A 72,089-nucleotide genomic window follows, 5' to 3' on the forward strand; every position below is an offset into this window, starting at 1 on the left:
GGAAGAGATGAGGTGGAAGCAACTAACAAAATTGGTGTTTCCTTGGAGAAACTGCTACTAGAAAGTGGGGGCTTCACCCAAGTCATTCCCAGGTCTATTACGACACCTGCAGAATCCTGGAGGTGGGAGGGTCTTTCATGAATATGACAGCACCCCAATGGAGGTTGCCAGTAGCTGTTCTTTTGAGGCCATTCAAATGAGAATAGGAACCCACCAGTATTAATCCTTGCTCATGTATTGCTTTTAGCTGCCCACCCGGATGCCCATTAGGTGCTCATGCAATGCCTCAGCTAGCTTGGCCAAATATACATCCAGATAGGCAGGTGGTCCAGGCTCCTCCAAGACTCTTTTTAGCAAGATAGTACCTCCCCTTGCAGTGTTGCAGAGGTGGCTATTCGTTTTCTTTGGGAAGAAAATTAGCAGCGTTATGCACCCATTTCACACTTGGGAGTTATTCTAGAAGCCCTAAAATTCCTAGGCAATTTCTCACAGCTTTCCCCAAACTGGCAACGGGAAATGACGTTTATCCAGGTCTCCGTCTACTCCAATCGGCACGATTTCTTAGATTTTTATCATCACGGGTTTCTGGCTACCGAAATATTGCTTTCCTAAAAGAAAAAGGGAAAAGAAAAAAAAAAAGAAAAAACTGCCTCCTTGATAGGTGGTTTCTTTAGACGTAAGGGGAAAAAAAAACCCTGGGAGGAGGCGTGCCCGATTGAAGGTTTCTGGGCCAGGAAATCGAAACTGTGTGTGACGGGGAGAGGGGAGCTTGTAACCTCTTTGTTTTTTTTAACCGCTCGATCGAAGAAGAGATCCCGTAGAGAAAGAGGTGAGTACTTTATTGGGGAGGGGGCCCTCGGAGTTCGGGAAGGCGTTCAAGCTGTCTTTACCCCGATGATAAAGGTGCCGAAGTCTCCCGCAAGTACTCTCCATCTTCCAGATCCGAAATCAAAATACGCGAGGCCCACCAAATAACAATTCTTCATTGTGGTCTTTCCAAAATTTACAGAGCAATCTGACGTTTACTCCGAAGTAAATTCTCCCCCTGCACACTTCCAGACGGGAAGCGGCCGAAGGTTGCCAAAAGGTTTGTGCAACTATTCCATCTATTTTTATTTATTTCAAGAATAGTAGAGCTATGAATGAGAGAGTTGGTTGTTCAGATGTCCGGAAAATGTGAATGAGAAAAGGTTATTGCAAGAGGATCAGCGTCTTGTTTAGGAGTAGAGAAGCAGCCTAAACTCGCTGTTGCTTAGAGCTTTTCACGAGCAATTGTCCTCTTTGTGTTTGGACTACAGTTCTCCTGCTGACAGTGAAATTCAGGAAGGTTTAGTCATCTGGACAGCTGCAGATTGGGGAAGCAGTCGTTCATGGCAAGGGATTGCAAAAAACAGAAGAGAATAATTGTAGCTGTGAGGTCCTTGCAGCTGTCCACATGCTCTCAGAGTTTGGTGATATTTTTGCAGCCATTTCATTACCCTAATAGGTAACATCACCAATGCACATCTGTACACATCCCTGATGTTACATAGTTTGTTCATGAAATTTCAGCATGAAAACAACCAAGCTAAGAGACGACCAAGGACCCCACGATGAGCAGTTCAGGATGTTGCATGCCTAAAATTTTTCTCCATGCACCAAGATCATTTTTCCACATTTCCCCAGTGCATTGTGTTTATGATTCAGTTCTTTTCCCACAGATTTGAACTGACAGCACATCTGTATATCTCCAATGGGTACTCAGAAGCCTCTCCTTGTGCCCTGGCTGATAGAGCAATTGAACAACCAGCGATACCCAGGTGTGTCCTGGCTCAACTCAGAAAAAACACTTTTCCGAGTGCCATGGAAGCATGCCTCACGGCAGAGCATTAATCCAAGAGATTTTCAGATCTTTGAGGTAAGCTTGTGGAGTTTTCTTCCTCTGATAGATGTGTGTTACCTCCCATGTGATTAATTGTTCTCGTTGTCAGAAAATTTCTCCTTAGGTCAAACTTGGATCTCTCTTTAATGATCTTCCCATCCATTGCTTCTTGTCCTGCCTTCTGGTGCTTTGGAAAATAAATCAACCCCCTCTTCTCTGTGACAGCCCTTCAAGTACTGGAAGAGAATTGTCACCTAATCCTTTTATTCCATAGGTTGGACATTCCTAGCTCCCTTAATTGTTCATCATTTGATTTACCTCCCAAGCCTTTATCGTCCTTGTTGCTCTTCTCTGCACACTTTCCAGGGTTTCAACATGTTTTTTTGTATCATGGTGACCATAAGTTGATGTGGTATTCCATTTTGGCCTCACTATTGCTGGATAAAACAGTACTGTCACTTCTCTTGATTTCATGCTATTCCTCTGTTGATGCAACCCAGGACTGCATTGGCTTTTTTGGCAGCTTATTGCTCATAAGATGAATTGGACTCCGAGAGAGTGACTGGCCCAAGGTCAACCAGCTGGATTTCATGGCTAAGGCAGAACTTGAACTTGAGCTCTCTTGCTTTCTAGCCAGGTGCTTTAACTACTACACCAAACTGTCATTCTTCAATTGGTGATGGCAAGTCCATGTTTTTTCTGATGGGTCTCTGAATTATTCTGTCTTGTTGTGGTGGTGGGCTTTGAATCAGCCTTGACACCTAGTGGTTACATGGACAGATACATAAATTATGTAAGGTAGACTAGATCAGGAACCCCAGGCCTGAGAGAAAATAACTGGCCTGAATTCACCCAGCTAGCTTTCATGCTTAAGGGAGGATGAGTATCCAGGGCCTTTTAACTGTAGATGAAAAGGGTACGTCTTTGGGGACCTTGGCAGGTGTTGCTGTGTTCCTAAAGGAAGTTTTCCCAATATGGGGCCCTTGAGAACAATGGGTAAGAGTTGAAATAATTTTGTATCTATGATATCATGCTCAGAAAGCATTAAGATGTTGTATTGTGGCAGGGGTGTGCATCTGAGCTACCCAGTAGCTTTTATAGTGATAGAAAGGAGAAATAATTTGAGCTGTGACTTGTGAGAAATATAATCAATTATATTTAAGTTTCATTACACTTTTGTCTTGACTACAAGAGATCCTCTTGGGTTCCAAAAGGTTAAATATTCATTTGCTAGAACAGTTTTTCTCTGTCACAGGAATATGCTGACTGGGGAATTCTGGGAGCTCAAAACCGCATATCTGTGGGGATGCCATACAAGCACGATAGGAGCAGAACTTCTATCACTATGTCATGCTTGCCATCTTGCAGATTTTGAGATTCCCAAAGGGAGATAAGTAACTTGTATCGTGGTGAATGATATAATCAGCACTTTCAGCACCTTGGTGTCATGTCTCATTGATAACATGGTGACTTGTACTAGTCACCTATGCCCGTTGGTCAGCCCCACTTTGACCTGAACAATTTTGCAGGTAAAAAACTACTTTCATTGAAACTTGTTATGATATGTACAGAATAACCCTTGAGTAACAAGGATATGCACATGGAAACGTTTATGAGAATAGTTATGAATAATTATATAATAATTATATATTATAATTTTGCTCTCAATGCTGCTCTCAATGTATTTGCTCTCAGACTAGGTGCAAACACTTCATGATAGTCCTTATCTCACTGAGCAAATCGTTGAGCAACCGATCTTGCTTTATGGGTAATAGTCCCATCCATACCAGTCTTTATCTTATACACCCATTTGCAACCTATTGCACACTCGCCTGGTGGTAACTTTACATCCACATACACCTCTAAATCCTTTAACGATTTTAACTCCCTATTCGTAGCTTCCTGCCAAGCTACCTGATCCTTTGTAGGATACAGTTTTATTTCATTGAAGTTAGAAGGTTCTGTATTAACCTGACATACAGTGCTTGCTTGAAATCTGTCAGGTGGATGTCTCCCCCTAGTTGACCTCCTAGTTGACCTCCAACTCAGTACATGTTGTTGGCATGTCCTCTTCCTTTACCTCCTCTATCAAATCCTCGTCTATTGAGGATTCCTCCATTGAGGATTCCTCCACCATCTTATCATCAATATTATTATCATTAGGATTATTGGTAAACAGTGGAGTCTCAACAACAACACTATCCTGTACCTTATTATATTCCTTTTCAAGCTTTCTCCAGCCAACATGCTCCAGAAATCTAGCACTTGCACTGCAATATACATCAGTAGTACCTGGCTCCCAAAATCTAAATGATCTATGATTAGCTTCATAACCTACAAAATATAATTTTCTCACTCTACGTTGTCCCTTTTGCCTTATTTGCGTGGGAATATGACCCCATGCTGGGTTTCCAAATGTATGTAAATGATTGAGATCTGGCTTTTTTCCATTCCAACAAGTAAATGGTAATTCACCAGTCATTGAATTCACTACATTATTCAAAACATGGTTAGCACACATTATTGCTTCATTCCAAAGTTTCTCTGATAAACCAGAATCCGAAATCATAGTCCTAGCCGTAGCCTGTAATGTTTGTCCTATACGTTCAATATATGAGTTATGTTATGGTTATAAGGAGCAGAATGCTTATGTTCGATGTCAGCTTTCTGTAACACTATTGGTAAATTCAGTACCATTATCTGTTACTAAGCTAATAACTCTGTTTTTTTTTTCCTTTCAGCAAATTTTAGCCAGTTTACCAAATGCTGGTATGTTTCTATTTTCGTTTTCATTAAATAACAAACCATATCTGGAAAAATGATCAGTTATACTTAATATGTAACAGGCTCCACCTAAATTAGGTTTCTTAGGTCCAATAATATCAGCAAAAACAACCTCTAATGGTTCACTGGTTTTGAATCCATTTACCCTATTTGCAGGAGTTACCTTGCTTTTTTCTTGATTGCAAACATTGCAATTTAAATACTTTGTACAAGGTTTTAATTTTATACCATTAGATAACTCAACAGTTTTCTTTAGCATTTTGAAATTTATATGTCCCATACGTCTATGGAGCAGATGAATACATTCATCATGAGGCTTTTTATTCTCATAAACTGAGTTAGTATTCATTAATGGATTATCATGTATAATAAATCTTGCAGTAACGCTTTTACCCTGTTTTTCAATTAAACATTTATCTCCCTGAAAGGTTACAACAAATCCTGCTTTTACTATTGCTCTTACAGATAGCAAGTTAAGTATCAGTCTAGGTACATATAACATTGGTAAACGTTCATTAATACATGAACAATATGCAGTACCTTCTCCAGATGCTCTCAATTTCCATCCATTAGCCAATGATACATGCTGTTTACTCTTTGTCATGTTAACAAGCCTTTCTTTACTTTTAGTTATACACTGTGATGCTCCACTGTCAACTACCCATATATCATGGTTTACAGTTATAGTTGTACTTGATATGGCTAAACTAGCATCTTTATAATCTCTCTGTATATTAATAGCATTCTGTTTCTTACCCTTTTTACAGTATCTGGCTATATGACCTTTAGCCCCACAAGAAAAACATTTCCTAACAATATAGGCAGTTGAAGACAGTTTTTCTTCCTGTGGTTGTCTTTCTCTCAGTTGATTTCTATCTTGACTTCTTCTTGACTCTTCTAACAGTCTTCCAGTTATGCCAGTCAATGTAAGTTCATCTCTGTTTAAAACTTCCAGTGAAGACACATAATCATCATAAGTTTCATCCAAAGAAGAAAGAATGATGTAAACTTGATGCAACTCCAAGAAAATCAGCTCCTTTTTTTTTAATAATTTTTTTTTATTTTTTAATAACAAGATAAACATAAACATACATAACAAAATAAACATAAACATACCACAAAAAACATAAAAAGATCCTTCTTCATGAATTTACATACAGTGCATCGATTGGTTTACCACTATTTTGTGCATCCATTTCCTAGTCACTAGTATAATTATATTACATAATAGCTCATATTATCAATCAATAATTGTATAACCTAATATCATCACTAAAAAACATCATTTATAATTTTGTTAATTCATATTTTAACGAGATAACTATAGTTTGCTTAATTTATTTTGCAATAAATCATAAGATCATACCAAATCTACCTTAATAATGTTTTATAAAGATAATATTAAGAAAAAAAAAATTTTTTTATGCTAAATCTGGATATTCTATCATTATGTTTTATTATCTAACCATTGATAAAAAAGATCCCAAACTTCACAGAACTGTTTATCTTCTTGTTCTCTGATTTCAAATGTCAATTTACTCATTTCAGCACAATCCAATATTTTCTTAATAATTTCTTCTTCTGATGGAGTTTTCTCACTCTTCCAGTTCTTAGCAAATACAATCCTAGCCGCTGTTAATATATTTACAATCAAATACTTCAAATTTTTATTATATATATCAGGTAAGATTCCCAATAAAAAAATCTCTGGTTTCAAGTCTATATGTGTCTTTGTCATTTTTTCCAACCATATGCGAATTTTAGTCCAATATTTTCTAGCGTCCTCACAAGTCCACCACATATGGTAGTATGAGCCAGGTATCTGATGACATTTCCAACATTTTTCAGATTTGTTCTTAAACATTCTTGCAATTCTTGTCGGGGGAAAATGCCACCTGTAAAACATCTTATACAAGTTTTCTTTATAAGCTGTTGACATTGTCATTTTATAGTTTTGAGACCACAATTTTTCCCAATTCTCCAAATCAATCCCATATCCAAAATTCTTCCCCCAAACAATCATCGTTTCTTTAACTTGTTCCTCCTCTAATAAAATTTCCAACAAATAAGTGTATAATTTTTAAATCATTTTTTCATCAGTACCTGTCAAGATCCTGTCTAGATCAGTCAATTTATCATAAAATCCCTCCGCTTTAGAATCTATAAGATACCTTGAATGTATTTGCGCATATGAAAACCAATTCATTTTTATGCCTTGTTCTTCTAGTTTTTGCATTGTTTTAAGTTCACTCTTTTCATCCAATATTTCCCCATATCTAACTGTTCCTTCTCATATATTATAGGATAAGAAAAGGCTTCAATAGTTGATAACCAGACTGGGATTTTCAAATAACATTTTCTCTTAATTTTCTCCCAATTCAACCATAAAGACTCCCTTATATAATGCCTTCTAAAATAGCCCTGCGATTTGGTTCCCTTATACCACAGAAAAGCATGCCATCCCAATAATAAATCATGCCCCTCTAGTGTCAACAATCTAGTCTTTCTTAATGTTATCCAATCCTTAACCCACATTAAATTTGCAGCTTGGTAATACAACTCCCAATTCGGAAGGCCAAAACCTCCTCTAATTCTAGCATCTTGCAGAAGTTTTAATTTTATTCTGGCTTTCTTACCTTGCCATATGAACTTCAACACAATTTTATTTAATTCTTCAAAGTAATCTTTACCAAGCCTGATTGGTATGGTTTGGAATAAATATAAAATTCTGGGTAAAATATTCATCTTGATTGTTGAGATTCTACCTATCAATGACAATTGTAGATTTTCCCATTTTTTTAAATCAGATGCTATCTGTTGTTTAAGTTTGATATAGTTATTCTCTTTCAATGTAGTACATCTTGACGTCAAATATATCCCCAGATATTTAACCTTATTCGTAGAATTCTGAATTTTCAGTAAATCTGCCAGTTCATCTCATTGTTTTAGTAACATATTCTTTGTCAAGATCTTTGTTTTATCTTTGTTTATTTTCAAGCCGGCCATCTCACCATAAATCTCTATCTTTTCCAGTAGCTTTAAAGCTGTTCCTAGAGGATCTTCCAAAATAAAAACCAAGTCATCCGCAAAGGCTTGCAATTTAAATTCCTCCTTCTTAATTTTCATTCCTTTTATATTTGGATCCTCTCTAATGTTTCTATTCAGCACTTCCAAAGTCAATACAAATAACAAAGGTGATAATGGGCAACCTTGTCTTGTGCCTTTTCTTATATTAATAGAATCTGTAAAATCTCCCTCTATCATCACTCTACGCCGTTTGTTTGTCGTATATGGCTTCTATTGCTTGAATAAATTTTTTAGCAAAGCCCATCTGTTCCAATAACAAAAACATGAATCTCCAATTCACATTATCAAATGCCTTTTGGGCATCTAAAAATACCAAAGCCATTTGTTTTTCAGGGTGTGCCTCGTAATATTCCAAAGTGTCCAGAATTACCCTCATATTATCCCTAATTTGTCTCCTTGGCAGGAATCCATTCTGGTCAGGATGAATAAAGTTATTTAGGTATCTTTTGAGCCTTTCTGCCAAGATGGAAGCAAAGATTTTGTAATCTGCATTCAGTAAAGAAATAGGTCTATAGTTCTTAATTTGTGATGGATCAGCCTCTTCTTTGGAATAAGTGTGATATAAGCTTCTGACCATGTTTTAGGTATTTTCTTATTTAACATGGCTTCATTCATAACTTCTAACAATGGAGTGCTCAGCGATTCTTGTAATGTTTTATAAAATTCTGCCCGGAGCCCATCTGGGCCTGGTGCTTTTCCATTATTCTGCATATTAAATGCTTCCGTTAGTTCCATCATTGTTATGGTACTTTCTAACATTTTTTCAGTCTCTTCAGATATCTTGGGTAGGTTAGCATTTTGTAGATAAAGCTTAATTCTTTCCTCATCAAAATCCTCCTGTTTATATAATTGTCCATAAAAGTCTTGGATAATTATCTTTTCTCCTTATTACCATAACACATTTGGCCTTGATCATCTATTAACTGTACTATTCTCCTAGATTCTTTCTCCTTTCTCAATTTGTATGCTAGCCATCTACCTGGTTTATTTGCATCTTCAAAATAGTTCTGTTTAGCACTTCTAATTTTTTGTGCCAATTCCTCTTTCTCCGCCTGACCCATCTTATGTTTAATTATATCCATTTTGAATTTAATATCTTTTTTCTGTGGCATATTCTGCAATTCTTTTTCCAGTTTTTTATAATCATCTTCTAAAGCTTTAATAGTTTGCCTCTTCCTAATATTCTTTTTCTTTGTATAATCCATTATTAATCCTCTCGCATATGCCTTCATTGTATCCCAAACATTCTGCATTGAAGTATCTTCTTTTTTGAAAATCAGCTCCTTTTCTTGTAGCTCTTATAAAGTCCTTTTCATAAACTCCAAATGAGCTAGCATATTGCACCTTTTATAAGACGGGCTCGAAACAGTTTACCTGTAAGGTGTATGTGTGTACCCACACTATCTCGAACATAAATCTTCTTCAAAATGTCCCAACACCTAGCAGCAGATTCTTCACCATGAATATGGACTAATTGCTGATCACTCAGTGTCAGTCCAATTATACCATGTTTCTCATATAATAAGGCCGGGTCTTTTTTTTTTTGAGCCCCGAAAAAATGGCTAGGCTGTCTTTTCAGGGTGACTTAATTCCCCCCTTGCATCTTTGGGTGGGCTGGCAGTGATGGCTTGGATGTTGACCTCGGCGTTGGTGGGGCACTTCGTATCGGGGTCAACGCAGGCAGCACCATATCTGGGTGTGCAACAAAAGTACTTCCTAATGGCAAGCCCCCCCCCCACCATTCCCCCCATTTCGCATGTTTTAATATAGGCCTTAATTTGGGGGGAGGGGCTTAATTTCATTTCATGCCTATCAAACATGCTGGGACTTCCTATTGGGGGAGGCCATATTGTTGGAGAAACAAGGTACTAAGAGCCTTTTCATTATCCCGTTTAAAGTCAGCTATTTTCTTTTCATCTTCATCATTCAGTAGGTCCTAAGCTGTTACATCCGGTGGACTATTAACTACAGTCCATAATCCGTCTTTATGCAGAAGTAAGCTGCACTTCATAGACCAGGAAACATAGTTTGTTCCATCCAACCGGGTTATCAGGGATATACTGGTTGACTGTTCTTGTGCCATTGGTAGTTTAACAATATATCGCAATCAGCTGTCTGAATACGAAACTGTATATTCACACTGATTCTCAATATCTCTCTGGTCCCATAACCAATGTTATGATATGTATATAATAACCCTTGAGTAACAAGGATATGCACATAGAAACGTTTATGAGAATAGTTATGAATAATTATCCAGCCACACACAGATACACTAAATTGAGTTAAAATTTACTTTAAGAAATAGACGGTCCGGGTCATATACATTTTACAGTCCAAAGAATATCCAATTACAAAGTCTTCTTACCAGTTGCCTTTGTCATTTACAGTAAACAAAAATATCAAAGTATAAGCACAGCATAAATACAACAGAGAACCTTAGACAGCAATAGAATGTCAGAGAAACAGAATGTCAGAGAGACAGAATGTCAGACAGAGCAAGCTATGATCTCTAGCTCCCTCTTATGGTAATTTGCAACATAATCAACCAATCAGAATATAGTATAAATCGGGTCGCCAACCTTTTGGACCTCAGGGAACACCAAACTCATAGTTTTAGATCCCAGGGACCACTAACTGGTTCTGTGGGCATGGCCTAATTTGTGGGTGTGGCGTGGTGGTCGTGTGACTGGCTGGGCTTGGCTTATATGTAAATATAAATATTTATATAAATATTGATTTTTTTCTAAAAAAAGAGCCACTTTTACTCAAAATCAGTCAAAGCAGGTAGATTGAGTTGCTCACAGAATCACAGATTCATTCGGAGATCTATCTATCTGCCATTGGCTAGCTCAGTCTGTCACATAAAATTTGCTTGCAAGCAAACTCATAAAATTTGCTAGCAAGCAAACTCCCAAAATTAACTCACAACACACCATGCATGTAAATATTGAATTTTTTATTTAAAAAAGAGCAACTTTTACCCAAAATCAGACAAAGCAGGAAGGCAGGCTTAAAGAATCACAGATTCATTCAGAGATCTATCTATCTGCCATCATCTCAATCTCTCAAATTTGCTTGCCGTGAGTCTGCACTGAATTTGCTTGCAAGCAAACCTTCAGTCCTAAGGGAGGTTCGGCTGTGCTGAGCCGAAGATCTAAAGACTAGCTAGAAAGCAAAAAATCCAACCATTTCATGCTTCCTAGCTAATCTAAATCTCCTGGCACAGCAGAACAGAAGATGGTTGGAAAAAGGAAGCAATTTAGCAGGCAAGTTTACCAGGTAAGGAGTAAGTGGGTGGGGAGGGTTCCAGTGGGCCATGTGGGCGGTGCAGCCTTTGTGGGGATGCTCTGGGGGTGAGATTTCTCTGTGGACCACCAAAATTTTCTTACAGCCCAGTGGGCCGCGGCCCACTGGTTGGCAACTGCTGGTATAAATCAATACAGTGATTTTTTCTTAAAGCTACAAACATACGTTGTTGGTTTATATATTGCCAACCCAACTAATTGGGGGACAGATTCCTAACAAAACTGGCTATAATAGAATTTCACAAGTCTGATTATATTGTACTTCTTTCTACTACTTATGGTTCAGTGAATTCAGGAGGTGTTTGTCTAAGCTACTTCCTAATATTATCTGCCTCTTGTGGAGTTGATCTTATCTCCATCAAGTTTTTTTTCCATATTCTCTACACCTTTAAAACATCTGTCTAGGCATTTGATTACTGAGCCATATGTTTTAATCACTTTCAGAAGACAATCCCTGAAAGTGGCTAAAGTAGAAAAATATTTTTGCAACAAAAACTGCAAATATTATTATCGTTTGTTAAAAATGAAGAAAATTGCTGCTGCATAAATTTTCCTTAATCATATGACTTGGTTTTCCCAGCATACTAAGCTACAAATCACAAATTATAAATTGTATCTTATAAATTGTAGAGGCTGAATTCACAAAATGCACTAAGTCGAGACAGAAGCAGGTCAGATTTTGGTCTATTGGATGAACTCTGTCACATGTAGGAAGAGAAGCTAGGCATGGTGATTGGAGACTATACTGTTGCCTTTCTGCCTAGGATTGGGCCATTGCTAGACACCTTTACAACCCAGAAATAGATCCTCGGACTCCTTCAGAATGGAAAAGGAACTTCCGCTCTGCTTTGAACCGAAAAGAGGGTATTGAGATGGTGGAGGATAAGAGCACTGACCCTGAAGATCCTCACAAAGTCTATAAAATCAGCGTTAATATTGACCGTAAGGAATTAACCTCAGAAAGCTTAGCATCTACCAAGGACAATGTAATTTAAAAAATGGGGAATTGTGGATCGGAGTGAAAAAATAATTGCTTGTTATTTTCTTATACAGACCTAAATAATCCAGCTGTGGAGTTTATTCAGGCACCATTGATTCCAGCTGAAAATAGGAGGTCACAGGGAATGAGTTCAACATTTAGTCAGGTAAGTTCTTTCTCTCACCTGATAATCAGGTTCCCTTCCTTTGCTGGAGCTTTTCAAACACTCAGTATAGCATATTGCCTCCTGGCAGAATGAAGTTGTAGTATCTTCTTATATCTTTAAAGATTTAACTAGCCCCTTGTTTACAACAACTTTTCAAAAGCCTTTCTTTGTGTTTCTTCTGCTTAACCCTTAAGTGGCAATGCTTATTGGTATGTGCTACGTTTCTGTCCTGGGAAAATGTTTCCAACATAGCTTACATGCTGGAATGGTCAAAGGAAAATGAAAAAAAGAACATTTTGTCACTCTGGATCTCATTCTGGATGGAGAAGGAGGGCAAGGGAATAAATCGGGTGCATCCAACTTGTGGCTCATGGGCTGCATGTGGTCCTGGAGAGCTAGTAATGCGACCTCATAAGGTTGTAAACTTTTCACATTATGATGTGCATTTATATGTATTAACTATATTATATATTTTATACATGGCCCATGACAATTCCTCATCACTTAGTGTGGGTCAGGTAAGCCAATAGGTTGGACATGCCAAGACTAGATGCTTTTTCTGATCTTTCCTCCTGTTCTGCAGGATGAAACACAGGAGAATGTGCCGAGTCCCTTGGATCATTCCAGTTTTGATAATGGTGAGCGATGGGAATCTAAAGGATCATATTAAATATCAATTTTTCACAATGATGAATATAATAATTGGAGATAATATATGTAAGGATTACAAGATACAACCTAAAACAAAATCTGAGATTCTCCTTCATTGATTTCAATGCAGCCAAAAAAAGTAATATGAGTTTTTAAAAAAATCAAAAGCCAAGTAGAACATTTAGAGACCTGGTCACATTTTGAAACACTTATAATACAAAATAAAGAACATCTGTTGGGGCATACATATAAAATAGTCACTGAAATGTGATTCAGAAATAGAATAAATTAAACATACTTCTATGTTTAAAAGCATTCAGAATCTAAATATAAAAGGCAAAAATAGGAACATCAATAGAAGACAAATTTATTTACAAAATTAGTATGACATGTTTTATTGGTATTTTATTCCTGAGAGGTAAAATGAATAATGTTAAGATGAAAATGTAATAATCGGTTGGAGAATTCTTTCATATTTGAAAGTAGTGTCATAAAATCCAGCAATTTTGGCAGATTGTACACCAAAAAATGAAACAAATTTTAAATATTGACTTTTCTTTCTCACCAACATATCTAAGTGTATTTACGTTCCTAAGAAAAATACTGAATTGACTTTATATGTGATAACACCCACTAGTACATTTTATACTTTCCATTGGAAAGTAATGGAAGTGACTCGGTTCCTTCTTTGGTAGCCACAAACCAAGGGTTATTGGGTGTATGCATTAATGAATAGAATAGAATAGAATAGAATAGAATAGAATAGAATAGAATAGAACAGAATAGAATAGAATTCTTTATTGGCTAAGTGTGATTGGACACACAAGGAATTTGTCTTGGTGCAAATGCTCTGAAGGTTGTTAAGAAAATATACATTCGTCAAGAGTCAAGAATCATAACGTACAACACTTAATACTAGTCATAGGATACAATAAGCAATCAAATGTCAAAATAGCTTCCTATTTAAAGTTTGACATTAACGTGAGAACCATTTATGAAGTATAATTTGCACATAGACTTCTGCTATATTCTATCTAGTATTTGGGATCTCCCTTACATAAGATTTTAAAGCTCTACAATATAAAGTAAACTTCAAACTGCTTCAGATTAGCCCTCGACTTACAGTCATTTGTTTAATGACCATCGAAAGTTACAAAAATGACATAACCATTTTTCATGCTTATGACTGCTGCAGCATCCCCAAGGTCATCTGATTAAAATGCAGACACTTGGCAACTGGCTCATATTTATGACAATTGCAGGGTCCCAGGGTTATATGGTCACCTTTTGCGATTTGACAAAGTCAATGGGGAAACCATATTCACTTTACAACCTTGTTACTAACGTAACAACTGTGACAAGAGTTGTAAAATGGGGCAAAACTCACTTAACAACCATCTCCCTTAGCAACAGACATTTTGGGCTCAATTGTGGTCATAAATCAAGGACTACCTATAGCTAGAAATCATTATTTTGACTAGTGTTCCTTACATTGGCTGTTTTTCTTAATTTCTGACTTGATTTTAATTATAGTTTTTTTAAAAACAAATTTTATTGGTTTTCAAAGACAATACGCAAACAAACAAAACATAAAAAACATAAAACATCTTTTCTGAAAGCTGCTTGACCCCGGGTTACATCTCTTCATACAGACACAAATTCAAATTCATGTTCATTTTATATACCATTCCATATCTTATTACCATTTTCTATATAGCTTCTCATCTCTTTTAACTCTCTTAGTTTTATTTTATTTATCTCATCTCAGTTCAGATCATAATATTTATTATTCTTTGTCTGTTCTGTTTCCAGCTATCTATTTCTCTTTTCTCTTTAAACAAAGCTTCTCCTGTACACTGATTCAAGTATGACGCCTTTGACTCTTTCCCCATAATTTATAATACTTAATATAATACATGACTTCCATTGGGATTCTGTTTGGTACATTCTAAAATTACACATTATATTTTATAAGAAGAAAAAATTTATAAGTATATAATATAATTAAAACAACTATCAATGCCAATACAAATCTAATCATTAATATTAATATTCATTTATATCTTAAACATTTTACACATCACTTTCAATTGAATATCATACTTTTATGGGAACACTTATACCTTCCATAGTTATTTCCCCCACACATCACATATTTTAAATCATTGTATTTAAATCATTGTATCATTAAAATGTTCCCATTTCCTCCTACTTCAATTCTCTCATTTATTTCATTGCCTTCTTTTTATTCACAAAAATTTCACTGTTACACTAAATATTTTATCCCATTTTTGATCACATGTTGTTTCAAATTTTCTAACAATATTTCTAAGTACCAATACAAGAATAAAATCTTATGTACCTTTGCAGAATCCCTTCTCAATTAAATTTACCCATTATCTCTAAATGAATCTTGTTTCTTTACATCTTGCTCCCCACCATTAAGGCTTCTCATCCCTTCCTTCCTCCTTTGCTTGTTCTTCTCCCTGCCCTTTTTACCCCCTTGTCTCTCCACCTCCCTTTTCTTCTGCTTTCCCCCTTTCTGTTGTTTTCCAACATTATATCCACTTTTCACCTTATTTTTCTCTTTTTTGGTTGTTTTTTCCAGTAAAGTCCCCTTTTTCTTTTCCTCTTTCTCCCTTTCTTCCCCAAATAAAGTTACTTGTTCATCAAAGATGGCTTCTTCTTTGTTCCAATCATCTTGTTGCGCAGTCAGTTTCTCTTAGGTGCAAATCGCCATTTCTAAGAATTGAAAGAGAGTGCCAAGAAGGTCTTTCCCTTCTTGTTCTTCTTTGTATTTTTTGTATTCAATTTTCATTTCATCCACAAGTGATGCCATTGTAGAAAGAAAAAGTTTTTCCAAAACAACCACCCAAGTGTTCTTAGTCAAAAATAATTTCCAAAAGTCCCAAAGTCACCAAACAATCCAAATAAGCTGTTTCTTTTAGCACTTTCTTCTTTCTTCACTTTCTCTTTCTGGGGTTACTGTTTAGTTACAAAGTTCCAGTTAAAATGTATCTTTTAGAAGTCTTGTTAGTATTTAATAATTCTTTGAGATTCTAGGCAATCTCCTCCTTACTTCCAAATCCTGCTCCAATTCTTTTCCTCTCTCTTCCCACTTACAGCAAAAAAGATTTGTTTTAAATATTCAGAAATCCTTATCCCTTTAGCATTTAATTACCTATTAGTGCCAATGCGGGTTTTTCTGATTTCACTTGCATTTCCGTTCGCTGTCACGTTAGGAAGGAGAGTGAAAAAAAAAAGAAAAACTTTCCCTTTTAACTTCCATTTGCCGTTTGCAAATCTCTGGAAATGATGTGTCTTTCGCAAATTTTAAGTTCCAGGGTACTTTCGTTGTTGCTTTGTCTCGGTCAGCAAAAAAACTTTCACTTCTTGTCGACTCCTCCTGCACTTTCTTTTTCTGGCTGAGCACTTCTATGTGGTGGCCATTTCTGACCGCCACTCAGCTGCCTTCGGAAAAGGGCTAGAGAAGAGAGGTGCGATATCTCTTGGCCCTGCCAGATCCCCTCTATCTTCGCCACCTTCTACGGAGGTGGCTAGCCCTGAAGCCGGATGGCTCAGGGCACGCCAGCAGCGAGCACAGGCAGAAACTGCGCACAGTTGCAGATTCCTGCCTGGCCCAAAGCGCTACAGACTGGAACTCCAAGATTTTAATTATAGTTTTTAAAGTGCCAACATGATGTAAAATAATATATATTGTATCAATTAAATGTTAAAAATAACAAATATTTTTATTAAGATTTTGTAACTAATTATTTAATGTTTGTAATCTGTACAGCTCAGTTTTTTGTTTTTCTCCTTTTTTAGTCTTGTTCTTAAATGTCTTTAAAATAAAATGGTAAATGGAGATCAAAAGATAGGCTGCTGTTTGAGGAATGGTCAAAGGGGGGGAGCAGATGAGGTTATTTTGTATTTTGAAAAAGTCCAAATTATTCCTTGTTTGGGTTTGAAGTTTTCGTTATGTCTCTCTGCTTCTACAATACTTCATTTTTGGCCCTAGAAGAAGACTCTCCAATATGGTATCAAACTCTATCCAAATTGGATCTGGATAGTTCTACAACACCAATGACTCCATTGGAACCAACCGTGGGAACCAATGAATTTGGTAAGCTTCCTGAATGTAGGGGAAATTCTTGATTGTCTTGTGGTTAGAGAAGTTCCATTTACACAGAATAATAACCTAAAGCCAAAAGAACCATACCATTTCATAGACAATAAACTCAGTTTTAAACTTTGAAAACTACATTTTATGGTTTAATGCTGGGTGAACCAAAACCTTATCATGTAAGCATCATGTGCCAATATAGATATTAAATAATAATAATAATAATAATAATAATAATAATAATAATAATAATAATAATAATAATAATAATATAATAAACAATACACAGAATTCATCTTTCAGGAGGAATGATGATTCGATGCTTTCACAAAATATAAATTGTTCTTGTTTTCTAAATTACCGAGAAACATGAATGACATTTGGAAGAAAGACAAGAACTGGGCTGGGGATTGGAATGCCGTTCTGGTGAAGAATGAGGATTGTGATAGTCAAAAACAAACTTTCAAGCTTTAGTTCCACTAGACCAAAATCTGCTTGCTCTCTCAAGATTTAAATCCTAGATGCATTAAATCAGAAAGAATCTAGCAGCATTTTTTCCACCCAAAATTTATAAAAAAATATTATCTATCATGAGATACAGCTCACTTCATGAAATGCCTAGAGTAAACAAAGTGATACAGAATTCATATTGGGACAAGAGCTTAGGTGATGAGGGATGGGGGAGAGATGACTGCAAAAATTGTTATTCCTCAGCTCCCAAATCTCCATACTTTAGTTTCTAGTTATAAACCCATCAGTTTTAGTTTCTTAATATATATATATATATATATACTGTTTTGTAAAGTTCCATATTCAGGAATGGCAGCAGAAGATACAATTGGTTATGGAAACCCACCTTCATCCAGTTTAGAATTGTATTCACCTATTGCCATGAACTCACCATTGGAACAACTGATAACAACTCCATTTGGTAAGTTTCCTGAATCTAGTGGAAATACTAAGTCCTCCTGCAGGATAGTTGTGGAAAACTTGGTAAGAGAATTTTGATATCTTAAGAAACTGGAAAACCCCTGGCTCTGTAGGTATGGCTGAATTAACCAGTCAGCATAGCCAGTACTGAATAGTGCTGTAATTTGCAATTTAGAATCACATTCAGTATTCTTTGGCACAAATGTACTGTATTAGTGGTTATTTACAGCAATAAAAATTTTGTGTGTGTGTGTGCGTGTGTGTGTGAACTAATAAAAAGTACTGTCTGTATCCTGAGAATTTGGATTTCCTTCTTTTTAGAGACAGATTTTGAGGTTCGGACTTTTTATCGAGGTCGTCAGGTGTTACACCAAGTGATCGATAAAGTGAACTCCCGAGGCCTGTGCTTTGTGCCTCCTGGTATCCGTGGCAATTATCTTGATTTGACAGATGTATCATTGCCTGACCCTATCATTTTGAATGATAAGCTGCAAGCAGAGTACACACTTCGCCTTCTCAAAGGAGTGTCTCCAGGTGTGCTTCTCCGTATCGAGGGAAACCAACTGTGGGGCATGCGCAGAGGTACTTGCCATGTCTACTGGAGCCAATCTGAAATTCAGGAAGATGGCATACAGCATGGAAACCTACTAAAGGAAAAGTTTGTTCCCATTTTCAATCTGCAGCTTTTCGTATCAGGTATGCTAAGGTGGTTTTTACCCAATTCTAAGAATGCTACTTCAGATGTCTGTTAATTTTACTTGTGCTAAAGTAACTACTAAACATTTATCCAAGGGTTCATTGAGCTTTTGCTACTAAAAGAGCCCAGAATGAACAAATTATTTAAATTCCCAAATAATATATGTAGATTGTCCTGGAATGATTTGCCTGGCTGTTAAGAGTAAACCCAGACTTGATGGCATATAATCCATGTGGCTCAGGCAATAATCAAAGATTGACAGGTTAGAACACAGCACTTTTGATTTCTTCCTGCAAACAGACAAGGGAATCAATTTAGAAGAAAAACATTCTGCCTAATGTAATATGATAATAGGATATAAGCAAACATCTTCTCTATTCAGAAGGCCATTTGATTCTCATCCAGTAAAAAAGAAGAAAGTGCATAATGAAAAAAAGAAAGTTGGCTTTGGGCATGAAGGAGAGCAATCTTGTCCTTTAGGATCCTTTTTGAAGACTCAATATTAACGCTTATAAAGTCAAACTATGGTTTGGTTTCATTCAGTTTTCATGTAGTCTTTTTGGCTTTTTTCATCTTTTTTTTAACTCAAGCTGCCAGAAATGGAGTCAGGCAGCTTTCTGCAAGCATTTTGTACAGACGCCAAATCTGCCTCAAGTTTCCCTCCCTCTCTTGAAAATTACACATGCTTTCCAGGTGCAATCCATCCCAAACTTTCAGAAACCTGAATTTAATTTAAAATCCTCAACTTAGATTCATCCATTTAGTGACCAAAGTTAAAGAGAAAAAGTAACTTATAACCGATCTTCACACTTAACAACAATGCACCCCCACAGTTATGTGATAAAAATTCAGGTGCTTGGCAACTGGCATGAAATTAGAACAGTTGCAATATCCTGGGGTCATCTGAATGCTATTTGTGACTTTCCCAGTTGGCTTCAAAGCCAACTGCAAGCAAACTCAATGGGGGAAGCTTAATGGCCATTTAACAACTGCAGTCATTTCTCTAACAACATAGCAAAATAGGTTATAAATTGGGTGCAGTTCATTCATTAACCATCTTACTTAACAACAACAGAAATTCTGATTCAGGAAGAGTCTTGCTTTCATTTCTCATCTTTTGATTTGATATTTCAGACCTTTGATTTCTGAGAGGTGTGTCATCAAAATATTGAAGATCATTGATTTTCCTCCAATCTTTACTCAAATTTTTGATTTTTAAAGTTTCAGCTTCTTCATGATCACTTTGGCATACAGATTGAATAAGAAATCCAGAAGAATACCACCTTTCTACATTCCATTGTTTACCTTCAAACAATTTCTATACAGTGGCTTTCTGAATTCAGTGGGTACAGTGACTGCACCAACTTGACCAGATGCGTTAACATTGTCACGTCTTTTAGGACTCTATAGCTTGCTGTAATCAATACAATTGAAAGATTTATACTCATTAAAGCACATATAGATGAACTTTTGATATTCTTGAGATTTTTTCCATGATCCAGTGTAGATTTGCAGTGTGGTCACAAGTGCCACAATCCTTTCTGAAACCAGCTTAAACATCTGGAAATTCATGTAGTTAATATGTTATGTGCGAGTGAGGTTTCCCATTTTCTCCTTTCTACACACAAATATGCAACCAGACTGTATTTGTGCATAACATTTCAATTATGATTCACACACTAAGAAGAACCATTATGGGTTTTTATGATTGCTTAGGGGGCATACTCAGGCTATTTTCCTCTGACTTACAATGTGTCCCTGTTCTTGCCATGCTTTTTCTAGATCTGTGGTCCACAGATAATTGAACTATCTATGGGAACCCATAAGTTTTCATTAAATTAAAACTTGCAAAATGGCCACTATAGGTTGTCTTTGACTTATGACTACAGTGGAGTCCAAAATTTCTGTTGTTAACCAAGGCAGTTTGGTTCCATTTTACAACCTATTTTGCCCGTTATTAGGTGAATCATTGTAATTGTTAAATGAACCGTGCAATCGTTCAGATAATCTGACTTCCCCTATTGACTTGGCGTGTTAGAAGCCAGCTGGAAGATTACAAATGGGATCAACATGGCCCTGGGACAATGCAAGTGTCATAAGTACATGCCAGTTGTCCGATGCCCTAATTTTGGCCATGTGACCATGGCTATGTTGCAATGGTCTTAAGTATCAAAAAACAGTCATGCTACTTTTTTTCAGTGCTTCAAATGATCACTAAACAAATAGTTATAAGTTGAGGACTACCTGTATATTGATTCTAAATTTGGGGGATTTCACTGTTCCCTTTTTGTTAAACTTGAGGCATCCTTGGTAGTAGAGATACAGCTTTCTCACCATGTGCATCTACTAATTGGGGAGTGGGTATTATATTTTCCTGTGGTGAGATAACCAAATACAAGAAAAAAAATCCCATCCACCTGTCTCTTTCTTCCCTCAGATTTAATTGGGTACATGGAAGGGCGCAATGGTTGTCCTAATTACAATTGGTGGTTATGCTTCGGGGAAGAATGGCCTGACTCCAATTGTGTCTGGAAGAAAAAACTGATCATGGTACAAGTAAGTTCTTGTCCTAAAGTTCGTTAGATATATATATATTTATATATATGTACATTTTCCCAGTATGCATTTCCTTGTCTCCCAAGGAAATAGACTTTTGTGCAGCTGTAAAATAAATTGGACACATAAACCCAAATGATGTGACATAAACCACATTTTCTATAACTTAAATAAAAAATAGCAGACTTCAGTAGTACGACCTATGAAATGTTCTGTGCTGGGAATTGCATTTAGCACCTCCACCTTGACAAAGCCATACACTTTTTTAGCTATTTAACTATTAAATGATTTTCATTATGATGGTTCAAATTATTGTGATTGTTGTTTGCTGGTTTGAGCACTTAATAAATAGAAAGGACACAAACCAAATAAATAAATAAAACCTGTGGAATTGAAATTGATTTAGAGATGCGCTTTCCAATAACCAAAGATACGATTTCAGAGTTTTTCTTTTTGCCAAGATTAGTTCTACTGTGAAAATGAAACTTGTCTTTTCTATTTATCTGTGAGTCAGTTGAGATACAGATTGAGGAAGAATTGACTATTGAGGAAGAATTGACTAGGTAACCTGTTAACAGGTAAGCAAGTTAACCTGTTTCTCTAAGTGCAGAAGAATATATAGTTTAGCCTTGAACTGAGGTTCGTGCACTTGATCAAAAGGGCATATGATTATCCCTTTAGAATTAAAAGTGTCTCATCATCTGAGTGAGAAGGAAGAACTGTTTCTGTATCTGGCTGTTTACTGTTTGCTATTAACTGATTCAGTGATTTGATTCACATTGTAATTATAGATCAGTGTTGATTCTTAGCAACCACAGAGATTTTCTTCACATATTTCATATACCGAGGTATAATTTCTTTACCCATAACCTAAGAAATGCAAGATGGCTTGATTTACACAACACAATAGACATTGCACTGTATATAAATCCCACATCTGCTTAATGTTCACGATAGATTTGGAAGGATGGAAGAAGCAAGTCTGACTTTTTCTCAGCTATCAGCAAAACTATGAAAGGGAAAGGATTGTCTTTGTAGGGATAAGTTAAAGCAAGTCTCAGAAAAGATGGTTGTTTCCAGAGTGCTTCCAAAACAGCTTTGTTCTTTTGGCTGCTAATGAAGAAGCTTTGCTTTAAATCTCTCCTCCCTCTCATGTTATTCATTCCTACATTCTGATTGGATTTCTCCCCCCCCCCCTTGTCTCAGCTACTTGTTCATTAATCCCATCTTTCTAAGGAAAGTAAACAAAGTTGTCCATTCTTCAAAGACCACAACAGTTGTTGCAGTGCAGTGATCTAAGCTGGGAAGTAAACAGGGTGGTGACCCAGTGGCCTTTTGAATGTTGACAATATCTCACATCTTGAGCAATTAGCTGTATTGGCTGGGATTGAAGCAAGCTGAAAAACAGAATCTAGCAAGCCAAAACTTCCCCATTCCTCACCTCAAGGCACTAGCAGAAGTCATAGAAACTAGACTTGCTTTTAGAGCAGCTAGATTCAGACATATTAAAGCAGAATATATTTCTATTTTGAGGCTTAATATGCTATCCAAATACAATAATCCTAACCTATAGTTTACTGGCTATCACAGCTCTGTGATATTTATATTTACTATTTACTGTTTTCTCCTGTCACATTAAAATTTAGAACCCAAATGTTTACATTCGGAAAACAATGTAACATTTCTGAAACAGTGCCTTTAAAAGTCTTACCCAAAGGTTGGAGGGCCACATATGGTACATTACTAAACTGGAATATTGTATGACACTAACTCCTTTTGACTTATTCAACAAGCCATGGTTCAATGTGTGCACATCAAGATGAGATTTCACACTGAAACTTTCTACAATTGCAGATTTCAGAAATGACCACCTTCATTAGAGATGATTTAGTAGATGAATAAAATGTAAATAATTGAATATAAGCAAGTTTTTCTCTCTTTTCTCCCTCCCTCCCTTCTACTCCCTCTCTCTCTTTCTCTCTCTCCCTCCCTCATCCCTAGGTAATTCCCAAGGTTTTAGAAACTCTTTGTGAACTGGGCAAAACTCATGGGGCATCATCATTAAATGATAACGAACCAGATTTAAGGATTTCAGATCCTCTACAACAGCAACAATTTTTGGAGCAGCTGCGAAAATGGGAAGGAAAGATGGATACAGTTTAGAAACTAGCTATACTGTGCTATACTACATGTTGTTCGATATCATTCAACTACTTTTGGATTCTTCTACAGCAGAATGATATTTTTTCTTTCCTATGAAAAGCTGAACAATGAGAATTGAAATGTAGCCTGGAATTTTTGAGTTAATGTTTCTCTCCTCCTGCCAAGCTTCTGGTTTGGGGCCTATATACTGCCTGGAACCGTGATGGCGAACCTATGGCATGCGTGCCACAGGTGGCATGCACAGGGCATGTGAGCCCCAGCCAAACTTACCAGCACTGCACATGTGCACACCTCCCAGCTTATTTTCGGCCCATTTGAGGCTACTTTTGCCCTCCTGGGGGGCTTGAGGGAAGCCTCTGCAGAAGGCCAAAAAATGGGCCTTCCGGAAATACTGGAAGTGCCAAAACAGGCCCATTTTCAGCCTCCCGTGGCTGCAGAGGCTTCCCTCAAGCCTCCAGCAGGGCGAAAACGGTCTCCCTGGGCTCCAGAAACCATCCCAAAATGGGCACTTCCGTTATTTCCAGAAGGCCCATTTTTCAGCCTCTTGAGGCTGCAGAGGCTTCTCTTGAACCCCCAAGAGGGTGAAAACAGTCTCCCCTGGGTTCCAGAAACCCTCCATACACTGCAAACGGGCACTTCTGGTTTTTTTGAAAGGCCTATTTTGAGGGAGGACGAAAATGGCCTCAAATAGGTAGAAAATCAGCTGGGAGGCGTGCACATGTGCAGTGCAGGTAAGGGGGCAGGGCAAGGAATTGTGCACACATACACGGGGGGCGCGCATTGCATTGTGAGTGCTGGCACGTGCACGCTTTCAGCACACCACAACAAAGAGATCACTGGTCTAGAATCTTGTCTTGTTTGATCTAATAAAAAATTGCTTCATACTGATATTTTGATTTCCTCATTTTCTTGCCAACGTACAGACAAGTATTAATATTACACAAATCAAAGTTCTCATCTGATTTAAATAATAGACATATGGAAACTTCAATAGCAATTTTACTGTTTTGTCTATTTTATACAATCTTGACTTTTTTAAAATCCCCAGCAGTATGGCACTTAGACTTTGTGGTTTATTTGTTGGAATTTTGTCAAACCGGTATTGCAGATGTTAAGTTATTATTAGTGTCCTTCTCATGTCTTATAAAAAATCACTCTTGAATCCTCCTGCTACTGTTGCAGTTTGCTTCTCAACTTCATATTGCTCCCTTTTTATTTAAATTGGAAACTGTATTATAATCCCACGATTGATGGATGTCATCGTCCAATGTATTTGAAGGGCTTGGCACACTATTGCCTACTTGTTCTAATTAGCAATTTCCAGTACAATGTATTCCTATATTTGGAATTTTCTTTTTGCTTTCTTCTAAAACTTATTTATGATTAAATTTGCTGTCAATTTTATTGGCAGCAATAGACTGTAGAATTATTTTAAAATGTAAACAATTGTCAAATAAGGGTAGCAATATAAATTAAAAGATGAGCAGGGAGGGAGCAGGACGAAGGGGGAGGAGATTGGGTCAGCTGTTAGTCCAGTAGCCATCTCCAATGTGGAACTCACCCATCGGGGCGCCAGCCAGCCAGGTCTTCAGGTTTTCATGGAAGGACTGGAGATGGGGACTGCCTTTCTCAATTCAACCAAATTAGTATTGTTATTTCAAAGTATAATTATTCTATTTTTCAATGAAGTCCTTAGTTTTGATATGGCACCCTCCAGTTGTATTTAATTTCATATTCCAGAATATTTAGCTCAGGGATTCATGGCATTTAGAGATTATGGGAATTAAAGTTGATTACATCTAGAAGATTGAGAACTGTAGTAAAGCCCTTTCTCATTTGTTCTGAATTCTGAATTTGCACATGAAACTAAGCCAAGAATCCTAGCTTAATCTGTGACTGAAGAACAGTCACTCCACTTGACACATCGTTATGCTAGGAAGAAAACATGTTATGCGCAAATTCAAAAATATGGTTGAATGCACCTTAGCAGACCATGATTTGTAAGTTAACCACATGAATGGATAAAATTATCTTAAAACTTCTTAGCTTATTTGGACATATCTATGATCAGAGATTCACATAACATAAAGCAATCTATCCAACTATGTGAAAGAATGAGTATGTACCAGTAGATTATACATATCCATTATTGTTTTTTAAGTCTTTGTGTCAGTGATACTTCCTACTCTCTGGATACATCTCTGCAGTTTTCTTGGCAAGATTTCAGAAATGTTTACTTGTATTTTGTATGTGTAAAAACCCAAATAAAACTTTATTGTTTTAAAAAAATGGTTTGCCATATCTTCCTAGGGGTTGAATGACTGGCCCAAAGGTCGCCCAATTGGGTGTAATAAGGCAGAATTAGAACTCGCAAGCTCCTAGTTTCTAGACCAGTACCCTAATCACTATAGAAGTCTGGCTCTGTAAAATTTATTGTACAATAAATATAGTTAATTATAAATTAGATAGTTTGGAGAGAAAAACTAAGCCATCATGATTTTTAAGGCAGGAGCAAGAGTTGCTAAAGAGTAGAAACAGCAAGAAAAAAATGGGGACAGTAGTTCCACCAGACCAAAAAATAATTGAATTATACAGTAGTGGCCAAAATAATGCAAACCTTTTGGGAAAAGTGTATTTATGAGGTTTAATGGCTAATAACACCACTTTTTTTAGTATCATAAAATTATATATCAATGGAAAGATGATTTAATCAAGAATATGGTGCAACAAAGTTTGTTCGATTATCTGTATTCTATGAAGTTATAGCCAAATAACCAGAAAAAGGAAGCACAACTTGCTTAGATTAATATATCTTTCCTTCATCTGATTGTAGCCAATGAGCATGAGTATTTAGAGAGCCATCCAAAAGGCGCGGGCAGAATTTGTGTGATTAATAGGAATAAAAATAGCCAAAAATATATTAAAACTTGAGCCCAAACTGAAGCCTTCCGTACAGGATTCAGCTCTGTGTCATATTGTTGTGTGCAAAAAGTGGTTTCAAGAGAATGATATTCTACTGCTGGAATGGCCTGGGAATAGCCCAGACTTTAACCCAATTGAAAATCTATGGAGCTGACTAAAGAAACTTGTTGGTCAGAAGTGACCCAGCAATAAAACTCAGTTAATAGAAGCAATCATTCAATCTTGATTTCACATTATAACAGCTGCAGAACTAAAACACTTTGTTCACTCCATGGGAAGATGTTGTAAGGCTATAATTCATGCTAAAGGTTTCCCAACTAAGTATTAACTGACATGATAATTTTTGTATATCTCATTTTTTCTGTTTCACTTTTCTTCTTTATAACTGCTATTCTAATAGCAAATCCTTCAGAAAAGTTATCGCATTACATTCTTGATTAAATTATCTTTACATTGATATATAATTTTATGGTACTACGAAAAAAAAAGCAGTGTTGTTAGCCATCAAACCTCAAAAATATACTTTTCCCAAAAGGTTTCCAAAATTTTGGCCACTACCGTACCTCTCAACTCTGGAGATTTAAGCCATCTATCTTGCAGAAGTAAATTCCAAACATTACACATTCTGAAGTAAAGCTTTTTTTTTTAATACCAGTCTTCTACCAACCAGGTTTTGCAGGATTATCCAGGAGATAATATGAGTGAAATACCTGGACCACAAACGTGTATGTTTCTTCTATGCTCACTTCCCAAATTTTATTTTTCCTGTTCTAAAAAACCTAAACATTTTTGCCATTTTTTTTAAGTGCTGCAAATACCTGATCCAAATTGGCAAAGTAACTTGATTATGTTCAAATGTCCCTATTGCCCTTTTCTCAACAATTTCATGTGGCATTTCTTCCAGTAATCCTCTTCCGTAAGTCAGCCCCTCTGCCATTTCAGCTAGTCTCCTTGCCTTCTCCAACCTTGAAACCATCCAAGAATGTATGTTCAAACAGAATAAGAACATTATTCAGAAACTTTTCCCCCCCAGATGTGAATATAGTTGTACAAGCTTATTGCACAGCAACCACCTTGAAGATGAAAATTTCCCACTTCTCCATCTCATAATCTGACTCCCAAAAAATATTTATTGTAATTTTGACTGAGATTCTTACCATTTCTTATGCACTTGGGCCAAATCTGTAAGCTAAAACAAGCCACCTTGCAATTTGCCAGCATGTTTTCCCCACCACTCTTAACCCACTTTTACAAGTCCTCAGGCATCCTTATCATTTCAGTAGATATCTATTTACTCTAATTCCTGTAGCTATATCTCTTCGGTATGTAGATACTTAATATTATAAATAAAAGTGATTTTATGGGTCAGTGGGTTGAATCCTATTCAAAATGGGACCTTCAGAAATAATGCAAATCCAAAGTGACTGTTCAGAGTCCAATGATCTCCAGCAAGCAGACTCAGAAAACCATGGCAAGCTCATCAATTCTCTGGTTAAATTGCCCTTACCTTTGAGGACTTTGCCCTAATGTTTGCCTACTCTATCAAAGGTCTAGTTGTGCACTGCAATCATTGCTCTTCTCAAGTCACTTCTCAAGTTACCTTTCACCTTTCTTTATTGGTTTTGTTTTCCTTTCTGTTCACAATTTAAGTTTCTTCTAAACTACTGCTACTTTCAAAGCATAGACTTTGGACTATACTAAGCAGATACAGGATTTTACTATGGAGAACTTATTGTAGGTGCTTCTAGCACGATATTTCCATGAACAGCTAAGAGTGCAAATCTTAGTGCTATTTAAAACTAAAGACCTGGATTACCGATGCAATTGCCCCCCTTGCTCACAAGATGGCATTACTTACTCTCCAGATACATAAAAATCATTTTAATGGACCAATTGGGAAAGGAATATTAACATCTTGTTAAATATGAGTACATCATTGCAGTTATTTACATAATTTGCATGCTTTTACCTCAAACTGAGACAAATAGCTTAACATTATGCAAATGATGTAAATTGCTACAGGTGTTATAAAATTAGCATCAAATTAATGTAAATCTACCTGTCATCCAGACAATCTTGTGTGCCTTGGACTTATGTTATTTTGGGTTGACATCTCAACAGAAATCTGATCTGACTCTATAGTTAGTAAAATGGAAATCTATGCTAAGGTTTAATTGTATGTCTGTGCCAGCTTGTTTAAATTAAAATCCCTCAGAAACCCGCTCTATGTAACATTGATGTCTGAAATCTCACATGAAATAGCATGGAGGCACTTAAAGCTGGAAAACCATGCCAAGTCCTCCTGTAAGATAGGGGAGAAATTGCAATCCTCAAAACATTAGTGTCTATTCAGTAGCCATCAAAAAGGCATCCTTTGGAGAAAAAAACACTCTCATGTTAGAAAAGCAATCCACTTGCCTGTGAAAGAAATAGAATCGCATTGCTAAAAGATCACTGACACACTGCCCAGTTTAGATGGCTAAATGCAGTTTTATGAAGATAAACAGGGTGGGAAAGAGTATGACAGACAAACTTACAATTGGAAGCAGAAAATAAGGGATGTTTGCCTGTCCAGGATGACAGGAAACTGCCATCTGTACGTCAACCGTGGTGCTGCCATTTCATGACCATTGACGAGAGGGCAAAGATAACACCATCAAATTAAAAACATGCTAAAATGAGTAAAAACTAGGCGTGTCAGAGGAATAAGATCCACCCATTGCTATCATGAATGCTTGAGAGTGATGAAACTTAAAATTAGCCCCATTCTCTGCCATCGGTATTTACAGAGCAAAACACAAGTCAATTTTGTGGCCAAATCTGTGAAAGTGTTTAGGAAAGGGAGAGGTTTCCAGGGCAGGTAGCAGATGCACAAGAACTGTACTCTACAAATGCGACCCCTCCAAAACAAAATGTATTGCTCCAACCCCCTTTCCACTATTCCCCCAGAGCGACGGGGAAGGGGCTGGGAGCTCAGCCAAGCCAATTTGCATAAAGAAGGGCTGCTGTGATTTATTTCTTCAGTGGAGATCAGAGCGGGGGCATGGGCAAGCCAGATTTGTCTGCTCCCCCCGTTTCCTTGGGAGGCCTTTGCTCTTCATCCATCTTCCGTCCATGTTTTCGAAAGTACTTGTATCTCTGCACATAGGCCTTCACTAAGTTATTCACCTTGACAGGGTTGATTTCACCACTCTTGCTGTGGCAGATCTAAAAGGGAGGGGAGGAGGGGAAGGAGAAGGAAAAAGAAAAAGTGATTTCTAAAATACTCTGCCCCCTCTGCTTTCGGGTTTTTTTTGCTCATTTCCTCCTTCTACGGTGCCACTGCTTTACCTTATGGACTGCTTTGCGCAGGATGTCCTTGTACTCTTCCTTGGTGATCTCCTTCTTCTGATAATAGGGCTTGATGGCCAGCTTGACTTCCTCCACCGCTCGCTCTTGGGTGTGAAGCTTTTTCAGATACTGCAGGGAATACAGGCAAGACAGTCAAAAAAATCAATGTAGGAGGAATACATGACAGCAAAACAGGAAATAGGTTTAGGATGATCAAGTTTGTCAGTCACTGGTAGTAAGCTTCCGAAGTTGACCAGCTGGAAAATAGAGCCATGGCTTTCTTTGCTCCAAGCCCAAAGTATGGAGACCACCTGACCTCTTTCAGATATAGTTTTACAATGCAATTATGACTGCAAAGAGACACCTTGCCTCAGAGGCAGTTGTTTCACATGCAGGGAGGAATCACTTTTCTCAGGCTAAGCGTAGTAGGATCTGGAGGAAAAAAATGGATGAGGCTTGGAGAAAACATGGACAAAAACTAAATTTAGTTCACATTTAATTTTAAAACTATAGTGTCCATAATTAATGTCCATATATTTAATACTTTCCCCCTTCAATCACCCTGAAAATCTTTTACAGGCTTTTGGAAGCTGCAAGCAAGCCTGTGAGTTAAAGGGTAAAGGGATGGATGAATTTGAAACATAGAAGACTATTACTAATAGAGGGACATGATCTTCAATTATGGTGGCATGCCTTTTTATGGTATGGAAGGAGTACGATACATAGATATTTTCAAATACATTATGTGAGGATTGCTTTACTTCAGATATGTGGAAAATTTAAATTACAAAACTATATGAAAATACCAGTCTGGCTTTCCACAATGGAAGCATTGATATATCCAAATCTTATTAATTTGGAAAAAATGTACGTTATAAGGACATTTTAAATGAGAATGTTGAACTTAACACTGGACAACAATTGCAAAACCAAGGGGTGGACTTAGCATAGTAGCCACATTTGCAAATACAAACAAGATATGAGAAAGATGCAAAAACATGGGATTTCTATAAAGAACCAACAACATTTGATATTATTAGGGACAGATAAAAAATTGATTTAAAAAATATATAACTATTAAGTTATAAAATGGAAGAGGAGCAAATCAAGGAAATAATGATTGTATGGGCAAAACTTTTGGTTACAAAAAAATGGAACTAGGAAAATGGCAAAAACTTTGGAACAGGAACTATAAACTGACAATGGCTACTGCATATAAGGAAAACCTTTACAAAATGTTTTATAAGTGGCATTTGCCACCGGCAAGATTGGCAAAAATGTTTAGCAACATGCCTGCCAAATGTTGGAAGTGTAATCAAACCCCAGGTACTTATATAGTATGTAGTGGACTTGTACAGAAGCAAGAAAATACTGGAAAAAAAAATACATACATATAGTTGGAAAAAATGATTAAGCAACATATAGATCTGAAGCCAGAAACGTTTTCATTGGGTATAATGCCAGAGGGCTATGATAAAGGCACCGTATATTTAGTTTTTCACGTATTAACAGCTGCAAGGATTTGCACAATATTGGAAAAATGAGAAGATGAAGATGTAATTTGGAAAATACTAGACTGTGCAGAGATGGATAGATTGACATTAAAAAATAAAGGACAAAGAAGACACAGAATATTATTTAACATGGAATAGATTTTACGAGTGGTTAGAGATAAGAGATAGAAACTAGGTGAAGATTGTTGTTATATATATGAATAATAATTACAAACATTGATATAATTAACAGAATTACAAATAAACTAATATAAAGAGAAATTACTATTATACTATTATTTTTATTAGTTCACATGTTAATATTTTTGTTTCCTTTTTGTAATGATATGCCCTGACAATGTACTATATTCAAAATGTTTATTAATAAAAACAAAACATACACTGAAAAAAAAAAAGAATCCTTAACTGAGCTGCATAATAAGTGTGAAAAGACTGGTGACTTTTACCTTATCGCTGTCTCCACGCCCTTCAGAACTGGTACTGCCCAAATCGGTGCCAGAGGAAGAAGCAAAAATGCCAGCAGAAGGAGGACCTGCTGAAGCCTGGCTCAAAGTTCCTGGCAACCCCCCTGTAGGGGTGCTAGGAGTTGAGCCACAGCCTCCTAGAGGCATTGATCCTTGCAAATGGTAGGAAATGGGTGGGACTGCTAGATGGGAGGAAGGCAGATGAGTGGGCGGTGCTGGTGGCTGAGGGGGGGCTAAAGAAGCTGAGGGCTTGGTGTTAGTCAAGATCTGGAATAAGAGAGTAAAGAAAACATGGTTAAGATGGCTTGGCTTGGGATTAAGACAAATACATTGGACCGCCTGCTCAACTACTGTAATATACTCTATATTTTCCATTTTTTTTATACTGTGGAGCAGAGTATTACAATCTCATTATTTCAAAATTGAAACTACCAGTCAAATAAGTCTACTTGCCTATATATAGGAAAGTCACAATGGCCTGTGAGTTCCCTTCTCTGGGTGCACAAGAAGATCCCATTGGGTACAATTGGATATTGCAGAATTACTAAGCAGTGTTGACATTTCTTTTAATGTTATAGTTGAGGGAAGGAAAAGGAGAACCAGCAGTCCTCCAAATGTTGCTAGTGCAATTCCTAGCAGCTGCTAATATGGTCAATGGTGAAGGATATTAGATATTGTATCCTCCTCATCTTGATAATATGCTTTGGGGTTGTTTAATAAATCTCATTCTTAATATGGAGTCTATATTGTGAAATAGCTTCAGAATGCTATGTCATTTACAAGGAGAAATTCTGCAATTTACATTTACCACAGTGCCTCACATGTTTATCTGGAAAGGAAGGCTACTCTTCTAATTCAAATAAAAAGAACCTGGCAACAACCTTGTGCAGTCAATATCCTGCAAAAAGCCTGGTTTGCAAGTCTAATGACAGATTTTGGAATTCAACATGCCTAGAAGCCAGCAAGCTATGGAGGGACATTTCAACAGTGCATTTATTATATTTTAAAATAGGTTATTAATCGAATTACATGCATGCTGGTTTCAAAAGGAGAGCTTTTCAAATTACATAAACCTTTTTCTCTTTTTAAGTTTCAAAAAACAGGTGAAGCTCTAGAGTTCATTATGTGGCCAGCTTAGGAGAGTGGGGGGAATTGTTATTCTAGATAAAGGCAGCTCTGATCCCTCAGCCAAGGCCTATTTCATGTAAACATTAAGGGGGGGAAAAAACCCCTAGGTTTCTAAACTTTCCCTGCAGCCATGAGAACCAGGAGAAAAAAAAGCATTAAACATAAGATAAAATAACCAGATGTTCTCTGTTTTCAGGGTGCCGACCTTGTTGCCAGACAGCAGGCAGGTTTGCTTGTACAGGGAACTGCAATACACAGCATTTTGGGCTTTGAAGCTGTCTCCCTCTCCTCCACTTGCCTCCGATAGTACCAACCTTGTCTGTGTCAAGATGAATTCACACATCCTTGAGAGTCTCATTTTTTATCAAGGTTTCCAGCACAGTTAATTTCTAACGGAGCCTTATCAAAATTTCAAGGAGAATCACTGGAGCCTGATCTTTCAAGAATTTTAGTTGAGAACAACAAAAAACTCCATTGCTGCTGTGAACACATTTTGAAACCAAGCCATTCAAAATTCATACCCAATAATCCAAATCTCAGAATTTGTGTTATTACCTGATTGGTTGCTTGAATGAGCTCCTGGGCTTTTGCCCGGCTTGCAAGATTGGCCTCTTCCATCTTGAAGAGCAGGGCAGTCACTAAGTAAAAAAAACCAAGAGTCTTAGACAATGGTTCCAAAGCATGGGAGTGGGAAACAGATAATTAAGTGCCTAATGCTCTATCTCAGACTACATTTTCCGTAACAAATCACAGCCGTGGCAGGACATTTTATTACTTTATTTATTAAATTTGTTTACAGCCCATTGCCACAAGTACCACATCTCAGACGGTATTCTTTAATTTGCTCTACCTTCAGCTTAGAAAGACAAAAGACTTGAAACTGGGAAAGATCAAAAGCTAAGGATATATAATACTTTGAATCTAGAGCCAAAAAGATGCTTTGAAGCAAGTGGAGCATGCATACCATGCTTTCAGCATGATTTTTTTTTTCCTTAAAAAAATCAGTATCTTTTCATAAAATCATATTAGCTGCGTGATCCTAAAAGAATACATGCCTGAATTAAAGCTATCAACAGCATGCAAAAAAATTGCTTTGGAGCAGGCATGGGTGTGCTTCCTTAACTCTCTTTTTTTTGGGGGGGATTATGCAAATAACATGCAAGTCCAGGAAAAGGTGCCCACAACTCTGTGAAGCATCTTTGCATTCAAAGTGCTATCTACCCCATTAACCACCCTCTTCCCAGCATGACAGTCTGTCAATCTCATCCAGCAGGTTTTAAGGATACTGGGAGATCCTCTGAATATCATACATCACAAAGAGTTAAACCTTAATAATGATCATACTATTCTGCAAACAAAAAACAACTATTTCTTAGGTCAGTTTCCATCAGCGGGAGCTCAGCACCCACCATTTCTACACTAGCGATTGTAAAAACTACATTCTGAAAGGGCACTCAATACTTGTAACAAAAAATGTTATAAAGGACCTGAAACTTCTAGTAAGAGGAAAGAAGTAGTATTTATTAACTTTCTCCTTCTTTCGCTTGTTTTGTAATTCATGTTGTTAACTGGGTTCCCAGTGTGGATTTCTAAGCTTTTATTTCAGGGATTTTCCAGATAGCAAAAAACATTTAGTTAGAATCAATAGCAACAAATATCTGAGCTATCCAAGCCTGTATTGAATTTGATCAATCAGCCTATTCATAATCTCTAAGTATAAATCCCAATAAACCCACAATATAAAGCTCCTTTAAAAAAAGAAGGAATGTTATTTTTGGAACACCTTATTTGGTCTGAGATTTATAGAATCATACTGCAAACTGACCTGCAATAAACTGGAATCTAGTCCCACAAACCCCCACGTAACGGAAACTTCCCTAACACACACACACACACATACACACACACCACCATCATGATACCTACATGCCAATACACCACTAGTGCAGTCTACTCCCCCCTGCAGATTCCATGACATGGGAGCAGGGGGTTGGGGCAAACTACGGGGAGGATGGGATGGCTGCTGCAGTGGCTGCTCCTCTTTGGGTTCAGACAAACTGTCTGCTTCTGGCTCATCAGCTGGCACCCTGGGCTGCTCAACAGGGGGATCCTCAGGAAGGAAGGAGACATCAGGTGTCTTACAGCTGCTGTCCACTGTCTGGGAATCGGGTGTGAGTTCCTGCCCTGGGGCCAATGGCTGAGGACTTGGTGGCTTGGCTGTGCCCCCTGATTTTTCTGAACCAGACCATGAAGGCTCCTCTTTGACCCTCAAAGGACTGATTGCCCCCTGACTGCAGCTATCAGCTTTGGATTTCTTCAGCCCAGTCTTCACTTTGAGCTTCTTCTTTTTCTTGGGCTCTGAGGCACCCTTTGGCTTGATGCCCTTCAGTTTCTTCACCCCCATTTTAGTTTTTAGTCCTTTGATTTTTTTGAGCTTGAAGCCTTGCTCTTTGACATCAGTCATTTCACCTTGGCCTGCTGCTGGTGCCCCAACCATTAACACCTTTTCCTCTGATTTGAGGAATGGTGAGCGGCTCTCCTTGTCTCGGCTGAACTTTACACCAATAGAACCCATTTCCTTTACTGATGTCGTGCTACTCACCCCTTCCCGGATCAATACAGCTACCTTGGACTGGAGCTTCACTTTCCGACCTGATCCCAGCTTGCTACTTTCTTTGTGGCTTCCAGCCTTGATCTTTTTCCCTGTTTTGTCTCTGTCAGTTCTGCCTTTTTTTTCTATCTTGGGTAATTCTTGCTGCTCGGAAGTAGGAGGTCCCTCCTTGAGTTTTTTTTTGTATTTCTCACGGGTGCCTGGGCGGTCTTCCAGATAGGCTCTTTTACGTTCTTTTTCCTTGCACATCTTTTGTTTTGTCTCCTCCTCCGGCCTTTTATCTTTGCGGGATGGAATTGCATCCTCCTTAGGATTTAGCCGCATTGCATTAGATTTGGGTTCTTCAGGCGGCTCACGATCTGAAAAACAAGCATCGAAGCTCATGCCCTCAGAATCATACAGCACTTCCCTCTTAGCACTCTCTGGTGTCTCCAGAAGTCCTTCCATCTTCTCCTGCTGGTTGACAGTAATGGTCCTTTTGATAGTGAAGAGATCATTGTCGTTGAGATCCTGGATTGAAGGTGGCACCACAGTTCTTGCATCTCTCCGTCGTTCCATCAAAGCTTTTTCAGGCTTGGGTTCCTCCAGAAGGTGGACCTCTCGCTCTTTGTCCTTAGATAACCGATGGGAGAGATGCTTCTCACGTGAGCGAGACTGAGAGCGCTTCTTCTTCTTTCTGCCACCTTCCCCACGATGTTTGTCTTTGTGCCTACTTCGGTGAGCACGGCTGCTGCTTCGTGACCGAGAACAATGGCCGTGGCGTTTCTCCTTTGACTTAGATCGCCTGCTTTTGTGCCGTTCAGCTGAAGTATGCGAGGATCCAACGGCAGACAGGCTGGTGCTAATTGAAGGGGACCAGGAGCGAGATGTTCGGTGATGTGAGCGGGACCTCGAGGTCCTGTGGTGTGAATGTCGACGCTCTTTGGATTTTGAGCGTGATTTTGATTTCTTCTTTGGGTTCCAGGAAGAGCCATAGGTCTCCTTGGTTTTCGATGTCTTGCATTCTCTTGATCTTTTGCGTTCTCTTTTTGATTTCTTACATGAACCAGAACTAGAACCAGAGTGAGCTTTGGAGGCAGGGCGTTTGGGGGCAGGTGGAGGTGGCGGAGGAGGCAGAGGTGATGGAGCTTGATAGCGTTCTCGCCGCTGGGTTAGGATTTTCCGTCTCAAATCCACACCTTTCCAACGTGGATCTGGCTGGTTTTCATTAAAATCAATCTGTAAGGCTCCTTCCTCATCAGAGTCTGCATGCAGTGATAAGAAATCATCTCCTTCCACCACCCGGAGAGTTCGTGGCTCAGCTGGCCGGCATCTACTTCGAAACAATCGAATGGGGCTATACCGCTCATCCTCTGGCTGGACAATCTCGCCCTCTTCGATTTCTGATTCACCGCCACCGCTTCCATCCCATTCCACTGACGATCTGCGCCCAGCCCGAGGATGCCCACCTCCTTTTGATGTTTTCTCTCCACCTCTTAGCTTAGCATTTCCAACGGTCACTACCTCTAAGGACACCTTCCCTTCCAGTGGAGTCTTGGCTTCAGCATCCAAGCGCCCTTTGGGAGCCAAGTCCACCACAAATACCCGGCGGCACGGTTCTGGAGTTTTAGAGTCTCCCTGGTCTGAGGGAAGTTCCTCAGGCAGGGTGGAATCAGCACCAGAAAGTCCTTTGCTCTCAGAACTCTCAGCAGGGCAGGTTGCCTCAGTCTCATAGCCTCTGCTAGGTTCTGCTTCTGGTTCTGAATCTTCTTGTCCTTTCTCTGAGCTTGGGAAATCTTGGCTCAAGCTATTTTCATCGTAGATTCCAGCCAATGTTTCTGAAATGCGGCTGATGCTATGTGACATATCAGGGGGCTGCTCGTCATGGTCATCATCTTCATCCTCCTCTTCCTCATCCTCCTCTTCCTCATCCTCTGGTGAAGGAGTACTAATAGAGGAGCTGGGGTTGGAGCCTGTGGGATCAAAGGGATCATATTTCTGGTCATGCCGCCCACCCTCTGCTTCTTTATGGGGGGAGTCCCCAAAGCCAAAATCACCATTGAGATTATCCTCATCAGTAGGGTGGAAAGGATCATAAATATCTAAGTCTGGGGAGTGAATGGGAGGGCAGGGATTTGAAGAACCACCATCTTCACCAGGTAGGCCTTGATGGCAGGACATGGAAGAAGAGGATGAAGAGCAAGAGGATGAAGAAGAGGTGCTGGAATCAGCCTTATCCAGAGAGCTCCCAGGTGGTGGCTGGGACCGTTGCTGAGATTCAGACTCTCGACCAGCAGTACTTTGTGGACGTTGTTGTCCCCCAGTGGAGACTCCCATGCCAATTCCCAAAGTCATGGCCAAACAGGGTGAAGAAGTCCTGTCTGCTTTAGGGGACTGCAAAATCTTGCTTCTCTCTAAATCAGAAGTCCAAGTAGCCCTATCTGTTCTATGCACAGGCAGAATTCTGTGTGGGTCTAGAACATAGGGTTGCTCTGAAACAGAGGAGTGACCAATGTGGGAGGCTCTGCTTCCTCGCCAGCAGGGGGAAGATGATCCAAGGCAAGCTGCAAAAGCAAATGAAGTTATCAGAAACGCACCAAATTCATTTTAAAAAAGAAACCTGCATTTTAAGATAAATTAACACTCATAACTTGTTTCTCAAACATTAAGTCTAACAGTACTGAAAGGTACCACATTGGCGAAGGTTGTGTTTTATTCGTCCATTAAACAAGTTGCTCCTAAGTGTTACTGTACGGGCTCTCTTCAGCAGAAGAAGTTTCAGATTCTAGGCTGGCAGGCAGGGAAAGTAGAGGGACCAGGGGCAGGACAAATCTTGAATATCTCTGGAAGGTTTTCCATGAAAAGAAAAAAATCTGGGCTAAACATACAGTTAGTCCTTGACTTACAATTATTCATTTAGTAACCATTTGAAGTTACAACACTAAAAAAAGTGACTTATGACCATTTTTCACCTTTATAACCATTGCAGCATCCCTGTGGTCAAATAATCAAAATGAAGATGTTTGGTAACTGGGGTGCATTTGTAATGGTTACAGTGTCCAAGGGTTTTGTGGTTACCTTTGTGACCCTCTGACAAGCAGAGTCATGAGGGAAGCCAATTTCACTTCACCAATTTTTACTAACTTAATAACTGTAGTGATTCACTTAACTGTGGTAATACAGATCATAAAATGGAGCAGAACTCATTTAACAACTGACTTGTTTAGCAATAGAAATTTTGGCTCAATTGTGATTGTAAGTTGAGGACTACCTGAATTTGAAAATGTAGCTCCTTATATCAAAACATACACAACTCTGAACTGGGGAAAGGGACTGAACAGTTAACATCTTTTTGTATCTCACCACTAGGCTTGCCAGCCCAGTTTCACTGGACATAATATAAAATTGTTGGCTCCAGGTCAACAAAATGAGTAGGTATAGAAGGCTTGAAGATTCCTCCCTCTCTTTTTTGTCCATACTGGTAGTCCTTGACTTATAACCATGATGGAGCCTACACATTACAGTCTAAGTCATGACAGTCGTAAAGCTGGTCACCATCCATTTTTACTTTATTTGGGGGAATGGGGAATCATTAAGCAATTGCTACAGTCATAAAGCAAACGGTCATAAGATGAGCCAAAGGTTTGCTATGGACCAGTTTTCCCCAAAACTGGAATTAAGTTATCAGGTTAATGTTGTAAAATGAGGAAATGTAACCACAGGACACTGCAAATGACCAAAAATATGGGCCGGTTTCTCAGCATCCAAAATACAGCCATATGACAGAGAGTGCAGGTGGTCATGAGAACGTTGGAACTGCATCATATGTACTCCTGAGAAGGTCTGTCGTAACTTTGAATGGTTGGTAAGCAACTGGTCATAGGTCAAGGGCTACCTGCATTTCTATCCTCATTTGCATATGCATATACAGGCAAGCCCACACACCAGCCTTTTGCCTCCTCCAGGAGAGGTTTCTTCTGGAGATGCCTGAGAGAGCACCAATGTCCCCCAGTCGCACTTCAGCCACCAGCTCCACTTCTTCTATATCTTCATCCCCACTGTTGAGAAATGAAGAAAATTAGGATATTCCTTCTATTTGTCTTTTCAGAGAGCCCATGTTTATTTTATTTATTTATACCCCACTTTTATTATTTTATACAAAAAACTCAAGGCCATTACATACCTAACATACCTTCCTCTTCCTATTTTCTCCACAACAACCCTGTGAGGTGGGTTGGGCTGAAAGAGAATGACTGGCCCCAAGTATCCAGCTGACTTTCATAGCTAAGGCAGGACTTGAACTCTGAGTCTCTTGCTTTCTAGTCTTTATCTTAACATTTCAAAAGGTAGAAACCCTATATAACCTAAGATCCTAGCACGCACAGAAGCCTTCGGGTAGTACCAAACCAGCAAATAGGAACTTATGTACTATTCTTCACAAAGTTACCAACAGCAGCATTTTATAAACGTTATTAGAGAGCTGAATCAATGTATAACTAAATCCCCACTAACCTCAACAGGTCAAATAAGATATTTTGACCTTGTGTACTTAAAAACTATCTCCTTCCTCATTACATATGCCTCCAGGATTAGGATTTTCAGCCAACAGCATCCTGGAACATTTCTCCTAAGTAAGACATAGATATAATAACTGGCTGGAATCTGCGGCTTCTTCAGATCCAAGAAAGCAAGAGGCAACTGAATCTGTCAGACTATAGTGAAGATACAATGAGCATCTGAAGTTTACAGATGGCAGAATCAGAAATTCACCCACAAAGTAATACGGCAATGCAGATTTACGTCACTCTTCTAGCTATCTTGTGCTGTTTTCAAGAGAGGGCCTTCCCTGAGCATTTTGTGAAATTCAAATCCAGATCTATGTATCAGAACTTGTAACTATTCTTCTTTATTCTCCACGTAAATTAAGTGTTTTTCAAAGGTAACATATTTAATATGTGTGGCCTTCCACTCCCAGAATTCTCTGTCAACCATGGGCGTGGAAGCCTCCACATTTTAAAGATGCCAACTTTTAACTTTTAACACTGCTTTAGAGCATGTTGTTCAGGGGTGGGATTACAGTTTGGAGAACTGGCAACTCGTGCCCCTGCCTAGCCCTGCTCCGCTCCTCCCCTCCTTCCCGGTCAGTCTTTATCGCGCATGTGCAACCTTGTGTGCATGCCCGACATTGCTGACTGCATTCTTCCCCGCTCAGTCATTCCTTAAGATATTTCTTTTCCCCCCACTCCCGACAATCAGCTGTTCCTACGATCAGCTGTGCCAGGATTCCCATTGCTTACTTACTGCTTCACCCAAGAGGCTTCCCTGAGGCCCCAAAATGGAGCACAGGGGGCTGCTGTGTGTGTCCCCATGCTCCATTTTTTTTCCTTCCTGGGGGTCCCTGAGGCCCAGGTAGCCCCCCTCCATTTTTTTGCCTTCCTGAGCCCCAGGGAAGCCTCTGGGAGCAACCCCCTCCAGGAGCTCTCCTGAGGCCCAGGAGGCCCCAAAAGACCACAGGGGGAAGGGGGAGCATGCTCCTTTTTCCTTCCTGAACGCCAGGGAAGCCTTCTGGAAGCAAAAACACCCCCCCCCCCGGAGACTTTCCTGAGGCTCAGAAGGCCCAAAACCCTGGGGTGGTGGTGTTGTGTGCTAAAAAAAAAGTCACACCCACACAATCACATGGCCACGCCCACAGAACTGATTATTACAAAATTTGAATCCCACCCCTGATCATGCTGCTACTACCAAACAAGAACAGATGACAAAGAATAATGTACTCTAACTAGTGAGAGTCAATTTGGTCTACTGGTTAGGACACCAGGTTAAAAATGGGAAGACCATGAATTTGAGTCCTGCCTTAGCCATAAAAGTGATCTGGGTAACCTTGAGCCTGTCAACCTTCCTCAGCCCAATTCACCTCATAAGGTTGTTGTGGAGAAAAATGGAGGAAGTTGTGTTGGGTATGTTCTCTGCCTTGAGTTATTTGTAATCATAATAAAGGCAGGATGCAAACAGATTAAAAAAATTTAAAAATCTGTCGCAACCACAGATTTTCTAACCAGTTTCTCTTGGGTTTTCTTCTAACTGGTGTTATATCAGCTACATAAATTATTTAACAGTGATTTATAAAGACTGTGGTCATGAAAACCAATTGCAAGCAAGCAATTGCAATATAAATTACTTTCCATCAGAACACGGGAGTCAATCCAGCCAATCAGCATCTCCAGCTGTGTTCTTTTTAGAAGCAGTTGTCTCAAGTATTTCTCTTGCAGTGACTAGGATGCCTCCCTGTCTGTCCTTTAAACCCCATTCTAAACAAAATATTAAATCTGTCATTAAACCGAGACAATATCCAGGTTCTTAACCTAATTAAGAAGCAACACCTCCAAGGGAAAAAAATAACCCAGATATTTCAAGTGGTAATTCTCAAAAGCACTGCCAGCCTAACCAATAGTCGGAAATTCTGAAATTTGCAATGTGGAAGGCATTAAATGTTGAGCAATTTCTATAGAGGACTTTTAAATAGCATAGTGCATCTGAAGAATAATGTTGATTATACATCTCAAGGCATATCTAGGAGGTACTTCAACAGGTTTTCAACCTTGCCTGAATTTCCTAAGATCACAATACAGGTACGATACTGTTCGACTACAACTAGAATGGAGTGGGTCTATTATAGTCACAAGTAGGGGTGGCTATTGAGATAGTTTTGATCAACAACCTTATCTCTGCTCTCCCTGATGCCCCCGTTAAACAAACATACAGATTGTTAAGCAGGGTATAGGGTGCATTATTGGCCGGCAGGGGGGGCAGGTGGGTCTATAAAGGAGGCAGACAAGCAGCAAAAACCTTACAAGGTTAAAAGCAACCCAGCAGGGAGGAAAGAGACTAGTTAAATTAGAGTCCAGCACCATGCTCCCAAGCCAGAGGGGCTTCCAAACAAGCCTCTGTATTTGGGCAATGAAACCACACTTGTAAACTGGGTCTCTCCAAACAGTCTCAACCCCTTTTAACTGCCTAATTTGCTGAATTTACTGTATGCCTGGAAAGAGGGTGGAAAACTATGTAAGTTACTTTTGCTTTCAGTGTTCAATTCAGCAGCTAGAGCACAACACCTGCCTCCTGCTTTAGAAGAGTCCTAGCTCAATTCTAAGGGGAGTCAGATAAGCAGTAAACTGCTTTTCAAGGACTCACCTTCTGCTACAACTACCCGTTTTGCTGCATGTGTTATCATTCATCAAGTAACTTACATATTGGAGGGCTGAGATTGGAGGGTACAAAGGGAGAGTTTAGTTTCAGTATCTAAGGTGGGGGAAGGTTTCTGGTATTTTTTTTTTGTGAAGAAATGAGGGTTTCTAGGGGAGGGAACAATTTGGGGAAGCTCCTCCTGAAGCTGCTGGCTTTGCATGCATGCAGTTAATTCACCAAAGCCTGCCAAGAACCAGAGGAGGTTTGCAGCCTCCCAACAACCAGCTGATCAGGGCAGAAAGCTTTAAAAGCAGCGAACATGTCCTTTCTGCTAGGAATTGTCAGCACTCTGAAAATGGCAGCTGCTTCAGGAGCTGTGGGGACCAGGCACAATCGCTGTAAGGTCACAACAGGGTGCAATGAGAGCGGGGAGAGAGGTGAGAGGTGTCAGTCAGTTATAAGGCAAATAACCATAGGGGCACTGTAGCAGCCGTAACTTTGAAAGGGGATTATATGTAGATTTTGGGAGGTCTGTCATAACTTTGAAATGCCTTTAAGTGACAGGTCATATTTTGAGGACTACCTGTACAATACAGCAGGTACAGTCCCATGTTCCATTCAAACCCTTATTACTCATACAGAAAATCTTGTATTGATATCAAGGCCTACTTATTATTTGTTTTGTTTAGGCACTCCCTGACTGCAGGCTGATTCTGGACATATTGCAAAACGAACATATTAAAAACTACAATCCACAGAAATATTTAACAGATGGCATAAAACAAACATCATGCACCCAGCAGAAGCCCCAAGCACCTCAACCAAGAATGTAGACGAGCCAGATCTTTAAGGGCCTCTAGAATACAGTCAGGGCTGCCATTCCATTTCTTCAGTACTACTTTTTAGAATAATTCTAAAATAGCCCTTTGATTTATATAAAAACACATTTCTGACTTTATTTAGTAAGCACTGTTATTCTATTACAGCCTATCCCCAATCTGTTACTGTACTGACCTGATGCGTCAGACTATAACTCCATAATGGGAGACAGACAGACAGGACAAATAGGACCTACAGGCTGAGATAATGGGAATTCCAGTCCATCTGGAATTCCAGATTTGGGGGGGTGGCTTCATCATATCAACATGTTTAATTTAATTTATTACATTTTAAAATGTCTAATCAGCAATAGCCCTTTAAATGGTATACCACAATCCTCCAAGCAGTTTATCTGAGTTTTTGAAAGCAGATTAATTTCCAAGGTGTTAAACTGATAGTTCATGTGATAGTTTCAGTGGCATTGTGCACTTTATCTCCTGCAAGATCGCAGCTTGAGAAGATTCTCACTTACTAAACCGCCTGGGCATCTGTGGAGCTCTCGACTTCCCGGGGCATATGATATGGCCAGTCCAGATAATTCAACATTCCAGCCAAGGCAGGCATTATACCAGAAGAAGGAGCCTGAAAAACCTGAAGAATGGAAATTGACATCATCAACAAAAATAGACCAAAATCTCCTATATCCTCTCTATGGTGAAAAAGAAGTAGATGTGAAAAAACCATTTTAGTCTATTATCACCATAGAACATCTGCATATGGCATACAATGAAGCCTTTCGCCCAAAGAAAACAAGGGCAGTATTCAAAAGAAATGACTTGGAAAATGAAACTTGCATGGAAGTGCCTATACAGGTGGTCCTTGACTTACAACCACAATGGCGCTGGAGCTTCTGTCACCAAATGATAACAGTTTATTAAGTGAGTTGCATCAGTACTATGAATTTTTATCGTAGTCATTAAGCAAATCACCATGGTCATTAAGTGAATTATATAGTTGTTAAGCAAATCTGGCTTCCCCCTCTGGCTTTCCTTGTTGGAAACCTCCTGAGAAAGTCACAAATGGCAATCATGTGACTCCTGGACACTGCAAGCATTTTGAATTTATGTTGGTTGGCAAGTACCCAAATTTTGATCACAAAACCATAGGATTGCTTTGAAGATTGGTTATAAGTGTTTTTATTTTCAGCACTATCATAATTTTGAATGATTGGTAAACAAATAGTTGTCTATTAAGGTTATCTATAGTCAAATCAATGATATCTGTAGTCTATTACAATGACTGGTACTTGTAAAGCTCTTCAATTAAGATATGTTTATTTCACCAATATTTTCTACATCATAGTATGAATAATCACATGAAACTGCCACATACCTCACCCATTGGATCATTTCTATCATAGGCCAAGGCAAAGTCCCCAGTCCCCAGCCAGCTTCCTCCAAAACCTTCAGTTCTGGAATTCCACCACCATTTACTTTGACTTGTGCACTTGCAGTCTGCATCTGAAAATGAAAACAAAAAGCACATACATTTTATAACCAACTATAGCAGGGGTCCCCAACCCCTGATCTGCAGACAGCTACCGGTTTGCGGCCTGTTGGCAATCAGGCTGCGCAAGTGGCAGGCAAGTGCAGGAAGCTCCATTTGTGCAAGCAGCGTGCGTGCATGCAAAACCATCCCCTTTCCTCTGCCAGCCCGTACAGCTGGAAAAATTGGGGACCGCTGGACTATAGTCCTCATAATACAACTGAATTCATATGTAATTCTACATAGTGCCAGCGTATTAAGAACACCAATGGAAGCATAGTCAGCTGGCTTCAGATATGCACAAGAACCTTCTTTTTAGTTTTGTGCATTTTTAAAAAAGACTGTAGATACCAAGATTGCTTAACAACAAATAAGTTACACCTAATTTTTCAATTACCTTTAAGTCACCATTAAAGCTATAGACCAGTGTTTTGAGACCCTCAAATCTATGCATGGTCACAAATTTGCTTGAATGGCCTGAAATAAGACGTTATCTTTCAATTTTCCATCTGTAATAAGGAGAAAGTAGTATCTGTTTTATATAAGAATGGTAAAGTGGCAGATAGGGAACACTTTGAGCGTGTTGGGAAAGTGTATAAAAATGACTGCAGGTAGTCCTCAACTTATAACCACAAAATTTCTGTTACTGGACAAGAGAGTTGTTGAGTTTTGTCCTACATTATGACCTTTCATGGCATAGCTCTTAAGTGAATCTGGCTTCTCCATTGATTTTACTTGTCAAAAGGTCATAAAAGGTGATCATATGACTCCAGGATACTGCAAGGGTCATAAATACATGCAAGTTGCAAGTGTCCAAATTTTTATCATGTGACCATGGAGATGCTGCAACAGTGTGAAAACGGTAAGTCGCTTTCTAATGGCCACTAAACAAATGGTGTTAACCTATATAGAGCTGCTGTTGGTAGTCTACATCTCTTCGCCAGGCATGTTTTTTTCCCTCAACCCCTTCAAATATTCGCTTTCATGCAAAAAAAATTATCCACCTTTACACCAGAGACACATCTGTATCCACATTATTCATCAATGGTCATGCTTGATGGGATTGCTAATTTGGGATTTGCTGAAATCCAGCAAATTTGAAAAACAATAGTTCTGCATTCTGGATTTACTATTTTGATTGTTTTGTATTTGGGAAGTATGGTGAAAGTATTCTGAAAAAACTGAGAAATGTAGATACAAATAAAACAATTTTAATTTTTTAAAATATCATAGGTAATATGGTAATTGAGAAAAAAAATCTAATTTTAAAGATTGAATTATTAAACCAATTTATATAATGGCTCATCTCACAAAAAAGTGACTGTGGATTGCCTACAAGATATATTCTTCCCTCAAAGGGGCTGAGTTTATGGCAGATACAGCTCTAAATCTATGGCCTTCTATAGACAGTCTGATGATGTAGGTAGACAATTCTGATGCCGATACCACCCTGCCATTCTGGTTTCTAGTACCTTTCTCGCTAGCCGGATCTTTCAGTTCCCCCGCTAAGCCACTGCCCACAGCCTGCTGCAAAGCCTTCTGTGAAGACAGGAAGACACAGTTATCAGTTACTGTGAGACATCAAATGTGGCAATTGCCAAAGGTCATTTAAATATAATCAATATATTTTATAGCAATTGCTGAACATCTCTACAAGGAAGAATTGTGTCACAGCCAAGTGGAAAAGGACACACCTCTTGTATATCCACCACACAAAATAAATAAAAGGCATAAGCAAGTAATCTCATTTTCACTCCTAAGATTCTCTTTAAACAATTATAAAACAAACAACTGCTACTGTATTTCAAAAAATTACAAAACTGAAAATTACATATGTATTATAAGGAATGGAATTCTATCACAATGTATATAATCTAATGAAGCAAAATTCTTCTATGGGTAGTTCTTGACTTACAAACACAATTGAGCCCAAAATTTCCATTCCTAAGCAAGACAGTTGTTAAGTGAGTTTTTGCCACAGTTGTTAAGTGAATCGCTGTAGCTGTTCAGTGAATCATGGGATTCTTAAAGAGAATCTGGCTTTCCCAATTTGCTTGTCGGGAGCAAGCTGAAAAAGTTACAAATGATGATCCCATGACCCTGGGATAGTTCAACTGTTATAAATACATGCCAGTTGCCAAGTGCCCAAATTTTGATCATGTGAACATGCTGCAACAGTCATGTGAAAACCAGTCCTAAGTCACTTTTTTAGTTCAGTTATAACTTTGAATGTTGTAAGTCAAGACTATCTGCATTAAAGTCAAACTTCTAAATTAACATTCATTTGGTTATGGGTGATAGGAATTTTGCTCAGACAACTAAGTCTGATGCAAAATTTCCTTTTTTAGTTTATCTTCAATCAGACCTGGACCTTTTACAACTGAACAGAAATGAAAAAAAAAAATCTGATGTGGCATCTATCTTCAAAAAAAAAAAAAGGGGGGAGGGGACCAGATCCAGGAAACTATAGACTAACCAGCCTGACATCAATACCTGGGAAGATCTTGGAAAAGATAATCAAGCAATGAATCTGCAAACACCTGGAAGCAAAAAAAGTTATAGCCAGAAGCCAACATGGTTCGTCAAAAACAAATCATGCCAAACAAATCTTATTTCATTCTTTGTCCATGTGGTTATATTAGTGGATCAGTGAAATGCTGTGGACATAATATACTTAGATTTCAGTAAGGCATTTGACAAAGTAAACCATCACCTACTTCTTAGTAAGCTAAAAAAATGTGGGATAGACAATTCCACTACCAAATGGACTTGTAACTGACTGACAAACTATTCAAATGTAATCCTTAGTGGAACTACATCCTCATGGAGGGAAGTAAGCAGTGGGGTTCCCCAAGATTCCATTTTAGGCCCAGTTCTCTTCAATATCTTCATAAACAATCTAGATGAGGGAATAAAAGGGGAACTCATCAAGTTTGCAGATGCATTAGGCTGGCAGGAATAGTTCAAACACCAGAACATAGGTTCAAGATCCATATGGATCTCGACAGACTTGAATGGTGGTCCCTACTAACAAAAGGAAATTCAATGTAGAAAAAAGTAAGGTTTTATGCTTAAGCAAGAAAAAACAATTGTATAGGTACAGACTATGTGAAACTTGGCTCAATACCAGTAATTGTGAGAGGGATCTTTGAGTCCTACTGGCAATCACTTAAATATGAATGAACAGCGTATGGCAGCAGTCGAAAAAGCCAACGCAATCCTAGGTTGCATTACTAGAGGGATAGAATCAAGATCAGATGAAGTATTAGAACCACGTTACAAAGTTTGAGTAAGATCATACTTGCAGAGAAAAACAAGAATGATTAGGGGGTTGGAGATCAAAACATATATGAAGAACGGTTGAAGGAACTGGGTATGTCTAATCTAATGAAAAGAAGAACAAAGAAAGACATGATAGCAGTGTTCCAATATCTGAGGAACTGCTACAAAGATAAGGTGGTCAATGTATTTCCAAAGTACCAGAAGACAAAACAAGAAACAATGGATTGAAACCAATCGAGAAGCAATCTAGAACTAGGGAGAAATTTCCTAACAGTGAGAACAATCAATCAGTGGAATGGCTTGCCTTCAGAAGCTGTAGGTACTCCATCACTGGAGACTTTTAAAGAGACTGGGCAGCCATTTGTCTGAAATGGAATAGGATCTCCTGCTCGAGCAGGGCTTGGACTAGAAGACCTCCAAGGTCCCTTCCAACTGTTATTCTATAGTTTATGTTCTATGTACTAATCTAGTCCATATGTTCTGTTCAGCACAAAAATGAACAAAAATTCTAGTTGAGACCGTTGCAGTAAAAAACCTGCTTTAATACTATTGATTTCACTTTGAACTGGACTTTATGCCTAACCAAGACACAAAATTGCCTGAGTCCACCTGATCTACTCTACTGCTTCAAGACTGCAGGGCTGTTCCTTTTGGTATTCTTTTTAGCACAAGTCCTCTTATGCTAATATAGTCTGTTTTCTTTGGAAGATAAAGTGAATGCTGCTTAGAGAACTGAGAGAGGGCTGGCTGTTCAGAAAATAGCCAGCACTTGTGTCTCTTTAAGACCCCTCCACAGCCAGCACAACAATGATGGCTATAAAAATTGTGCTGGTGTGAGGGTATGTGGGGGAGATGAAGGTGTGTTTATGAATAAAACAGCCAGAAAGAGAATTTCTTTAGCAGTACAAGTAATCCTTGACTTCAACCCCAACTGAGCTCCAAATTTCCATTGTTAGATGAAACAGTTGTTAAATGAGTTTTTGCCTCATTTTAAAACTTTTCTTGTCAGTTGTTAAATGAATCACTGGAGTGTTAAACTAGTAATATAGTTGTTAAATGAGTCTGGCTTCCCCATTGATTTTGCCTGACAGAATATCACAAAAAGGTAATCCCATGACTCTAGGACACTGCAACTATCATATATATGAGCCAATTGCCAAACATCCAAATTTTGATATGACCGTGGGTATGTTGCAACAGTCATAACTGTGAAAAGGGTCAGATTATTTTTTTCAGTGCCATTGTAACTTCAAATGGTCACTAAATGAATGGTTGTAAGTTGAGAACTACTTGTACTTACAAGGAGGAGGAGTTGTAGTAGTAGTAGTGGGGAAGAGTAGAATAACGGTGAGCTTGTGAACAGCTTGTGAATGCTGTGTGTGTGTGTGTGTGTGTGTGTGTGTGTGTGTATTAGGGATTTATGTTGCACTAGCTCTTTTGTATTCTAAGCCCAATGAATTGGGTGCACTCAAAAGAACCTGTTTAGTTTAGTTGGTTAAAAGTTAATTTTTAAAATGGAGTTTATTTCCAGGAAACATAACCTCATGGACATATATCTCTTTGGAAGCAAGTATTTGAGATGCATTCCCTCCACATTGAAACTTTATTTTAACACAGTTAAAATCAGGTGCCCTAGTTCTAATTTCTAGTTCTAATAATCTTTGATCTTAAAAAAAGTAACTGAAAACTAATCAAATTTAACTGTAAAAGAATTCTTTAAATTGGGAAAGTGACAGCAAGACACAGATTGATAAACAAATAACACGAGATTTTGTTCCAAAATTTCTTTTCCTACATAAAAGGCAGTTGCTATATTTTTAAAAAATTAGAAAAATACACACTTGAGCTGAAGTAAAGGGGAAAAAAAGAAATATGCAGTTACAAAGGAACAGTAAATTATTATATATGACATAAAGATGTTACACTGGATTTGCAAATGAAGCAGGCTATCTTAATAATTAAAAAGAACGTATAAACAACAAACCAGAAAGATGACTTGAATAACTTTCTTATTTTGGATTTACAAAAGAGACATGTTAAAGTTATTGAAGGCATTTCTGAGAAAAGATAAAATGAAAATAAAAGAAATCAAGTTCTAGGATGCTGTTTAGAGGAATTAAAAATAAAAATTGTTAAAAACAAAGGAATGAATATTAAGTTGGTTTAATGATCAAGGTTAAACTTTTGTAATAGAATCAGACAAGACAATAAATTACTGAAATTGCTTGACTAGTCATGACCAAGGGGGAAAGTCATTTTTTATATATTATTCTTTTTTACTAATTTTTCTACTTTTTTTCTTTTTCTGTTGTTTTTCTTAGTTTGTATTAGTTTTGTTTAGCTTTGTATCTGTAAACATTAATAAAAATTACTATAAAAATTACTATAAAAAAGATAAATAACTTTTTATCACTACATCAAGAAAAGCCCACTCTATGCTGTTTTGGAAGGCCCATTGGTAATAGAGTGGCTTATTTAGAGAACACAAATCAATACAAAGCTGGGAGTAGAGCCATACTAGCATCATAAATTCTTTGGAACCTAGTCCAAATTTAGCATGTTTTAGGTATGGCACAGATATATTATTAAAGATAAAACATCTATCGGTATATTCAGGATATAGCCCAGTGAGCCTATAAAGCTGTTTCTACAATATTAAAGAAACTCAAATGATTATCCTCAGGAACAGGCACCTTCCAAAACAGAAATGGACAACAGGGTGCCCTCCACATATCCTTTTTTTTTAAAACAACAGCTATTCTGGTAAGGGTTGCTAGGAGCTGAAACCCAATGTGAAGAAAGCAGCACAATATTTATGCCTGTTTTAAAATTACTTTTGGTAGATGACATGTTACAAACCTGCATATTTAATTATTCCCATGTACTTCAATAAAATCTAAACAGTTATGAAATCATATAAACGTTTTAAGAATCTAATTATTACAAAACATTTAGAAAGACTCTGCTGCATGCTAGTTCAAAAACTGAAAATAAAATAAAGCAAAAGAAATCTGAATTGCCATCAAATCACTGGATGATTATAACTGATATCCTTCCCAGTTAACCTACCTTAGAAAAAGAATGAGCACTGTGATACTAAGATGCAATGGAAATGATACTGCTATTAAACTGTTGTTGATATCATTAGAAGACTGTTTATTATTCCACAGGTATAATCATACATTCAATTTATAATTACCTAATGAAAGCCCAACTGATGAGGCAGTGAAACTAAGCAATAATGTTTCTCAATCATGACAGCAACACTATGGAATAGTTTCCTTTTGGAATCAGACTGGCTACCAGAATAATTATTTCATTTTTGAAAATTAGCTTTTTTGAACAATTTAAATCTGAGTTATCAGCATGCCTTTTAATGGTTGAGTCATCTTGTAAATTAAACTTAGCATTGTTAAAATTTTAGGAATACTTTATTACTGTTTAATTTACCATGGTCAAAAGCAATCATCAGACTCAGTGGGTTCAGTAGTACCCACATTTAATAAAATAAATAGTCAAAAATAATTATTAGTTTGAGAACTGAAAGCCTGTTTGATAGCTCCTGTTGCTGTTCTTGCTTTAAATACCTTGAACTGCTGTTTTCAATAAAAGAAAAATACAGAGAAACCATCCTGTTTAAATCTATAGTTGCACCTGTTTTAGCTTTTAGATCCATATAATTCTAGATATTTATTTCCTACCTTTATTTAATACAACAAAATACTGTAGAAAAATACTCTATTTGACTGGCTCATGACTGAAATTTAGAGAGAAAGCCAATTGCAATCAATGAATTTTCAGTTAGCATGACTAATAAAATTCCATTTCCTTTTTTCCAAACTTGTAAGATTTTATTGAGAATTCTTCCATTGTTTCAATGGATTTTAAATGAGTAACTCTAGATTTGTTCCATTTTGATAATCTACACAATATATTAGATGCTGCATGTGACAAACTATTTAATATTGATTAGCTATTGCATTTATTGCAATACTATTCAGCAATGTCATCTGATTGTTTGAAAATCTTAAATTCAAAAAAGTCTTAAGCTTTGAGATACTCAAGGAAAATAAAGTTGTTTTTCCCCAATATTTTGTACACGATGTTTCCTTTTTAATTTTCAGGAGGCTTAAAAACTACTATTAGGATATTCCTGATGCTCCAATTACAATGCTAAAAGGAACAAAACAAGGCTCCTGATAAAAAACTTCAGCTGCTTCTAAAGCATCTTATCAAGTTCAATTTTTACTAGTTCTCAAATGCAGAACAGTCTTCTAATTTGTGAAAAAAATGAAAGATGATGCATAGATTTTCTAAGATCATAAGGAGACATGATGGCTTCCAACTGTCATGGCATTTTCTAGTTTACGACATCTTTTTCCAGTGATAGAATACCTTACTGTCATGTCACAATCTAAGAAAGAAATGTTTTATCAATGAAGTTGTTTGTAGACACTCAAATAACACTTAGAATCAAGAGTACAAGGAATAGTCATGTTTATTGCAGAATATAAAAGAAAAGCCTGTGACTACATAATATAAAGAACACCATGTTGTCTCTACCAGCATCAGTACAAATTAATTTTCAACAAAATCACTTTCTGTGCACTACTTTAATATGAACCAGTTTCTTTTGTTCCCTTTCCCTGTGACTATGAATTTTTGTGCTGCAATTGTAAGAAACACCCCATCGATCACACTATCCCATAATCTCTTGATAAATAGAGCAGCTATTACCAAAATGATAATGTGGCCAATACAGAGGGTGCCTGATTGGTCCCAATCCGAATCAAGGGAAGGTTCGCTGGCTGGCTTCTCACCACTATGTGCCGAACCCTCCCTGACTGGTGAGTGCTGATTCTCCTCTTCCATGTCTGCAGCAGTAGAAATCCTAGAAGCTGAGAGGAACAAGAGATTAATGAGGATCCAGATTTAAGTACTGATATTATAAGGAGTTCTTCTATTTGCATAGAACTGAGGGAAAGCCACTACTCAATTTTGCAGAAGCTACTTCTAGATATTTGATCTTCAAGCCAGATATCTGAACTTCAAACCAGGTCTCAAAAGCTTCATTCAAAACAGGTTGTTCCACCCATCATTCAAAACAGATTGTTCATAAATACGAAAGCAATAAGGATAATTAAATTATAAAATAATTATTGGTCCCTTAAAAATGTATTAATTAGGTATTTCTAATTGTTTTCCAAACAGAGTGGGTGAAAATCACTAGGAAAGAGCATCAAACATTTACCTCATCTATAGGTTTGCAACTTTAAACCAGACAATTTCAGACTTAGCCAAAACAGGAAAACGTATTTAAAACTGCTTGGTTTTACAAGCCTTGGTTTTGTAAAGCAGGTATGTATGAAAAAAGGACAACCTCCTATTATTCAGCTGATGGCCCTACAATTTTCCAGAGTGACTGGGGCAAAAGAAACCTTGCCTTTAGAGCAAATGAATAACTTAAAAACTTGCACCTGTTTAAGCCCATTTCACCCACAGAAACTCCTGAACTTCCATCCCAAGACCAATACCCACCTTTGAAGTATGGCCCTTACCATTCTATGCAAAATTTTGGTGGTTAGGGTTCTTCCCCAATTGCTTTTTTTCAAGGCTTGGTCCATTTCTCTTTTTAAAAACATGCCTCTAGAAAAATGAACATCAAGAAGCAAGAGCATAGCAGGAAAGTCCTCTGAATGTAATAGGAGTAAAGCCCAAGAAGTTGTGTTATCACTGGTAGAGGACAGTTTCAAAATTGAAAGCTAAGAGAACAAAAAGTTTTTCTTGAATCTCTGAATTATGAAAATATTCAAGACCTGACTTTTTCACCTTTAATGAGGAAAAATAGGTTTGTTATTTCTCGATTCTTTATGTTTAGTGAACCAGTTATCCGGCAGATATGTAGATCTTTGCCAGACTTTCATCCTATGACAGAGGATCTACATAAGAACCTTCAAGCCATGTTTATTTTATACACTTAACAAGTCAATTACCCAATTCCTTAATTTACAGTTTATTTCTAAAAATTCATTCCAGCATTGCTCTGTACTATCACTTTAAGGTCCTCCAAGGAATATTTCCTATTATCTTTTACCTTTTCTAAATCTTGCTCCTCCACTTTGCGCTTTCTGCATTTCAAGTTAAGATTACACATAAATCTGCCCATTTTATTAATCCTCTCTTCCTTTCACCCATCTCCTCCCACTTATGACTGTATGACCATAACTTTGTTGCTTGTATCCTAACAATTTTTTGACTGTTTCCTAGTATGATTTGATTTCTTATTATACCCTATGATTATTAAGTGTTGTACCTGATAATTATTGACTCTTGACGAATGTATCTTTTCTTTTATGTACACTGAGAGCACATGCACCAAGACAAATTCCTTGTGTGTCCAATCACACATGGCCAATAAAGAATTCTATCTATCAAGTTAAGATTACACATAAATCTGCCCATTTTACTCAGTGCTTATTTGGAATTCCAACATTCTGATCTCACCTTCTTCAAGACATGTTATTCCAACTATTTACTAAGACTCTCCTTCAGCTATTAACAATACTATATATTGATCATCATTTTAGGCTTCCTGATCACTTTCAACATGTCAGTTTTTAATTATCAATAGTTTGATACTTCATTACTAAACCTCCTGTCCTAATACAACTCTCAGACATCAGAAATATCTTTGATCAGAGCTGCACCTCATTTCTTCAACCTATTATATAATGTTATTATTGCACATTTTAACTATAGTAACAGTTTGCATTCAAAATATCTTTTACTTAATCTCATGCTTAACTAGGAAAAATGATGACAGATAGGCTGCTGAGGACCTGAAAACTTCAGACAAAAATAAATCATACAAACTAAACTATATGATTGATGCAAGGCAGCTTCCTGTGCTCAGTATTTGCATTATTGTCTTCTTTGGCCATATTGTGTCCTAATCCCCTTCTTGCCACTATCACTGCCCTGACAAATGCCATAGCAGAATTCTGCAAAAAGTTATTAAACCAGATAGGTAATTTGGTTAACTCAGATTTTTTTTAAGATTACAATTTCTATAAATATGGAGGCTTCTGGGTTACCAATCCCTGCTCCCAATCAACCCTCATCGTGAGTCCTTAAGAAGACATCACCCACCTCCTTCAGACTAGTAGGCCCTAAATCCAGCTTGTCCTCCATACCAAACACATACCACAAAATTAAGGGTATGCTCCCTCCTTCCATGCCCTCCTCTTCCCGGATAAACGGTGATAATGATCAATGGGACATGTCCCCGAGAAATGCTCGTCCCAAAAACCATCAACACTCCATTTACCCTCTCCTTCCTCTCCACATTTTCAAACTAGATACCCTATACATCAGGGAGCCCACCAAAGGCTTCCCCTCCCTCTTACTATGTACCCTACCTCCACTTCGAGGTGAGATGATCGCTGATCGGTCCTGACTTTCCCTCAACCTTTCCTCCCCCTCCCTCCATCTTAACTAACGGGATCGCCCCACAACCTTCTCTTGCGTCACCCCAAAATGACCCATACCCATCTTTTCAGTGCTGGCTCCTGCATTGCGTACACCCAGATCTCCCTTTCCTACAATGACGCTTTCTACACCCCCCCACCCATCCCCCCGCAACTCCGATCGTAATATCTGCTCTTCTCCCAACATGCTTCCCAAACCCTTTCGGTAATTACCCGGTTCCACCGGGAAACTAGGCCCTTCCGCCCGCCCACCTCAACACAAAACCAGGAGGCGCGGCGATCGCCGTCGAAAGTGTTCGGGCCCGGCCTCCGAAGCAGCCATTTTACTCCTTTCGGCCTTACGGCGGGGAGGATGACCGAGAAGGGTGGAACAAGAGAAGCTGACAAGCATTCTGGGAAGTGTAGTTGCGATTGGCATGGCTCTGTAGCGAAGATGGACGAAGAGCACTAAAACTACCAAAGATCCTCGGATCGACTAGGAAGTAGAGCGCACGGTATGATGGGAGATGTAGTACCGGATATACCACGGATGGGCCCGTATGAGAACAACCGATCCCGGAATGCCATGCGAAATTGAGGAGGTTACGGTATTAAATAGTTTGTTCGCAGGCGATCTAATTGCCTGTGCCAATTGATAGAGTCCGCCCATGTGCGGGATGAGAGAAGGTCATAGGTAGGCATTCACCTGCACACGCAAATGAGGCACGGGCGTAACAGCACTTTTTATTGCTTCCCCTGCCAGTTATAAGAGATGGCAGAAAACGGCATCAGGGTTTACAACTCCTATTTTTAGATATTCATAAGCAGCCTTGACAGAAAGGGGCTGTATAGAAAGTAGGTAAAATTACAAGCTTCACCAGTTGACTTTCTATTATTTCATGATTTATTTATTTTTGCAATTTCTTGCAAGAGATGCACCTACAATATTATGCAAAAAGCAAAATTTACGTTAACACAGTATTTTTTAAAAAGGATTCTCACAAATTTGAAGGCTTGTGACAGCTTGGAAACGAAAGGTATCTTTCCAAATATCTGAAGAATTTGTTTCAATAATATCTGGAAATTGAGTCATGGCAACTGGACTTCATTTCTTTTTTGGTTTTTTGCTATTTGACTCAACTTTGAGACACCTCTCTACCTGGATGACCTGGAATCTTCATTGACATATTTCAATTAAAATTTGAATATTCAAATATAAGAATTGAGAAATGATCTTTGAAAGGTGCAGACTGATATCCCCATCCACCTTTCAAGTCAGCAACCACCAGATTTGTAAGGTCAAAGTCAGTTCCAATAAATTACAAGTAGCCCTTGACTTATTACCAGTGGTGGGATTCAAATTTTTTTATTACCAGTTCTGTGGGCGTGGCTTGGTGGGCGTGGCAGGGGAAGGATACTGTAAAATCTCCAGTCAGAGGTGGGATTTGCTGGTTCTCTGAACTACTCAAAATTTCTGCTACCGGTTCTCCAGAACTGGTCAGAACCTGCTGAATACCACCCCTACTTGCTACCTTTCATTTAATAACCATCCGAAGTTACAACGGCACTGAAAAAAGTGACTTAGGACCGGTTTTCACACTTATGACCATTGCCCCATAGTTACGTGATCAAAATTTGGATCTTGGCAACTAGCTGACATTTATGATGGTTGCAATGTCCCAGAATCATGTGATCACCTTTTGTGACCTTCTGACATGCAAACCCAATAGGGAAGCCAAATTCACTTTACAACAATATTATTAACTTAATAAGTGCAGTGATTCATTTAACAACTATTGCAAGAAAGTTCATAAAATGGGGCAAAACTCACTTAACAACTGTCTTGCTTAGCAACTGAAATTTTGGCTCAGTTGTGGTCGTAAGTCAAGGGTTATACACCAGTTTTGTTTAATGGTTAAGGCATCAGGCTAGAAAGGTGGAAATCTTGAATTCTAGTACTGCCTTAGCTATGAAAGTCAACTAGATAACTCTTTCAGCCCAACTTACCTCACAGGGTTTTTGTTGTGGAAAAATAGGAGGAGAAAATGTGTCAGATATGTTCTCTGCCTTGAGTTATTTATAAAATAATAAATGTGGGATATAAATAAAATAACATCTTTGCCCTGATTCATACAAAATCTTCCTTTTTATGCTAATATGAGGCAAGTAGCCCATGCATTTAAAATGTTTTTATACTTATATTGTCTTTGTATTGTATCATAAACAGTAGTTTACAAACTAAGGCAAAATTAAATTATAACTGTGTGAGTTAACCATGGTTTATCTAGCTATTCTAAACATGATTTACCCAATAATCCTACTTTTGCATAATACACTTAGTTCTTAGATAGCTGGCTCATGTATTTTTCCACATTACGTGAATTATATCATAACATGTAGATATATTTTTTTAACAAATCATAGAAGTGTAAGTGTTACAGGCCACTAATTATTACTCATGGTTTATAATTCACTGTTTTAGATAGAGACAATCATTCCTTATTTGAGGATAAACCCACTAATAAGTCTTGTATTATTTCCAAAATTGACCCATATACATATTTAAGTTTGTACCAGCTTTTAAGTTTCCACACCAATGATATCTTCAAAGGATTTAATTAAAAAACATAAACTGGACTACTATGCAGAGAAACACATTTATTTATTTCATTTTTTAAAAGTAATGTATTGGTCCTCAATCTTACCATAGGATAACTCTGGGCAGCTTATAGTCATTAAAATATGTCTATAAATTTACATTCAAGCATAGATAAATTAAAATCAAGCATTGAAATCTAAGCACACTTGGGGAGGGCAAGAACAGAGTTGGAGGAGGTGGGAGCTGTTGTTAGTTGATCAACTACTTCCATTGGGGTTGCAAGTCAACAGGCAGAGGCACGTCTTTGGGCTCTAAGATAGAAGGATTGGTGCCAACATCATATTGGGAGCCAAGATGTTCCAGAGCAGTGGTAGCCAACTGGTGGGCTGAAGACCACTGATGATCTATGTCGTATATCTCATACGAACAAAGGACGCGAGTCGGTGACTTGGTTCAGCTCATTTATTGGGGTAAAACACAAGTGGGGGAATGGGGAAAGAGATGCGGCTTAAAAGCACTTTTTGCCGGACGCTGCGGCCAATCGGGTCGTTTTGAATCGCCTGCGATCGGCTCAGCCAATCGCGGCCGATTCCTAACGACCAATCAGTGTTGCGCACTCAGCCAATCTGGTGGCCGTGCGCTTTGGCCAATCCGGGCTGCCGGGTTTCGAGTATGCAAATGTTCGTACAGAACACCCCTCCCCTCTTGGATCGGTCCTACGTGACGTAGTCCCGTAAGTAGGCGGGGCTCCGTACTTCCCGGCTGGACCTGCGCAGGTCAGTCTTTTCTTGGTTGTCAGTTGGTTTGGTTGGGCTTCCTGTCGCTCTCCGCCTCGTCGATGGAACCGCCTGGAAGGGTGAGTCAGGCCTCTTGCCGCGGCTCCCTCCTGGTCTCTCCGGGCTGGTCGAGCTGCTGGCTTCGCTGCTCCCGCTCGGGCTTTCCGGGCTGGTTGAGCTGGCTTGGCTGCTCCCGCTTGGGCTTCCGGGGCCGGTTGAGCTGGCTCGGCTGCTTCTTCCAGGTGAGGCTTCGAGTGGGTCGCTCTCTGGTTCTTCAGGTGGTGAGTACTGCTGGTTTCTTTTTGGGTGGGTTTGTTCTTTTTGTTCTTTGGGGTCTTCCCTCCCCTCTTGGTTGGTGTTTTGCCGGTTCCCTTCTGTACCTGGTGTTTGTGTGTCGGTTGTATTTCCCGCGGTGGTCCTTGATCTCAGTTGGTCGATGTGGCGTTTCCACGCTCGTCCGTCGGTTGTTTGGAGGCGGTATGAGTGTGGGCCTGTTGCTTGGGTGATCGTTGCCGGTATCCAGAGGGGGTCCCGGTGAGGTTTCTTGCGAGACCCTGTCTCCGGTGCGAATGTTCTGCGTTTGCTGGTGGAGTCAGGGGGTCTTTCTGGGTTGTATGTGGGGTGCAGGCGGTCGAGCGGTGATCGCAGTTTCCTCCCCATTAGTAGCTCCGCTGGGCTCTTGTTCGTCGTAGTGCTCAGGGTTATGTGCTGAATTAGTAGCATCCGGTTTATTTTGTCTTGAATGTCCCCGGTTTCGATCTTTTGGATGGTCTTTTTGTGAATTGGACCATTTTCTCCGCCCTTCCGTTCGCCGCCGGTGCGCCGGTGCCGTTAATGCGTGCGGATCCCTCGTTCTGCCAAGAATTTCTTGAAGGGTAGCGCGGTGAACTGGGGCCGTTGTCTGACACGATGACATCGGGAAGGCCGTGGGTTGCGAAGAGCTTACTGAGTTCTCTGATGACGGCGTCTGTGGTAGTTGTCTTCATGTTGCTTACCTCCAGCCAGTTGGAGTAAGCGTCTCACGGTTACCAGGAAGGTGTGTCCTCTGGTTGGTCCCGCGAAATCTACGTGGATTCGGGACCATGGCCCCCTAGGGGTTTCCCATTCCAGGATCGGGCGGCGGGGGTTTGGTCTTGATTCCTGGCACTACTTGCAGGAGGCCACCCAGGCCTCGATCTCCTTGTCCATCCCTGGCCACCAGGCGTGACTTCTGGCCAGGGCTTTTGTCCTAACGATGCCGGGTGCCCTTCGTGCAGCATGCTCAGGACTTTTTTGCAATTTTTCTGGAACTATGACTCTGTCCCCCACAGTAGACAGCCTTTTTGCGTTGATAGCTCTGTTTGTCGGCCCGGTAAGCTTTGAACTCGTTGTCCACGTCCTTCTCCGGCCACCCTTTTCCCACCCATCTTAGGACCTGCGCCAGACGTTTGTCTTTATTGGTTGCTAGGGCAATGTCTGACGCGGTCAGGGGTAGGTTGGGTAAGGTCTCGAAGCTCAGGGTGGATGTGGTGGGTGCTGGGTCAGCGTCCAGGGTGGGCAATGGTGTGCGGCTGAGGGCATCCACGTGCGGGATTGACTTACGGGCGGTGGATTAGCCGGTAATTGTAGGCGGCGAGAAATTCGGACCACCTTGTCATCCTTGGGGAGAGGATGATTGGGGTGGCCCGGTCTCCGCCAGTATTCCCAGCAGCGGTTTGTGGTCCGTGATTATGGAGAAAGTCCTGCCGTAAAGGTATTCGTGGAATTTCTTTACGGCTGCAACGATTGCTAGAGCCTCTTTGTCCAATTGGCTGTAGTTTCTTTCGGGTTTTGAAAGGGTCCTGAGAAAAAGGCAATGGGTGCTTCTTTTCTGTCGGCGAGGGTGTGGCTGAGGACGGCTCCTACGCCGAAGGGTGATGCGTCGCACGTTACCGTGATGGGGAGTGTCTCGCTGTACTGGATGAGGACAGCGTCCGATGTGAGAAGGTCCTTGGTTTTGTTGAAAGCGTCCTCTTCTCGTCTCCCCCACGTCCAGGTGGCTGCCTTGTCGAGCAGCCTATGCAACGGTTCCGCCACGGTCGCCTTTTGGGGCAGGAAAACATTGTAGAAATTAATCAACCCCAGGAACGCTTGTAACTCAGTTTTGTTTCTGGGTTTCGGGGCTTCTTTGACGGCTTTTATTTTTCCCTCGGTGGGGTGGATTCCGTGCTGATCTAGTAAGTACCCCAGGAATTCGACCCATGCCGTGCGCAGTTGGCATTTCTCCCTCTTAACTTTTAGTCCTACACTTTGGAATCTTTGCAGTACTTCCCTTAGGCGGCACTCCAATTGTTTCTGGTCGGCCCGGCTACCAACACGTCGTCAAAATAGGGCACTACCCCTTTTATGCCCCGGAGGAGCCTCTCCATTAGGCTTTGAAATACCCCGGGCTACGCTGACTCCGGTGGAGCCTCTTGCAGCGGAATGCCCTCGGTGTGTGACTATAGTCTGCGCTTCTGCGGTTGCCTCATCGACCGGCAGTTGCTGATAGGCTTGGGCCAGGTTGAGTTTGGCGAAAACCCTGCCCCCCAGTGAGTGTAGAAGGTGTTGCACTACTGGGACGGGGTAGGCGCTTTGTTGTAGCGCACGGTTCAGGGTGGCCTTATAGTCCCCGCAGATTCTCACCGACCCGTCTGGCTTTATCGGGGTGACTATAGGGGTCTCCCATCGGGCATGGTCCATTGGCTCGAGGACTCCCTGCTCGATGAGCTTATTTAATTGCTCATCGATTTTGGGGCGGAGGGCAAAAGGCACTCGCCGGGGTTTGAGGCGGATAGGGGCAATGGTGGGGTCAAGGCTGAACGATATTGGGGGCCCCCGGTACTTGCCTAGGTTGCCGTCGAAGACCTCTTGGAACTCGCGCACGAGCTGCTCCTCCCAGTCCGCCTCGGTGACGTGGTTGGTGCCGGTCACTTCTAGTCCCAACGGCGCGAACCATTGAAGTCCCAGGAGGCTGGGGCGGTCTCGTTCGACGATGGTTAGGGGAAGTATTTCGGTGCGCCCTTTAAATGTGACCTTGAAGTGCCCGGTCCCTACCACGGGGATGCGATTCCCCTGGTAGTCCTTGAGGATGAGCTTCTGGCTCTCCAGCTCGTGCCGTTTCATGGAGGGTACTAGCCGCTTAATTTCCCGCCACGCGACCATGGATAGGTAAGATCCGGAGTCGACTTCCATCTTGCAGGGCGGTCTTCGATGGCGACCTCCCGTGGACCTTCCGGCCATCCCAGTTGGAGGAATGGCCGGCGATGACCGTCTGGTGCGTTTCCTCGCGCTGGCGGTTTTCGTTGAAACGGCGGCTCCTCGCTTCCCGGCTCCAACGGCTCTCGCTATCCCGATCGCGGTTCCTCGGGGTGCTGTCGCGTCTGGCATTGTCGCGTCTCCGTGGGCTGCCGTCTCGGTGGCGGGGCTGTGGTTCCGTTTGAAACAGCAGACCTTTGGCGATGTGGCCCGCTTTGTCGCAATGCTGGCATATTGCATCAAAGAACCGGCATTCCAACCGCTGGTGTTCGCCGCCGCAGCCGGCGCACTGGAACTTTGATTTTCGGTTCCGTGGCTCGCGCCGGTCGCGTCCCGTCTGCAGCCGGTGGATGTCCTCCTCGTCATCTTCTGAGTCGGAGGGGGATTCGAGATCGCCGTGGTGTGTGGAGGCGGCTGCTCGATGGTCGAATCCGGGCTGGTTCTCGGGGTCGCGGTCGCCCGGTCATGGCGGGTCGCTCAGCGGTGCTGGCTTGCCGCAACTGGGCCGCTGATTTCCGGGTCGCTTCTGCTGCGGTGGCTTCGGCAAGGGCGTCGGCGAGGGAGATGTCACCCTTTGCCATGATCCGGCTCTGTAGGACGGGGTCCCGGAGGCTGAGGACGACGCGGTCCCGCAGGGCTTCATCGAGATCGGTGAACCCGCACAGGCCCCCGAGGTCTCTGAGGTCGGCCACAAAGTTGCTGGCGCTCTCCCTTGCTTCTGATCGCGGTGGTAGAATTCGTGCCGGCGGATGAGGGTGGGCACGGCGGGTGCGTAGTGGCTCCTCAGCAGCAGTTCGAGACCAGCCCAGTCCATGGCCTTTACGTCGAGCGGCTTGGCGAGGGCTTTGCCATTTTAAACACTGCGGGCCCGCGGTGTGTGAGAAAACGGCCCTTTTCCTCTGCCCGTTCGCGTCCTTGAGGTTGCTACTCTCCAGGAACATGAGGAATCGGTCTATGTACGATTCCCAATCCTCCGTAGCTTGGTTGAAGGGAGCGGGTGGCACGTTGCCGCTGGCCATGCTGCCGGTTGCGGTTTCGTGGGCCACGTGCGGTGTGGGACTTGTTTTAAAATCCCATCCTCGTCGCCAGTGTCGTATATCTCATACGAACAAAGGACGCGAGTCGGTGACTTGGTTCAGCTCATTTATTGGGGTAAAACACAAGTGGGGGAATGGGGAAGAGATGCGGCTTAAAAGCACTTTTTGCCGGGCGCTGCGGCCAATCGGGTCGTTTTGAATCGCCCGCGATCGGCTCAGCCAATCGCGGCCGATTCCTAACGACCAATCAGTGTTGCGCACTCAGCCAATCTGGTGGCCGTGCGCTTTGGCCAATCCGGGCTGCCGGGTTTCGAGTATGCAAATGTTCGTACAGAACAATCTACAAGAAAATTTTGATGGTCTGCAGAGAAATGCTCCCCAAAGCACCCCCCCAAAGCAATTAATCCACGCTGTGCTGGAACACAGGGCTGTGCCGCCTATATGGCCTTCCCACCCGCTGCCCCCACCCTTTGGCCAAGCACAAATCTTTCCTTGAGTAGAGCCTTGAGTAGAGTTTTTTCTCATGGAGAAAAGCAGCCGGAGTCACTCTCATCTCTCAAGAGCCTGGCTGAAGTTTCCCGCACTGCTTCTGAGAAGGCTCCTCAAGAGAGAGATGATTTTGCAGATAGCTTGGTCAAATTCCTAACCCTGGGAGTCAAAGTGCTGAAGTGCAAATGGCGCGGGAAACTTCAGCCGGGCTCCTTGAGCGAAGGTGGACTGCTAATGCTGCGCAAATGCAAGTAGCGTGATGTTCCTTCAGTTTCCAGCCATCTCCATCACCACTTCGGACCACCTATGCCACCACCGCTCTCTTGCCACAACAGCACCATTACCTCATCCTGGCCAGCGAGGGCTGTGCTGCTTTTTGTACGTTGTACCATCCGCAAATTTGCACATTACATGTGCCACTCCCTATGGCTGAGATTTCTAACCCAGCACGGGCCAGACCCATATTCCAGAGCTGCAGTAATCGCAAGACTGTCCCTTTGACCATCCTCGAGCAGCTCCTCCACCTCATGGCAGGCTGGTGCCCCCAGGTCGAAGAGCAGCTGCTCCGGAATGACCAAAAGGCCAGTCCTGTGACTACTGCAGCTCTGGAATATGGAACCAACTTTCCCATTGTTGAAAGGCTGTCAAAATGCCTTTCTTCTGAGGATTCGATTTTCCCGCTGGGAGAGCTCCGGCCCAAGGATACGGACAACTGCTTGAAAGCTGGATCTTTTTATTTTTCAGGAAGGCGACAGATAGCAAGAAGTCTGCGTTCCTGGGGCTAGCTAGCTTTGTATGATAAGTCCCTGATTTTTTTATACCTTTTCTCCTTTTGTGTGTGTGTGCTTGTGCTTGTATTTCTTAATGTTTTAAATCCTGTCAGGGGTTGTCTTCATTTCCACCAGAAGGTAAACTCCACATGGTGGTTTGATTGGATTATCAGTTTTGTCCTAGTCTTTTTTTTGCTTAATGGTTTCTTATATTTGTTTTGTGGCAATCTCCTGTCTGTCTCCTTTGCAATATATTTTGTGTCTTTTATCTGTTTTGCTGATTTGGCATGCCTTGTGTTTGTAAGGATTTTCTTTTCTTGTTTCCTTAGTTTTCTTAATTATTTGGGCTTTTGTCTAAGGGGCTTCTTTAATACCTTTTATCTGATTCCTTTTCCTATGCAAGATTGTTTTATGGCTGGCTTGATGTTTCCTTTGGGCTTTTCCTGCTTGGGTGACACCACCGTCCTCGTGAAGTTCCCTTTCCACACCACCACCATCTGTCAAAATTCATATTAGTGGTCTGCAGGATTTAAAAATATGAGTTTGGTGGTCCCTGAGGTCCAAAAGGTTGGTGACCCCTGTTCCAGAGGAGAGGAGGAACAGCAGAGAAGGCCTTCCCCCTGTACTCCCGTCCAGCCAGGACAATCAGACTGATGAGGCCCAGAGCATGCCTCCTCTGCCAACAAGAGTAGGACAGGCCAATCCCAGTGGGGTGAGATGGATTCTTAAGTAAACTGGACCATGAAGGGCTTTAAAGGTGATTTCCAGTACTTTGAATTGTATCCGGAAGCAGACCAACAACCAATACAGTTTGCGGAGCAGCAGTGTTACAAGGGCCATGCTTGGGGACCTCAAAACTGCCTATGCCACCACACTCTGCACCAACTATACCTTCCAATTCAGGGGTGGGATTCAAATTTTTTTAACAACCTGTTCTGTGGGCATGGCTTAGTTGGTGGGTGTGGCTTGGTGGTCATATTATTGGCTGGGTGTGGCCAACTCAATATCACTCACATCGAGGCACGTATCTCCTTGCCTGGCCTCTCATAACTGTGGGGATGCTGCAACAGTCTTAAGTATGAAAAATGGTCATAAGTCACTTTTTTCAGTGCCATTGTAACCAGGGGTGGGTTTCTACCGGTTCTGTCCACCTCTGTAGAACCGGTAGCTCTGAAGAGCAGCAGACATAGAACCGGTTCTATGTCTGCTGATGTTTTTGCTCACCTGCCCACCCGGGCTCTTACCTGATCTTTATTTCCTGATTTTTCAACTTCAGCTGCCGAACGAGGCACAGCTGCAATTAAAAAAGCAAGAAAAAAGGGCTGTTTCAAAGGCTGCTTCTCTGCATGCAGCCTACTGATGACGATTTATAGGCATGCAGCTCCCAGCGTGCAGGGAAGCTCGTAAATCCCGAACCGGTAGTTAACCCTGTCATATCCCACCCGTTTGTAACTTTGAATGGTCACTCCACACAAGCAAAGTACCAGCAAAAGAAGGGGGGAAAACTCCAGAGATGTTCCTAAGACAAGAAGTCTAGTCCTGCCAAGAATGTAATAAGGGTTAACGGAGAGGAAGTTTCTGTAAGCAACACCAGAATGTTTCCTTCCTGCCTTCCTTACAGGATTAGGCCAGTAATTTCTTCTAACAACCGGTTCTCTGAACTGCTTAGAATTTTAACAACTGGTTCTAGTGAATAGGGATGAACCTGTAGAATCCCAACAGTGTTCAAAATGCTCTTCAAGGGTAGCCCTATGGAGAGCGCATTACAATAGTCCAATTGTGAGAGGAACAGGGACTGAACAACTGAGCACAGGAAATCCTGATCCAGGAAAGGCCGCCACTGGCACACACTGGCTCTGCTAGCCACAACTGCCATCTGCCCTTTGAGCAGGAGTCACGAGTCTAGGATTAACCCCAAGTTGTGGACTGGATCTTTCTGGGGCAGTGCCACCCCATTCGGAGTTAAAGATGACAAAGTCCTGGTTTAGCCCATTCAACAATCAGTTTTCAATTGCTGGAATCCAAAATACAATTTTATTTATTTTTTTATTAGATTTTTATCCTGCCTTTATAATTTTTGAGTAACTCAAGGCAGAAAACATATACAGTACTCCTTTCTCTTTCTATTTTCCCCATAACAAGAATATTCCAAGGTGGGTGGAACTGAGAGACTGACTGATCCAAAATCACCCAGCTGATGCTAAGGTGGAACTTGTTTTTTTTTAATCTACGTGGCTGTTGGTTATTATCTTTATTTTCTATAGCTCTGGATACTTCCATACAAAATTACACAGCACAGTATTGCACTTTCATTCTGTCTGAAGGCCACAATGTTAGACAGGGTTCATTGTTCAAGTCTATCAAGATCCAGCTGGATCTTAAACCTATAGGTGTTAGCTATTCCTGCCAGCTTAGTATCATCTGCAAAATCGGTAAATTCTTCTTCAATTCCCTCATCTAAGTCATTTATGAAGATATTGAAGAGTACTGGCCCTAAGATGGAACTTTGTGGCACCCCACTGTTTACTTCCATGTAGACATAGACCCGTTAAGGACTACTCATTGAGTACAGTTTGCCAGCCACTTATGAATCCATCTGGTGGTGTTGCTATCTAACCCACTTTTTTCCAGCTTACCAACAAGTAGGTTATGGCCTACTTTGTTGAATGCCTTGCTGAAGTCTAAGTATGTTATGTCCACCGTATTTTGCTGGTCTACTAATTTAGTCACTATGCTGAAGAATGAAATAAGATTAGTTTGGCATGATCTGGGGCTGCCACAGGGAGGAAGGGGTCAAGCTATTTTCTAAAGCGCCTGTAGGCCAGACAAGGAATAATGGATGGAAACTGAACAAGGAGAGATTTAACTTGGAAACAAGGAGAAACTTTCTGACAGTGAGAACAATCAACCAATGGAACAGCTTGCACTCGGAAGTTGTGGGAGCGCCATCACTTGAGACTTTCAAGAAGAGATTGGACTGCCATTAGTCAGAAATGGTGTAGGGTCTTCCACTTGGGCGGGGGGTTGGACTAGATGACCTACAAGGTCCCTTCCAACTCTGATTATCTGTATTATTATAACTATATGTACCTGCTTTTAACAAACCCATGCTGACTGCTAGTTATTACTTTACTCGTTTCTAGATGTTGGCAGGTGTTTTTTTGTTTGTGTGTATGTTTTTTTATTATCTTTTCCAATATCTTCCTGGATATTGATGTTAGGCTGATTGGTCTGTAGTTTCCTGGGTCTGTTTATTTTCCTTTTTAAACATGGGAACCACATCAGCTCTTTTCCAGTCCTCCAGTATTTCCTGGTGCTCCAGGATTTTTGAAAGATGTGGTACAGTGGTTCTGAGATGACATCTGCCAGCTCCTTTAGAACTCTGGGATGTAATCCATCAGGCCCTGGTGATTTGTGTTCATCAGACAGGTGTTCTCTTCCTATTTTTTTGCTTAGAAACTTTTATTTCTAGTCTGTCTTTTACGTTTTACATTTATGGTAGGTTGGGCTATAGTTTCTTCTTGCATAAGGTCCAATGCAAAGAATGAGCATGAATTAATTGTTAAGTTCGGAGGAATGAGAGACAGCCAGGGCATTGCAAGCAACAAATACTTTATTATTAGAAATAAAGGGCTGATTGAGCTCGCCAGCCTGGAACGGGCTCAAGCAACAACCAGCGGTTAACCGAACCCCGCAGCCTGCTTATATAGCCGGCTGCTGGGGTGGTCAGCCAATGGGGAGGCAGTAACGCCCCCACAACTTGAGCGGACCTGAGTGGGGACTGTGGAGAGTCCCAGGGACATAACACCCTTCCCCCAGATGTGAACATGAGTAATCGTTCAAATAAGCCGGAGGTCTGTGCTGGCGCTCTGAGCGTCGTAGCTCGGGTGCGTTGACCACTGGCCCGGAGCCCGAGGGAGATGGTTGAACTGATGAGGAACGCGGGCATGCTCAGCGGACTGCGTTGGTACGGGGTAGAACAGCCGACTGGCAACGGTGTGTCCTCGCACGTTGGTTCGGCGACATACCCTCTGCATGGTCTCTGTCTGGCTCCTCGCTCAGTGACTCACGTGGAGGTGGTGGAGTATCTCCCGGGCTGAAGTTGAAGGAGTCTGGCTTGGTGCCTGTGTGTTGGGTTGTGCCCATGGTTCTGCGCAGGGCGTAGTGACTAGGCGCTACGAAGCTGGTCCAGGTGTCTCCTCCAGATGCGACCGTCATCTAACTGGACTTTGTATGACCTGGGACCGGTGATGGCAATGACCACTCCAGGGATCCACACTGGGTCTCCCACATAGTTCCTCGAAGATGCTCTCCTGCAAAACAAAACCTCTGCTCCCCGCTGAAGAAGCGAGGGTGAGTCAGGGCAGTAATTAGGGTGAAGTCTATCTAACACGGTTCTTAGGCATCTGCCCATCAGTAGTTCGGCCGGGATTTATTAGTGACTGTGCACGGGGTTGCGTGTTGACCCAGCAAGAAACGGGATAGTCTATGGTGCCAGTCTTCATTGCCGAATCTGGCCAATGCTTCCTTCGTGGTTCTAACGGCTCTCTCTGCCAACCCGTTGCTGGCGGGGTGAAAGGGAGCCGTGAAGATGTGACGGATGCCCAGATTTGCGGCAAAATGGCTGAACTCTGTTGAGGCAAACTGGGGGCCGTTGTCAGAAACTATGGAGTCTGGAAGCCCATGGGTCACGAACAGGCGGGTCAATACCTTGGTGACGGCTTGAGTGGTGGTGGTGGATAGTTGGGCCACATCAATCCACTTAGAGTATGAGTCCACCACCACCAAGAACATTCTGCCGTGAACTGGACCCGCTAAGTCAATGTGCAGTCTGGACCAGGGTGCGTTGGCGCTTCCCACTTTGTGGGGGTGGTGATTGGAGGATGGTCTAGACTCCTGGCAGGGTTGACACGAGCTTACCCATTTGCTGATGTCGTCGCGAGGCCAGGCCACCACATGTAGCTGCGTGCCAACGCCTTCATCCTGACAATGCCAGGGTGGCCTCGTGTAGTGCTTCCAAGACTCGGGTGCGCAGTTGGGCCGGGATGACCACTCTGGTACCCCACAGCAAACAGCCCTGCAAACTAGATAATTCTTGTTGGCGTATTTTAAAGGGTGTGAATTCGTTAGAAATACTTCGTGCCCGGCCACCCCCTCCTCACCCAGTCCAGTACCTGGGCAACCATTTTGTCCTTTTTGGATTTGGTGGCGATATCGAGGGCAGTGACAGGAAGGTCGAGCTGGGTGACCTCAAAGATAGCGTGGACCGGGCCGGGTCTTCAGCTGGAGCAGGCAGGGGCAGCGGCTGAGAGCGTCTGCGTGGCTTAAGGTTTTTCCTGGGCAGTGTATGAGTTTATATGAATAGGCTGCCAGAATAGGGTCCACCTCGTCATTCTTGGGGACAACACTTGTGGGGTTTGTTTGTCACCGGCCAGGAGACCCAGGAGAGGCTTATGATCCGTGACTAGTTCGAAAGAGTGGCCGAACAGGAATTCGTGAAATTTCTTAACTGCTGCTACAGCAGCTAAAGCCTCCTTGTCTATCTGGCTATAGTTTCGCTCTGTTGACGAGAGGGTTCTAGAAAAGAAGGCGATTGGTGCCTCGGAGCCATTTGGTAGTCTGTGGCTTAAACAGCTCCAATCCCGAAAGGGGATGCGTCAGCTGCCAACACTAGTGGAAGATGGGGGTCAAACTGAATAAGTACTGCGTTAGAAGTGAGTAACAATTTGACTGCGTGAAAAGCAGTGTCTTCCTTGTGACCCCAGTGCCAAGGAGAGTTTTTATCTAAGAGCCTGTGGAGAGGCTCAGCTACTGAAGCTTTATGGGGCAGGAATGATGCGTAAAAGTTCAATAACCCCAAGAAGGCTTGTAACTCTGCTTTGGTTGTTGGTGTGGGTGCTTCATGGATTGCCTTAACCTTGGACTCCGGGGGTGAATACCTGAGGCGTCAATTTTATAGCCCAGAAAGTCCACCTGTCTAGTGGCAATGGCACATTTCTCCTTTTAATTTGAGCCCATGCTGTCTGAACCTGTCTAACACTGCTCTGACTCTCTGGAAGAGTTGGGGTCTGTCCCTGGCCGAGACCAATATATCATCGAAGTAGGGTACTATGCCAGGGAGACCCTGGAGTATGCGCTCCATGAGGGATTGGAAAATGCCCGGGCAACGCTACGCCAAATTGGAGACGCTTGCAGCGGAAGGCACCCCTGTGGGTGACGATGGTTTGCAGTTCGGCTGTTTGATTGTCAACAGGGAACTGCTGATACGCTTTGAGACATGTCCAACTTGGCGAAAATGTTGCGGGTTCAAAAGTGTGCAATAGATGTTGTATGACAGGGACTGGGTAAGCGCTAACTTGTAAAAATTTGTTGATTGTGGTTTTATAGTCCGAGCAAATTTTCAGACTGCCATCCTTCTTAAGGGGGTGACGACATGCGTCCCACTTGGCGAAGTCTGTTGGTTCAATGACCCCTTGCTTCAATAACTTGTCTAGCTCCGCATCCAGTTTAGGCCGGATGGCGAATGGGACTCTGCGGGGTTTTAGTCTAATTGGAACTGCCTGGGGGTCTACTGTGAATGAGATGGGGTACCGTTATAGCATCCCAGCTCATTGCTGAATACGTCTGAGTAGTCAGCGAATAAGGAGTCAGTGTCAGAGGTGGAGACAGCATGGACTCCTGTTAACCCTAGGCCGAGATGGGGAAACCAATCAAGCCCCAATAGAGAGGGGAGGTTGCCGCTAACTACCACTAGAGGCAGGTAACCTTTGAAAGCTTTAAAATTAACATGGAACTTGCCTTTGCCAAGTACCGGAATGTCCTTCCCCTGGTAGTCCCTCAAGGAGAGCTGGCACTTCTGGAGTTGGTTCCTGGATAGCTTGGGCTGCAGCTTCTTGAGGGTGTTCCACGAAATAATTGAGAGCGCTGACCCGTGTCAACCTCCATAAGGCATGGTTTACCTTCTAATAGGACAGAGAGCGAGATTTTACTAATGGCATTGCAGGTATGTTTAGCAAAATGGCGAGTGCGACAGTTTAGTACTTGCCTTTGTGGACCCGATCGTGAAAAGGAGGAGGGGCCCCCGTGCGTGGGACAGCGAGCAGCTTGGCAGACTCTGGCTATGTGCCCCTTTTTGAGGCAATTGTTGCAGGTGGCTCCCTTGAACTTGCAGGTGGCCCTCGGATGAGATCCGCCACAGGACAGGCACAGGGTGATGTGCTTAGGCGGATAGCTGCTTTCTTGCCTGGCTCCTACCTGTGGTTGTCTGGTCTGAGCAAGGCGGTGGATGTCAGCCTGGTCGCTGGACTCCTCTGTGTTGACCACCTCTTCTGAATGGATGGTGGCAGCGGGTTGTTTGTGCACGGGCCTTGGATTTCCGTGGCTGATTGGGTAGCCAACTCTGATGCCAAGGCTTCCTCGACGGCTTGGGCGAGGTTGAGGTCCTTCTTGGCCAATAGACGTCTTTGGAGATGGAGGTCTTTGACCCCGCATACGAGCTGGTCGAGGAGCATGTCATCAAGGTAGCTCCCGAACCTGCAATGGAGTGCTGCAGTCCTCAAGGCAGCCATGTATTGGTTGATAGACTCTTTTTCAGTCTGCTTCCTCATGCG

General features: G+C 40.7%; 2 protein-coding genes across 10 annotated transcripts; one reads left to right on the plus strand and one right to left on the minus strand.

The window, feature by feature from the left end:
* The first annotated feature begins 540 nt into the window (after positions 1–540).
* On the plus strand, positions 541–24,196 carry IRF3 (interferon regulatory factor 3). 4 transcript variants are annotated; one of them, XM_087916063.1, is made up of 12 exons: positions 700–829; positions 1,010–1,087; positions 1,701–1,897; positions 11,805–11,982; positions 12,094–12,185; positions 12,769–12,823; positions 16,858–16,962; positions 17,768–17,893; positions 18,214–18,588; positions 21,027–21,145; positions 21,660–21,723; positions 23,147–23,286. In XM_087916063.1, the coding sequence occupies exons 3-11, from the start codon at positions 1,733–1,735 to the stop codon at positions 21,684–21,686; spliced, it is 1,242 nt and encodes a 413-aa protein (XP_087772189.1). In that variant the 5' UTR covers positions 700–829; positions 1,010–1,087; positions 1,701–1,732; the 3' UTR covers positions 21,687–21,723; positions 23,147–23,286. The 4 variants fall into 4 exon arrangements, with proteins under 4 accessions (XP_026566600.1, XP_026566601.1, XP_087772189.1 ...); XM_026710815.2 differs by lacking the exon at positions 21,660–21,723 and having other exon boundaries at positions 541–829; positions 23,147–24,196; XM_026710816.2 differs by lacking the exon at positions 21,660–21,723 and having other exon boundaries at positions 542–829; positions 16,861–16,962; positions 23,147–24,196.
* Positions 24,197–28,096: 3,900 nt separating this feature from the next.
* Positions 28,097–55,919, minus strand: SCAF1 (SR-related CTD associated factor 1). Of its 6 annotated transcripts, none has more exons than XM_087916060.1 (12): positions 55,827–55,919; positions 53,646–53,733; positions 52,825–52,985; positions 46,278–46,344; positions 44,653–44,780; positions 43,793–43,911; positions 39,202–39,314; positions 34,593–37,820; positions 33,222–33,304; positions 31,521–31,805; positions 29,561–29,689; positions 28,097–29,437 (listed from the first exon to the last, which is right to left on the minus strand). In XM_087916060.1, exons 3-12 carry the CDS (start codon positions 52,957–52,959, stop codon positions 29,261–29,263), a joined length of 4,464 nt encoding a protein of 1,487 aa, XP_087772186.1. In that variant the 5' UTR covers positions 52,960–52,985; positions 53,646–53,733; positions 55,827–55,919; the 3' UTR covers positions 28,097–29,260. The 6 variants fall into 6 exon arrangements, with proteins under 6 accessions (XP_087772186.1, XP_087772185.1, XP_026566597.2 ...); XM_087916059.1 differs by having other exon boundaries at positions 55,788–55,919; XM_026710812.2 differs by lacking the exon at positions 53,646–53,733.
* Positions 55,920–72,089: the final 16,170 nt, after the last annotated feature.

The sequence above is a fragment of the Pseudonaja textilis genome, chromosome Z (genome assembly GCF_049901715.1).
Source record: "Pseudonaja textilis isolate UNSWEBS1 chromosome Z, rPseTex1.2, whole genome shotgun sequence".
Taxonomy (NCBI): Eukaryota; Metazoa; Chordata; class Lepidosauria; order Squamata; family Elapidae; genus Pseudonaja; species Pseudonaja textilis.

Excerpts from the sequence above, each read along its gene's own strand:
- IRF3 (XM_026710815.2), top strand. The coding sequence starts at position 1,733 with ATGGGTACTCAGAAGCCTCTCCTTGTGCCCTGGCTGATAGAGCAATTG. Across the intron at positions 12,824-16,857 it reads TCATTCCAGTTTTGATAATG|AAGAAGACTCTCCAATATGG; the intron begins GTGAGCGATGGG and ends TTTTGGCCCTAG. Across the intron at positions 16,963-17,767 it reads CGTGGGAACCAATGAATTTG|TTCCATATTCAGGAATGGCA; the intron begins GTAAGCTTCCTG and ends TGTTTTGTAAAG.
- SCAF1 (XM_026710812.2), bottom strand. The coding sequence starts at position 52,959 with ATGGAAGAGGAGAATCAGCACTCACCAGTCAGGGAGGGTTCGGCACAT. Across the intron at positions 43,912-44,652 it reads GAAATGATCCAATGGGTGAG|GTTTTTCAGGCTCCTTCTTC; the intron begins GTATGTGGCAGT and ends TCCATTCTTCAG. Across the intron at positions 29,690-31,520 it reads GGCGTGGAGACAGCGATAAG|TATCTGAAAAAGCTTCACAC; the intron begins GTAAAAGTCACC and ends TATTCCCTGCAG.